Raw genomic sequence first — 69,927 nt, forward strand, 5'->3', positions numbered from 1 at the left:
ATCTTGTGAAAAAGTATTTGAATGAAAATTGTAAACACATGCGTACACCAATGAGGTCAAGTGAAAAACTGTCGAGGGAAGATGTTGTCGAAGGTGTTGACAACACCCTCTACAGAAGCATAATTGGAAGTATCTTGTTTTTTGTGCTACTGGGCTAGATATCATGCTTAGTTGAATGTGTACTATGATAATTCAAGCGTTATTGATATATGCAAAAATCCAGTACAACACTTTCGAACCAAACACATAGACATTTGACATCACTTCATTAGAGATTTGGTCGAGAAAGGCATGATCTGTATTGAGTTTATTAGAACGGATAACCAATTAGCTGATATTTTCACCAAAACATTGGATTTCAAGAGATTTTTCAGTCTAAGGAAGTCTCTCAGTTTGTGTGCATTATAGACAGAACTGAGATGTTGTCTGGAGTGTTTCCAACACCCTGCGACAACACCTTTTCATGCATGTACATCTTTAGGATCATTAGGCATGTTGCATTCATGCATACACTCTGTTTTGTGAAGTGTTTGATACTTTGTAATCATTGACCAGTTTTCACTCATGATTCTTTGCAAATTGTTTTACAGTTTAATGAGATTTAATTAAAGAAGAGTTCTGACTAAATCACGAAGTAGTGGAGGGATGTTCGTGTATTTCATGATCCCGTCCCAAATGAAAAATGATTTCGCAAATTCAGAAACTCAAAATAACAAAATGGTTAAATAATATCATCTCAATCATCAAATTTGATTGAAAATCAGAAGCAAATGGAAAAAGCTACTTAAAGGGGTCCGTTGAAGATCGTTTCTTTAGTGTGCAGGCTACCACTTCTGTAATAATGAATTGGATAACAAAATTTTTTGAGAATCCTGAAGTGTTGCTGGAAGATGTTGCCAACATCGTGGATAACACCTCATTTGTCAACATATTTGTTTTTGCATGTGATTGCATTTTATTGCATTGTTACATTCTGTTTTTAGACATAATTAGAACATGCATATTTATTTTATGGTGAATATATCTTGCTGAGAAGTTTGAAGTTCGAAATAAGCAAAATTTAGTGATTTGCCCAATCCACTAATATTTCGAATTGTTTTGTGATCGAAAGTGTTTTAGTGGAGTTAAATTCGATGTGGAGTTTATCTATGAAAATTTTGTGAAAATCAATTGGCTTGATTTATTGCCTTAATTCGGAAATTTGTTGCCATAATGATTTCAAACTCCATTTTAACATTGACAATTGTTACTGTTAGGGAACATTAACTGTGATCGAGTGATTAAGCGGTGAAGGGTTTGTTGTTAGATTTGATATTATCATCATAATATTTATGGTCTTGTTACTCTTTGCTCTCCCTCACCACATTATCACTTCTACAGAATTTTGTCGGTCCTTGCATTATTGTCAAATTCTTCTCTTCTTATTCTAACTGTTCAAATTTTTATGGCAGAGAAGAATTTTGATTTACTGATTTTGAAACAGAGATGGGCTACAAAGAAGATGTTGAGCCAGATGTTGACAACACCTCTGACAACATCTTAGAGGATGTTTTTTTTTGAGATATTTGATGGTCATTGTTACTGCTGTTGATTCATCTTTGATGGTCATTTTTACTACTGCTGATCCATCCCTTGCATTCTCTGATGAAGGCTCTGAGGAATCTGCCTCAGAAGCAGATGTTTCATCAGATGCTGTTGACATTCTTGCTGACATCTTAGATGAGGAGTATTTGAATATTGTAGAATTTTTCAGAATTCGGAATTTGCTGGCTATTGTCACTGTTATTACACTTTTCTTTAGGAAGTCGGTGTTGCTGTTTCTGCAGAAGATGTTTCTGCAGGTGTTGCTGACACCCCGGACAACATCTTGGATGAAGACTACCGTGTAAGCCAATCATATTCCTCTGTTTTTTTTTTTCTGAGAATGCTGCAAACGATTGGAAACACTATGCCAATTGTGACTTTTTTGAGGACCACACCATTGATTTGAAAGCATATGGCGCACAAAGTCTGGTAAGAATTTTCCAACTCAGAAATATGTTCGCTACTGTGATATATGCTACTATTTACTTTAGACTTATGGTCTTGGAATTATACTGAAATTTGACTAAAGCTGTATCGAACCCTCTTTCGCAAAATTTGGGAAAATTCATGTGAGGGTTCATATTTTCGAGTTTAGTCCTACTGTAATTAATGGATTCTTTAACTCACCCGAAGTGGAAAAAGATGTGCAGTCTGCTCTTATAAGATAGCTTATGTTCTTTACAAGACTGCAATAAAGACTTGGACTCCGTCCACAAATTTCACGTTTGTCACCAAACAACAAAATGGTGTGATATTTGCTGTAGGAACTGGAGCAGCTTTGAACTTTGAAAAACTTGTGTTTTACTACAGTTATGCAATATGCAAACTGTGGATTGGTATCTTACATGCTCATGTTTTTTTCTTTGATATTTGTTGTGCTAGTATCTCAATAGTTTGAAAAAGATTATGATAAGCCTTTATCTGCTGTTGTTGAGGTACTGAATCTTGCTCCTGCATTACTTAGAGGTAACATGAAATTGGACCTACCTTGGTCAGAAACAGGTGCTGCTGCAGATGCTGTGGCAGATGTTGCCAACACCTCCCCTGCCACTGCCATATTTGTTCCTCCTACTTCAACAACGGGATTCTATCTTTATTCAATCCTAGATGCTGCATGTTGAACAGAAGATTTTACAAGCCAAAGAAGACATTGCTTACTATGAATCTCTTATGTCTTAATATCGAATTTTTCTTGGTGTAGGTACCTCTTCTGGACAAAAAGGGGGAGAAGATTTTGAATCTGGTGGCTCTAGCTCTGATGGAGAAGATAGTGACTCTGGATCTGATGGAGAAGAGACTAGTTCTGGCAAAGCAAATAATGGATCGTCACAGAGCAATAAGTTTTTAGTTTTTTGTGGTTTAAGTTTATTTTGCTCTGCTCTGATTTGTCTTTATGTTTTTGCTCTGATCTGGTTCTAATCAATGTTAGCTTTGATTATAACTCTCTGATTTGTTCTAAGTTTTTTTTGCCATGACTTAAGTGTTGTGAGGAGATGTTGGGAACATCCTCGACAACATCTGTGCTTAGACTAAGGGGAAGAATGTATTTTCGTATTCAGGGAGAGAATTGCTATTCAGAGGAGTTGTGATGTGTACTGAATTGATTAAATGTATTTTGTGATTCACTTTTGAACAGGTATTAAGTATTTTCTGATATCGCTAAGTGTTGTGTTCAGATGTTGCCAACATCCTTGACAACACTCAGAATTGAAAGATCAAATTCAGGGAGAGAACTTATTTGAGAAGTTTGAACTCAGGGGGAGTTCTGAGAATTAATATTCAAGGGGACTTGCTGAATTGGTTTTAGGTATTTTGTCCAGAAAGGCAAAAAGGGGGAGATTGAAAGGATAATTATTCCTTGATATCTTTCCATGTTTTGAAAGATTGTATTAATGTGTTTTGCCTTTCTAGGATTGATAGTTAATATTGTGTTTCTTATCTATATGCTTGATATATTTTAAACTAGGAATAGTTTTGATTTGAATTGAGATAATATAATATTCCTAGATTTAAAATATGGTTTATTGGACTTGAAGTTTAGATCTTTTTAAATATCTTATTGGTTGAGATATTTTAAATAGGAATTGTTTTATATTGGATTTTAGAATGATATATTCCTATATTTTAAAGAGCTTAAATATTTCTATATTTACTTGATTATTTTGTAGGAGATATTACGTACTTATCATAATATATCTCTATCTCCTAACTTATTTTTGTTTCTTTATCATTGCAGATTCAAGTTTGAATTAAGGAAATAAGATCAAGACTCTTTTTGGAGATAAGGATTGTTCACGCTTAAATAGAAGAAGAGCGTAGAGATTCAGACGGCTTGGAGAAAAAACGAGAGAGCGCAAAAAATATAGATCAAGCCGTGATGAGAATTTGAGCGTACAAAATAAAAGAGAGAGACGAGAGAGCTTAAGTGTAGAAGACAAGGAAGTCGACTTTCTGGAGTGCTTTCACGTTCAAGAGTCCTTGTCTATTTGTTGAAGTTATTTTTTGTATATGCCGTGAAGAGTTTGAGAGCATGTTGATTGAGGATTGAAGATCGAAGATTGAAAGCCTTTTTGCTCTCGTGTTTTGGCATCTAGAGCCAACTCTATTCTCTTGATTTTCTTGTCTACCTTCAGTAGACTTTTAGGAGTTGGTTTATTTGTTTTATTCTTTATTTTCTCACATGTTTTGAGAAAATTGATTTTTACAATAATTCACTAGTTTTAGGGTTTGTAAAACTCTTTGATTATTTTCTAGTGAAAGTTTTGCCCTGAGGCGCTGCATTTATACTCTTGCTTAAATATTTGAGTCTAATTTGTTTGGTTGCTTATCTATTTTATTCATGCTTTCAAAAATCCTGATGCATGGTAATCAAGGTGTTATTGAAGATGTTGTCAACACCTAGTGACAACATCTGAATATATTTGTATGCGCAACCTTTTATTACTTTAGTACTTGTGCATATTTACTCTTGAGTATTTTTACTGTTAGTTTGCTGTTACTATTCACGTTTTAATATTTTCGCTGCATGTTGAGTAGGATGTTGTCAACACCTAGTGACAACATCTGATTCTGATAATTTTTATGAACCATGATATCCCTTACAAAAATGATGAAGCAAATTGCTAAATCATGCATGCTAGTTACGATGCTAATCGCCACGGTGGTTTTCACAACTGCCTTTACAGTGCCCGACGGGTACAACAACGGTTCTCCAAGTCTACAAAACAACAAGCTTTTTTATGTTTTTCCTATCTCCGAGGCAGTGGCGACCCTATCCTCTTTGACATCAATGCTAATTTTTCTTTCCATACTAACATCCCGTTACGCAGAAGATGATTTCCTGGGCTAATTGCCTTTTTGGATGGTGATTGGGGTGACATCCCTCTTCGTGTCCATAGTGGCAATGATGGTTGCCTTCTGCACCTTTCTTATTTTCTAGAAACACGGATTGGCATCAGTAATTGTTCTTCTGGTTTTCTTTGCTACTATGCCGGTGATGTTTATAACCTAAAAATATCCCCTTCTGGTTACCATACTACGTTGTACCTACAGTTGCAAGTGGTTGTTTCTTTCAAACAATCGGTTGTTGTCTTAGCCTAGCTAGCCAGCTATATTAATTTATATGATATAAATAAATTGACTACATCTCCCGCATGTCCAGCTAGAGCACGGCCCGGGCTATGCTGCACCGGGTGTGCTTCACCCGGTGCAGCATCTGCCCTTCATTGGCCCAGGACCCACACAAGCCAATGAAGGGCTAAGATCCCACCGGGTGAAGTACACCCGGTGGGGCATAGCCCCTCCCCTAGAGCACGGGGCATGTCTTGTGCAGTCTACACTCTGTGGGTGGCTTGTAACGCCAAGTGGTTTGAAATCGTGACGACTTTCTATTGACGTCTATAATATGTGTGGTTGCTTTTGTTGCATTTTTCTGTAAATAAATTGCCTGCACCTCCCGTACGGCGAAATGATGAAAAAAGATTCAGATTTTGGGAAGACACTCATACTCCATGTAATGCGTCTACATCATGTATCCACATAATTCTAATTTTCATGTATCGAGTCAGTATTGTATTATCATCTGGGCATGGTCAGTGTAATTAGCTATAAGATTTTATTTATCGAAAAACATAAATTTTACCTTGCTTCCTATTATCACAAGCAACCACATTAAGTTGCCTTTCTAAGATGTTATATGATCCTTACACTGGTCAAAAAATTGCATGCTTATTTTCAAAATGAATACTTAGTATCCACCTTTAACTGGTATAATTACCCAGCTGGCCATTTCATCTGTCTCCCTCCAAGTACATGTAAGTGGAGATGGTACACAGATTGACCTGAATTAAGAGAGAACAGGATATCATCATTTTTTGGCAAGCTCGGGTAGTAAATACAAAGACTTGCAGCTACAGTCAAGACTAAGAAAAAATCCGAGAAGATAAAATGAAACTTACAAGCAGACGGGCCACTGTTAATAACCACACGAAAACCATCTATGATGCCTTCTTTCTCAGCCACTATTTTCGCAGCATAAAGAAGGTGACCCAAAATCTCTCCATGTCTTTGATCTGCCTATCAAACATTAAAATTCTTGTTAAGTTTATCACCGTTCTGAATCTACAAATCTTGGGTGTTATTTCTCTTCCGTGATCATAATGAAATATAAATGGTGAAAAAAGTAATATGTCACGAAACTCCATTGCACCGGAAAACTTAAATAAAAGACAAGATAACAATGAATCCTACAAAAAGATTATAACAGAATAATCCTTTGGGCTTTTAACTTTACGAGTGGAATGGAGGCTCATGACATAATATTACTTGATTATCAATAATGACATCTATTCATAATGGGGCCAATGCTGGTTGCAAGCAGATAGCACACAACAAAGGTACGATGTCAAAGATTAACCATAAACAGTTGCCACAACAAATTTTATCCTTTATGTAGCATATATTAAATATTGTTCTAAAAGTCAAACTTAGTACATTTTTCACCCCTCTGTGCTGCTAAGTCTTGGCCGAAGTGCATGAGCTGTAAATAATTTTAAAGTATGAACTGTGAAACACATACAACATCCATTAAGCATATGAAGCAACCAATAGTGACATAGCAAAACAAAGGAAAACACACCTTCCCAAGCTGCGTTAACCCATCTCGTAACTTTGGTATGACAAGAACATGAACGGGAGCCTGCGGGCTAATATCTCGAAAAGCAAGTACCTTTTCATCCTCGTATACAATGGTCGAAGGGATCTCCTTTGCAATAATCTTGTCGAATCTTGAAATACATGAACAATAAAGCATCAAGACACTCTAGGTGCTAAATACGAATATTACAAAATGATAAAAAAACAAGAGAAACCCAGCATCCTTGAAAATGAGTTTGAGGGAATTTAGAATTTTATAGGGGTGTAATAGAATACAGAAAGCACATGAAGTGATAGGATTGCAAAAAGGAAAAGAAAATAGAACGGGGATGAACCCCAACCGATTTTTCACAAGAACCCATTATTAACCAATACATCATTTCAAAATTTGTACAAGTTTAGATCGAAGCATAACGTTTCATCTTTCCTTATTGTTGATCTCAATTCTTGAAGCACATTAGCTCGAGAATAGTCTTGATATACAAGGAGAAGAAAGGAAATGGAAAGACATAAATTCGAAACAACGAGGAACCAAAACTGGGACAAAATCAATCTCAACCACATAAAATTGCCTGAACTTTTGCTTAGATATTTTCATCCAAAAATAGGAAAAAGTTAACGTGAAATAAATCAATGCACTATTATCATCAGCCCAGGTAAACGTTGATACATTGTTGGTGTTTCACTGTCAGCATTGAGTGCAGCAGCCCTGGCAAAGGCCTCTTCATCACTTGCACTTATAGATGACAAGGCTCTGAAAGAAACATGATACATACTTGGTTAACAAAGACTTGTCGAGTTTGTAAATATTTACAAAGAAACTAATCACGGGTACCTGCAAGAGACCCCATTTTTTTTTCTGTGTAGATGGGAAAAAGACTCTTTTAGGCGAAAGTTTTGGGTCACCAAAGAAACTCACATTATTATTATTATTACAATTTCCTTTTTATGAAATTAGGAACTTTTTCTTAGAACTGAGTCGTTTCTCCATCAAACACTCTCACATCACGAGCTTACTAGCTCATTTCACTCGGAGGAAAACAAAACATGCAGTGAAAAAGACAATGAGCTTCAACAAAGGAAAAACAATGCACGAAATGAATTTTTTGAATAGAACACAAGCAACTCAAGCCCACATGTTAGGTTTTTTCGACAATCTTGGAGGAAAAAAATCTGAAGGAGGGAGAAGTCGTACCTGCGGAACCGAAGAGGGAGGCGAGAGAGTGGGAAAGATGGATTATTTGCCGTAAATTTGGATGCGTTGATAAAACCAAAACCAACCGCTCGGCCAGCTAGCAAAGGGCCACTGTTTAAACAACATGAGCGAGGCTCAATTCATACGAATTCCAGACAACTGAACAAAATGGGAGAACAAAAAACATAAAAAATAGAATCACCGTAAAAAATAGAGGGAATTCATGGATAATCGGAAGATTCCGAGTAGCACTTGCAATTTCAAGAGCGTGGGTTTGGCAAATCCAGTTCCAGGGACGAAATTGACGAGCTTTGGCCGTAAATTATGTTTTGCTGCTCCGGGTAAATGATACACTGGGCGTAGGCAAAAGAATCTTTTGAGCCACGGTCGTATTTGAGTTGCTAAGATTTGAGCTGACCTGGAAAAAAATTTATCGTTGTTGCGGGTTTGATCTTCGTATGGAGCATATTTTTCATTGAAATATTTGGGGTATGCTCTGGGCGTTGATCATTACTCGTGCACATTCCTCGATTCAACCCCGCATCAGCCAAAACTAATGGTCTTCGAACTCATATGGGATGAAAAAAAAAAAAATTTGATTTTTACATAAATTTATCAATATTAGGAATATTGATGTTTTTTTTCCAAAAAAAACACGGGTCGTTTACCGGGTCAAAGAAGTAGTGAATCGGGTCAAGTGCTCAATGGGCCATTCTCCTCTCATTCCATCCCTGAAATCCGCTTCAGTGGGCCAAATTGCAAGGAGAAGAATGGAGTCGGTATTTTGAATATCATCGCTTTCTCTTTGTTCGCGATGTTGACATCTCTACAAATTGTATATTTTCTCTTCTTTTTTGGTCAAATGTTCGTGTTTTGGGTGTATTTCGAATCTCATATTCAAATTTGCGTTTAATTCTCTAGTAATCTCACCAGTGTATATCATGCTTTTGATTTTCTTGGGGGCTCTTTGGTTATCTTCTCAAAGCTTCTGTTTCTTGAACGGGGATTTTGTTTCAATGCGATAGGATTTATTTTCTGATTTTGTGAAATAAAGGGGTTGCATTGAGTATCGAATTCTCTCGTCTCCCTAACTTCATTGGAGAATTGCATTATTGTATTTTATTTTTGTTACTTACTCAAGATTGTCATCATTATTGTCTGTTTGATGAACGGAGAATTTTCCTAAACATGAAGCTTTTAGTTAAAGTAATTGAAGCAAGAAATATGGGCAATGGACCCAAATGGATCGAGTGATCCATACGTGAGACTACAGTTGAGAAGGCATAAGTTCAGAACTAAAAAGTATTGAATTTTTGCTTACATATGCAAACATGTTTTTGTTTTTTGTTTTCCTAAACACCATCACTTGATGCTCCTTGATGTTTTCCTTTGTGAGTTTTTCACTTTCAATTTCTGAAACATTTTTGGTAAATGAGAAATAAGAGGAAATTAAGATGGGCAGCATTCTCTATCATAAGAGGAAATCAACGTGAGATTTTCACTTTCAAGCTCTATGCTGCCCCATCTGCCTAAATCAATAATATGAGAAATAAAAGGAAATTAAGATGATAATATTATTAATTATAGTAAATAGTTAGTAATAATAAAAAGGAAGTTTAAATTTTGATTGTAATATCGAATTCTTGATGTTTTTTTTTAAAAAAAAAATCTTTCATGATTTCAAATAAATTCGATTATTTTTACGCATACAATTAAATGATTAATAAAATAATATTGTATACAAGAATAATGACAATAAATGATAGGAAATAAGTTAGTATTAATGTTATTAATTTTAAAAATAATAAAGAATAAATTTCATTACTAAAAATTTAACTAATTCAATAAATTATGATTTTATTAAAGTTTTATTATTAATATAAATTACATATCAAAAAAATAAATTCGAATATAAACACAAATAAAAAATGTAATATATAAATAAGTGAAAAAAAAATTATAATAAAATATTTATCAGTTGCGAATCTATTCGAATCTTATTTTTACTAGAAATCTCGTTTAGAAATCTCATTTCCATTTCTAATTGCGAATCTATTAGAATCTTATTTTTACTTTCGTTCCAAACACTCTGTGATTTGTTGACGCTAATAATTATCAGTTGCTGAATTTTGTCGGTTTAATGTGATCACAGTGAAGGAATTTGAATTTGTTTCATGTTGCTGACATCATGCTTCGCCAGCTCCGCACGCGCCGCCGTCCCCGCTACGGCACTCACATTTGCGCTTTAATCGCGGCGGTGCTCCTCCTCCTCTCCGTCTCCCTACTTCACAGCCGCCTCGCCTTTTTCAACTCACACGCCCCTAATCACCCACATCAGCTCCCCCTCGATTCTACTCTTTCTTACGACCCCCTCCTCGACGATCTTGATAACGACTCCCTTAGCTCATCCAATCCCAACGATGACCGCATCGACGAATTCGACGACGCCGCTGCTGAAAACACCGACGATATCCTCACCGAAGAAGAAGACGACGACTCCGTTCAGAATCAAAATCCTGCCGTTTCCTCACCCTACTACTTTTTTGATCCTGTCGGTGGCGTTGTGCGGAGAGTTTACAATAGACGCTCGATTGAGGAGTGGGAAGATTATGTTCCCTTCAATCAGAAACTCAAATCAGATCTAGGATTCGAGAGTGACAAATTTTCGCCCGCGTTTGGGTCGGATGATATTTTAGTGGACGAGAAATTGCGTCAGAAATTGAGTGAAGTGAGGAAATTTGAAGATGCCTTGTTGTTGAAAGGGTCGGTGTTGAGGGACGGGTGGGGTGAGTGGTTTGATAAGAAAGGAGACTTTTTACGGAGGGATCGAATGTTCAAATCCAATATTGAGGTATTGAATCCGTTGAATAATCCAATTTTGCAAGATCCCGATGGGGACGGGGTAACAGGATTGACTAGAGGCGACAAAGTTTTGCAAAAGGGTGTTTTTTATGAGTTTAAGAGAACCCCATTCTTGATCAAGAAACCATTGGCGATTTCTGGATCTGGAAATGCAAACCTCGGAAGAAAGGGTGAAAATGTTGATATTCAAGCGCAGAGGACGGAGAGGAAGCCTTTAAATAATGATTATATTAGTAAAAGGACGAGTGCTGAAGTTTTGGGTAAAGAACTATATGCAGATGGGAAGAGATGGGGTTACTATCCAGGATTAGATGGGAGGCTATCTTTTGGCAACTTTTTGGATGCATTCTTCCGAAGAGTAAAATGTAAGATGAGAATCTTTACGGTGTGGAATTCACCACCATGGATGTTTGGTGTTCGACAGCAGAGGGCGTTAGAGAGCATTCTATATCATTACAGACGTGCATGTGTAGTGGTGTTCTCTGAAACGATAGAGCTCAATTTCTTCACTGAATTTGTTAAATATGGGTAATCTCTTGTTGGTTTCAAGCATTGCTATCTGTGATAAGATAATTAATATATTGGTATTTACTTCTTCCAATGGCAGGAAATTCTTGTGTTCGGTGGTGTGTGCATACGAAACTATGTTTTTTTTAAACTCAAAAAGTCTGTTTTTCACATCTCTATTTCAGAGTTTTGTATGACATTATAGGTTGCATATCTGTTTCAGTCAAAGTACAACTTCGCACATTGGATGCTCTACATATAAAATATAGGAACTGAATGCCCGTGTTAAAGGTTGTTGCCTTGTCCAGTTATAATGTGGCTGTTGTGATGCCAAATCTTGATGAGCTGCTGAAAGATACACCAACTCACATATTTGCCTCTGTGTGGCAAGAATGGAAGAAGACAGAGAATTACCCTACTCACTATAGCGAACTTATCAGACTCGCTGCGCTTTACAAGTAAGCAACGGATGATATATATCTACATACGTGTGAATTCAAACATAACATGTGTTTAGTTGTTTGTTCTTTGGCATTCTATCAGTCATGAGTAAGATAAGCCATGAAATTTATTTGGAAATTCGTGGTGTTTTTCATTGCCGAAGACCAGTTGGTACACTTAAAAGAACAAATATTCATTGTTACAACTGTTTATAAATCACCTGAGAGATCAGAAATTCTTGTGTGACTTTTCCAGCAATAACAATTGGTAATTACTAATCCTTTTGTTGTGGTCTTTTAGATATGGTGGAATTTATCTTGATTTTGACGTCATCGTGTTGAAGCCATTATTTGAACTCAATAACACTGTTGGATTGGAGAATGAGCTTGCTGAAAAAACTTTAAATGGTGCAGTGATGTCATTTAGAAAGCACAGGTACTAACAATTGTTGCATCTGCTCCTGTACTTTGTTAAATGTTAGTGTCACTCCTAAAGTAACTGAAATTCGTCACATGATGCATTTTAACTTTTGCACAGTACATTGTTTATGTTGTTGGGCATTTTTGGTTCCTTTATCTTCTTAATTTTGTCCTATATGTTTTGAATTGGTGTGCTTAGGTTAGTTGAATTTTGAGAATCGAAGGAATTATGGTATTGATATAATAATCATCACCATCATGGCATTCTTCACGCTGCTAATCTGTTATAGTTTGTAGGATGGTTAATATCCCCTTTTCAGCAGGTGCTCTTATTCAAGTTTCCTTGCTGAAGTTAGTAAGAAGAATAACAAGAAGATTTTATCATTGTCATGTTCTTGTATGGCTCATTGAATTTTATCTTTTGTTATTTATGATATTTGTGAAGAGCTCCTGTTTATTTGCATTATTGCTTGCAGACATATATGAAATATAATTAAAGTTTTGGTTTTCAATATCCAGCTGCAAGAGCAACATCTGTTAATTTTACCAAACTCTGTGTTGAAATTAAATTTCAACACCAAGTGCATTCATTAATTGTCTGTTCCATTCTTTGTGTCGAGCATGGACAGATGAGTATCCATTTGATCTCATCATTAGTTCTGTTTTGCACTTGTGTCTTTTGTTGTGCTGGTTATCATTGTTGACGTAGAATGCTGGGCAAATATATAGAACGCAACATCTAGACTCAACTTTTAATTCTCCTTTTTATTAACACGAAGGGGTGAACTTTGCTAGAGGAATGTATAATACAGGTCAATATTTAGCTATGCTGTCAGGTTGTGCTTTTAAATAACATATCAGGAGAATGCTTAAAAACTTTCATGCTTAACTGGGGCTTAAGAGCACATATAATAAAATAGAGAACATGCTCAGGTGAATAGGGAATTTTTAGGGTTTTAGTCAAGGTTTGATTAAGGATGAATGAAATGTCCATGCCCATGCCCTGAAATAAAACGTAGAACAGGGAACAGATCCACATGACTAATGCCATATAGCGTGTGAGATTTTAAAAGGTTGAAGGCAAATGCGAGATATTATTAGTAAGGATTGTTCATATATTGTTTGTATTTATGTGGATGCCATCTCCTGTAAATGATTTGTGTCCTTTCTCGCAGTCCTTTTATTATGGAATGCTTGACAGAGTTTTATGCATCATATGATGATACCCTGTTGCGATGGAATGGAGCTGATCTTCTAACCAGAGTAGCCAGGAATTTTTCGAGTAATAAAGATATTGTTGATACGAAGAAAGAGCTCCTATTGCAACCCTCGTTTATTTTCTTCCCAATTAGTGAAAGTACGATGTTGAGGTATGCTGCACAAAGCATTTCGTTGGTTTGGGCTAGTACCCTTCGTATGTAGTTTCTTGTATTTCATAAAATAAAAGCATGCCTTGCTTGTTTGGTTTAAAAAAAAAAGGGAAATCGATGTAAAAGACACAAGCTTTTAGAAATCTCAATTTCTGCTGTTGAAAAGATCCAGCCTTGCTTCTCAAGATTTGTTGGCATGACAGGTACTTCAGTGCACCAGCAACAAATACCCAGCAACTTGAACAAGATGCCCTCTTCAAGAAAATTATGAATGAGTCAACGACTGTTCATTTATGGAACGGTGTAACTTCTTCTTTGATTCCAGAATCCGGGAGCCTGATATATAGGCTTCTCAACCAGTTTTGTATCAAATGCTCCGATGTGTTGTAATGTATAGAGTGTGTGTGTATAGCATAACATATATCTTGAAAAAGTTCAATCTGATAAAAAAAAAATTGACCAACTTGTTTGCCTTAATGATTGAGTTGGGCATAAGTGTATTACTATCAACACGGAGGCATGGACATTGAATTTTTGTTTGCACTTCGTTAAGATATGCATCTTCTTAAGAGCATACTAAAACGTAGGGTATATTTCTGCTATTGTAACCCACTCACCCTATAACAATTTGGACATCAAAGGTGTTTTTATCCAATGTGAAAGGACTTTCTGTCCGGAATCTTTGAAGTTGGAAGTCTGATTCACAGAATTGTTTGAGAATTTGAGTTTGACGTAGGATCATAATAGATAATCCGAGACCGATCTTCTAGTCTAAATGATTTCAACTTTCACTAGTTCGTCAAATTGATGGAGAATCAGTCTTCCATACCTTGTATGTAATTAAAAAAAAAACAAAGGAAAAAAAGATAATCCAGAGCACAACACATGATATGAAGGTAAGGTTTGCTCCAAAAAAATGGTAACGAGTTCTCGTTTACAAAATTTCAACTATGGAATTAAGGTCGAATGTTGATAATCTAATTCCGTGTGCTGGTGAACGAACCCAGCTAATTATTCAAGTGATAATATTCACTGAGAAATTTAAATCAGTCCGCATTTGGAATTTTTATAGTTATTTTCTCCTTAAAAGAAAAAAGAAAAAAAGAAAAAAACGCATACGTTCCGGGCCATTTAAATATTTATATAGGCTCGGTCTTGTTTTTTTTTTTTTTAAGTTAAAGGGACTCGCGTGTTTTTTTTTTAAGTCAAAGGGACCCATTTAATGTACTGTCTTAGTTGGCCCTTAAATATGCGTCTTAATTTCTTAAGTGGTGCCAGCTCAAATTAGATAATGGTTAGGTAATCCTTTATCTCGACCATATACTCGTGGGGCCTGTTTTTTTTTGTTTTTTTGTGCGTATTCCCCTGCTGTGCAAACGCAGCTCCTTTTCTACCGGGACCACCCTTTCTTCGACTAAAAAATTCTCAGAAACTTCCTTCCAACTGGACCACTCTGCTTTAAAGTCCCACACATGTACCAAACAAATTCTTTCCCTTGTTTTATCCCTCGTATTTTCCAAGACGGAACAAAAAGTAAGCAATATCATTAATGCTCCAAATCTGCCCCCTTTCTTTTATTTCTGTTATGTTAAATGACATTTATCTTTTATTTTTCAGTGTATATGTTTTACAACGATGTCTTTAATGCTAACTGTCTAATAAATATTTGTATCGACTCTAGTAGTAACTATATTGTTGTTGGATCGGGGAAGAACGTTGAGTGATTTACATTTGGTCCACCGACATAGGGTATTGATCGACTGTCTCTTTGTAACGTCGACCGAGGAAGAATGCATTTTGTACAGTCATACCGACCGTAATCTCGACTGCTATTTCATGAATCTCTACCGACTTATTTTAATGATCGACCGACTTGTTGTAGTGTCGACTGGTGTAGAATGCAATGGTTTAGTCAACCTGACTGTTTGCATATAATTAGTACGATTTATACCCTCCAATATCGACTGATTTTTGAATCCTTTCGACTGCTCTTTCAAGCATATAGACTGCACTACAAGACTTTAAGTAGTTTACACCGTTGGCATAATATTATTTCGACCATTATTATGAAATCTCAGTTGATATGTAAAGCAAGGCGACCTTTTGGACATGACAATGTCGTCTTCGTAATTCAAATCAAATTTGTTAAAACGCAGGCGTATTTATTTTTTCTTTTTGAAAGTTGCTTATGCTTAATCTAATTATTTTTATAGGTTATGACAATCAGTAATGTTGTCCTTCAATGTAATGGAAAGTGGATACGGGATGAGCACGATGTTTTCAAATGGTCTTCACATGAAAGATGTAAATGAGATTTAATCACAGTGGACAATGAGACATGCAATTTCGAATCTTTTAAGAATGAGGTTGTTAACATTCTGGATTTGGCATGTGATATTAACAGAACCAAATTCAGCTATTCGCCGATTGTTATTGCCATCCTCCTCCCTTTTATATTAAGGATGATAGAACTCTGCGTGCGTACCTTTACTTTGGTGCCCCAGACAAGAGACCTGTGCTGAATGTTATGGTGGAAGAAGAGGAAGTGAACGTTGGATTGGGCAACGAAGTGCATGCATTTGAAAGCACTCAGTACCTCAGTAATGATAGCATGGCATTTAATAACATCGCTAATTTTGAACAATCATTTGATGTTTGTGACAGATCGATGGATGAAAATGTTCGGGGGATCAATCGTACTGGGAGGAATTTGTTTTTAGATGGAGATGATACATGTGGCAGTTGTAAAGTCGCTGATTATGGTAGATCATGCAATGAAATGCGGGGTCTTGATGGTGAAGACGAGGATCGTGACAGATCGATGGATGTAAATGTTGGGGGGTTGAATCGCAATGACGAATACTTTGATGGAGATTTTGTCATTCCTAACGAGAATGATAAAGAAACAACTGAGAATGTCAACGTGTCTTGTCCCGTGGGGGGGTTGAATCGTAATGACGAATACTTTGGTGGAGATTTTGTCATTCCTAACAAGAATGATAAGGAAACAACTGAGAATGCCAACGTGTCTTGTCCTGTGGGGGGGTTGAATCATAATGACGAATACTTTGATGGATTTTTTGTCATTCCTAACGAGAATGATAAGGAAACAACAGAGAATTTCAGCGTATCTTGTCCATTCGAACAACTTGAAGATCCTTTAATTTTAGGAGAACCTTCATTACACCAGCAGCAATTAAGACGGTCTGAGTCCGAGCCGGAAGGGTATCTAAATGGACTTCGGATCCGAAAGAGAATTCCGTTGGTAGATAGAGATGATTCATGTGGCAATGGTACCTACTCATTCCGTGATGGATCCAACATTTCTATTGGGCAGGTATTTTCCAATAAGGCAGAATTTCAGATTGAATTGTCACGACTTGCAATAAATTCATCTTTTGAGTTCAAAATAGTGAAATCTAACAAGTCCGTGTATGATGTTCGATGTGCTGCTGATAGTTGTACTTGGAGGATTTGAGGTGCAAAGAAAGATCCACACTCAACATGTTTTAACGTTCGAACATATTGCAACATTCACACCTGTGACTTGATGCGCATGAGTATAAAAAATCGACAGGCTACTTCTGGGTTAGTGTCAGCTGTGTTGCTAGAAAATTTCGGTGGTCAAAGGACTACACCTGTGCCGAAATCAATAATCACAATGATGCGTAATCAGGGAGTTCAAGTATCATACTTCAAGGCACGTAGAGGTAAAGAACTGGCCCTTAACACCATGATGGGCGATTCTGTTGAGAATTTTAGGAAGTTGCCATCATTTTTGAAAATGGTTGAGAAAGTAACTGTTGGTAGTTTCACGGATTTAGAAGTGGATGAAGAAAATAGATTTAAATACATGTTCTTGGCATATGGTTCATGTATTACGGGATACAAATTCATGAGAAAAGTAGTCTGCATTGATGGTACATTCTAAAGAAAAGTATGACGGTGTGCTACTTGTAGCAACCGCACAGGACGGAAATCACCACCAATTTTTCATTGCATGGGGTGTTGTCGACAAGGAAAGCTCTGAGTCATGGTCTTGGTTTCTAAGCAGATTGAAAATCATAGTAGAGGACGACGACGAATTGGTGATAATATCAGATAGACACCAGGACATCATAAATGCAGTTGCATCTTTATACAATCGTGCACATCATGTGTTTTGTATGTGGAACATGTCACAAAACATCAAAGGCAAGAGCAACAATAAAAAGGAGCTGCCGAGCTATTCATTCGGGTGGCAAAAACATACAAGGAAAGTGATTTTTATTCCTTGTATACAGAATTGAGAGAGAGATTTTCAGAGGTTGCTAAATATTTGGAAGATAACACTTCTCCCGAAAGGTGGTCTAGAGCAAAACAAACCGGAAACCGTTACTCCATCATGACCACGAATGGAGTTGAATCAATAAATGGTAGGTTGCGTGAGGAGAGGGAGCTTCCAATAATTGCATTATTGGAAGCACTGCAAAGAATCACATCAACCTGGAGAAGTAAATATCGTCAAGAAGCGGTTGCATCAACTACACATCTCACACCAGCGATAGAGTTGATCGTTCGTGAGAATTTTATCGTTTCTAAAAAATATGAAGTCATTGAAGCAACTGAGGGGAAGTATTGCGTGTACGGTAGCACAAACAACGAGTTAGTTGATTTACAGAGTAAATCTTGCACATGCCGTAAATTCGACATTGACAGGATTCCATGTTCACATGCCATTGCTGCTGCCTACAACGCAAATATTTCTGTTTATGAATTTTGTACAGATTATTACACCACACGTTATTGGTTAGAAGCATATACGGACCCTGTCTATCCAGTACCAGGTGAATGGACAGTGCAGGAGGAAATATTGGTGCTGCCACCTCTAGTCATTCCCCGACGTGGACGGAAAAAAGTAAAAAGAATACCTTCAGTCGGGGAGTATGCCAGAAGACGTTGATTTTTGTTTTTTTCAATCCTTCAGCATGCAACGACCAATTAATGTATGGTGTCGACTGTTAATATTATCAACTCGACTGCTTTGAGTGTAGAGTTTTAATTCTCTTTTGAATCGATCGTTACTAACGAATCCTAATTCATCCAGGAGAGTCGGTTGGTATATAAAAATTATAAAATGGTACAAGTTTGTTAATAAAAAATATTACTAGCTAAAATTCCACATAAACATAAATGAAAATTATTACGGAAATCTGATTTGTTGTTTTCAAACGTTAGGGTTTTTCGTATTTATTATTATTGGCATTTTATTCGTATTTAACTTTTGTAGTCTGTGCGCGAAAAACATTTCGACCGATTAATGTATGGTGTCGACTGTTAATATTACCAACTCGACCGCTTTGAGTGTAGAGTTTTAATTCTCTTTTGAATCGATCGTTACTAACGAAGCCTAATTCATCTAGGAGAGTCGGTTGGTATATAAAAATTATAAAATGATACAAGTTTGTTAATAAAAAATATTGCTAGCTAAAATTCCACATAAACATAAATGAAGAAATTTGATTTGTTGTTTTCAAACGTTAGGGTTTAGGGTTTAGGTGTAAAAAAACTGATTGCCTAAATAAAAGATATTACCAAGGAGCAGCAACAATTCTTCTTAACTCGAATCCCAGTCCTTCTTCTTCACCACCTATCTCGGCCTTCAAACAATTTATGCGACGATCGAAAATAAAACATTGATGCCCAAGTCTTCGAAATCCTTACATTAATTCATGAAATCATGCAGAATTAGATAGGAGATTTGGAATAAAAACCTAATGCAGCTGCCATCTTGAAGTGCACATGGCGGTAGCAGGCAGCGTTAGGACTCCTCTTGTATTATTAGGCAATACAGAGAATACGTAGGACTGCAATTAGGACTCCTCTCGTATTATTGTAGTTGGATGGAACTTGTAACCCAGGTTGGGTATCATCGGCAGAAATCCATACGGGGTGTGGAATGTCCAACATAATAAGTTGATCAACAACAATCATAGTGACAAAATATTAATTATTGTAATTTTGTATTCGAGAAAGGAGAAGAGTGGAAGACGAAGACGACGAAGGAGATGAAGAGATGTAAATTTTTTTAATAATGGTGAATATGAATATGAAAAGTTAAACGCCTTCTATCTTTATTTATAGAAAAAGAAGATTGGGTGAGTGATAATCCATACGGTTGAGCACTTTAGCTTTTGTTCCAAAATTGTCCCTACACATTATAAATAATTAAATTTGAATTAATCTACATATGTTATTATCATATATTTCTCAACTAATAATAATAATATAATAAATATATTATATTATTTTATACTCATGCGTTATGCTAGCTAGTAATAAATAAATAATAATTATAGCCCCTTATAATCGTCGAATGAATTGAATTATTCCCACATATCGGGTCACGGGTGAGAATGAATCAAATTCCTTTTTCTTGGAATGTGTATCCGAAGAAGACGGATAGATTTCGATTCCCGTGAAATTAGTCTTGAGTCTAGCATGCTCGAACAGTCAAGTCTGTTGGGGTCCCAATCCCATCTTTTTTTCCTATATATATAAATAGCCATTAAGTTGCGTCCGATAATTATTATTAATTATTAGTCGAATAAAATTCCAAAATAAATGTATTTATTGCTAGTTGTTAGTGACCATTTTTATCATTAAAAAAAATACAAGAGGTGTCCTAAACTTTAATCGATCTATATCCCTGAAAGCTCCCATTTGTCTATCTTTCTTGTCGCCAAATGTGAATCCAACATTTTACAACCAGAAAGTGATTGGTTCTTCTCCTTAATATTTTTTGGAAGCACCCTTCTCTCCGGGGGAGTGAGCGAGACGGTGATTTGGAAGATGATTTAGACTTTTGGAGTTCTTCAATTTTGTGTTTCATTTTCCATATATATTTTGAATTATTATTTTCCCTTGTCATGTAATTTATGTTTTCGATTATTTGTATTTAGTAAATAGGAAATAGCATATCGATGTTTGACAATGCACTTATCCTTACAATTAAATTGTAAATGTAATTATTATAAAAATAACATTTTTATTCAGCTTCGAGATAATCAAGCATTCAATATAACATTCCAATCCAATAACGCAAAGTAAACAAAATGAAAATCAACCATGAACCAGCAAGCAAGGAATTCAACTTTCGGTTATCTTTTTCAGCTTTTTTCTTGTAATCTTCGAGCACGGCCAGTTTCCATTTCAACTCGGGAATTATAGTCATCGCCCTACGACACATCGGCGAATCTTCCCATGCGAAGAAATTACATCCACCACTCTGCCCCGGTAAGGGAGGAAATGGGACCAAAACAAATTAGAACAACATAATGAACAATAAATTATAAAAAATGAAGATAATCCCGTAAAAGTGAAAAAATTAAAACAGAACTTTCACCCTTCAATTTTTGCATCCATGGAACCTCCGACCTGGATTATCACTGGTCCAAGAAACCCTCAAATTTGCTCGTAGTCCACATTGACAGAATATCATTCCCCTTTGAGAAACAGAGGACATCGCGATCCTGGAAGATAATGTATGATTTGGGAAGGTAGGAAAGTTTATAAAATGATAAGAAAAATTTGAAGTGTTTAGAAATGGGTCGAATGACAAATAAATATATAGCCCAAAATTATGAAATTTTAAAGCTTTACTGACATGGGTCGACGGGAAAATATAATCGGTCGATCAAACATTATAATCGGTCAGACAGCGGTCAAAACGGTAGCATGGACATCCTCGGTGTTTAATATGGGTCAAATCGTGTATCACAATAAATTGAATAGGTTCTGGTCGCCCATGGTGAATCCAGTCTTAAACCCATGGTGAGAACGATAGTTTCTTCTCTACCAAATGTGACACTAATCTTGATCTTACATTATTATAGGGAGGTAATCATGTTTATAAATTCGAATAATCACAATCATAACCTTTGATATAATATGATACAATCTCCATGGTACAAATTTCATAATAATGGAATTTAGGGTTTAGGGTTTTCAATTTAGGGGTTTTTTTTTTTAAGGACAAACACCGCCGAAAGCCGGGGGGGGGGGGTGGGGGTGTTAGGCAGACCCCTACCTATATATAAACATATAAAAGCGATACAAATAAAACCTAACGGAGGAGGGGGACTAGGCCAAGACCTCCCCAAAAGGCTATACAGAGGTAATAGAAACATCAGAACAGCTAGGGTATCGGAAAAAATACAACCAGAACATCCCTAGAAAATAAGTAAATACAGACAAAATCAAAGACAACTAACTAAGTCATCGTTAGCAGTCGTCCCGTGCAGCAAAAAGCCAGTAGAGATCCACAACTCGAGCTCAGCAAAATCAAAAACCGACACTGAGGCGCAAAAAGTGGCTGGTACCATCCTGAGCTGAACAAAAGATCACAGCTACGCTAGAAATATGTCCAGAAGTCACGATCAGCTGGGAAGTCACTATACATCAGAGGCCGCCTGGAAAAAGGAGGAGCGACCGCAAACCAGCAGACCCGGAGCAAAAATATCAGGAGAATGGCGAAGAAAACTCAAGCCATAACCAAAAGCCCAAGAAGACTGGAAATCCAAAAAACAAAGGGCTCGAAAGGCCGCCCACATAACAACCATCCAATAGCAAGAACCAGGTAAGGGGGAACCACAGTGAACGCCTGACAAATCCATCACCCTGAAGAAGCAAAGCGAACGACAAGGGAACAAACTAACTCCAAAAAACTCCGGAAATGAGGCCGGAGAGCTGTACCTGCAAAGAAAAATATATAGCTACATATATAAATAACTCTAGGCGAACCTAGAGGAAAAGAATATGGAATAAAAAGAAACACAAGAGAAGCGGCGAAAAGGGAGCAAAAAACTCTAGGTGAACCTAGATCTAAGATAGGAGAGCCCGGATAAATCAGAACAGGCCAAAGCAGCGATGGGAATGGTCAAAGGAACACCAATCTCCAACAAACACTGCCTATGATCATGAGCCTGCCGCGCCAACGCATCCGCAATCGAATTCCCTTCCCGATAGATATGCGAGAAATGAACCGGCCTATTCCGCACCAAGACACGCGTCCTCGAAACAATATGATCCAAATCCCAATGACATCTCCGAGATCTAAGAATCTGAATAGAAATCTGGGAATCGGTCTCAATCCAAAGGGGAAAAAGGCTAAGGTTAGAACAGAGAAGAATACCTCTCCAAACCGCCCAAAGTTCTGCACGGACATTGGACCCCAAACCAATGAACTCACTAAAAAATGCCAAGACCCTACCAGAAGAATCCCAGACAACCCCTCCCACAGACGACTCACCCGGGTTACCTCTCGAGCTCCCATCCACATTGAGCTTAAAGGACCCAGGTGGAGGCCTCAACCAATGGACAATGGCAGTCTTATGAGTCCGTTGGAGGCCGACCGAAATGCCCATCATCCTCGCAGCCTGCAGAGCCCCCAACCAGAGACGGGGCTTGATAACAGTTGCGGAATGGGCAAGTCTCAAATAAGACAAACTTTGGAACTTAACCGTCTCCGCAGAGGAGGATAAGTGACGGTGCTTAACATCATTGCGTGCGGTCCAGAGGAACCAAAGCACGACAAAAGGAAGGAATTCCCTCACATTACCCCCAGGAGACCACTCACGACCCCTTTTCCAAGCACTGAGAAACAAAATGAAGTTCTCAGTGATAGGGATGCGAACTCTAAAGATAGCCCCAAATAAATGCCACACAGAGCGGGCGATGGGCCCGTCGATGAAAATGTGTGTGAATGTCTCCGACGACTCACAGCACTGGCACTTGGACACAAGGGAGAAACCCCGCTGCTGGAGCACCTCATCCACAGGCAACCACCGATGCCAAAACCTCCACAGGAAAAAGGACATGGTGGGCCTCATCCAGCGCCCCCAACAGGAAGTAAAGATATCCGAAACCGAGCCTCTTGGTCTGACCTGCTCCCAAGCAGATCTCACAAAAAAAGCACCATCGGTGCTGTGGATCCAGATAGCCGCATCCGGCTCATCCATCAAAATAGGAATCTGAACGATCTCCTCCGCCACCGAGGGAGCGACGACAGCGCAGAGGAGATTAAAATCCCAGTCTCTTTCCAACAGGAAGCTGGAAACACGCACACACCGATCCCCTCTAACATCACACCTGCTCGACAGAGGGGCATCACCCAACCAAGTATCATCCCAAAAAGAGACATCCCCAAGACCAATCCTCCACCGGATACCAGGCTCCGCACGAGGTCTAATCTGGAGCAAGTGCCTCCAAGTGGGGGAAATGGAGCCACGAGAAGGAGCACAAATAGGGCTGACAGTCCGGCAATACTTCCTCGAAAGGAATCTCGCCCAGAGAAAGGAACCCTGCCGGAATCTGAACCACAGCTTCGTGGAAAAGCTGTCAACAATTTCCTTGAGCCTGCGAAAACCCAGGCCTCCTTCTTTCACAGGGAGGCAGGCGCGAGACCAGCGGGCCCAGTGCCACTTCTTCTCTAAGGGTCTGGAGCCCCAAAGAAAAGCATTGAAAATACGCTCCAATTTCTCCAAAACAGCCAAAGGAGGCTGGATCACCTGGCAGAGATAGATCGGGATGGAAAGGAGCACACTGCGGATCAGCGTCATCCTACTCCCAGGAGCAAGGGAACGGGACTCCCAGCCCTCCAGCTTTTTTCGGACCGACTGCAGAAGAGGCTCAAAGAGAGAGTACTTACGGTTCCCACGGAAAAGCGGAGCTCCAAGGTATTTCAAGGGCAGCTGCCCCTCCTCAAAACCAGTGATGCGCAGCAAATGGGAGCGGCGACGAGCCATCCAGCCCGGAGGAAAGCTCATTGCACTCTTGGCCACATTAACGAGCTGTCCCGAGCAATTCTCATAGTGAGCCAAAAAATCTTTGAGACGCTGAAGACCGCGGGATCCCCCATTGGCAAAAATAATGACATCGTCAGCATAGGCCAAATGGGAAATCTGCAAATCACACCCAGACCAGTACCTCATATCGAAATGCTGGAGAAACAGCCGGTCCAAGCCACGGGACAGATACTCCGCTCTGAGAACGAAGAGGAGGGGAGATAACGGGTCACCCTGTCTCAAGCCCCTCGAGGAAGCAAAGAAACCAGCAGGGGTGCCATTGACATTAACCGAGAACTTGCAAAACGAAATGCAGGCCCTCACCATCCTCACGACCTGCTCCGAAAAACCAAACCTGCGGAGGGCATCCAGAAGAAAAGACCATTGGACTCTATCATAGGCCTTAGCCATGTCCAATTTCAGAATGACATTACCACCACGGGCAGGGAGATTAAGACTGTGAGTGAGCTCATGCGCGAGAAGGATATTGTCAGCAATCATCCACCCCGGCACAAAGCCACTCTGACTCTGAGAAACAAGTCTCCCCACCACCGACCTCAGATGAGAGTATGAAAGCTTCGAGATGATCTTGTTGGAAACATTACACAAGCTGATGGGACGAAAGTCCGTCCAAGCTTGCGCTCCCTCGACTTTGGGGATCAAAGTGATCGTGGTGGCAGTGAAGCCCTGGGGCATAAGAGAGCCCCGAAAGAAATCAAGGACGGTTTCCATGACATCATGCTGCACAAAATCCCAGAAGCTCTGAAAGAAAATCGAAGAATACCCATCGGGGCCCGCCACACTATCCCGAGGGATGGAAAAGACGACAGCACGAACCTTCTCCAAGGAAGGTGCGGCGGCAAATCTAAGGTTCTCCTCCTCCGAAATCTCCGAGGAGAAGCCAGAAAAATCCGAAAGATCCAGGACAAAGGGATCTCCAGTGAGGAGGCGCTCGAAATAGGCAGCCCCAGACTGCTTGATGAGACCAAGAGAGGTGAGGTAAATTCCATCCTCCCAGATACGAAAGATCTTATTAACCACATTCTTCTTCTTCACCATGTTGTGGAAAAGCTTCGTATTCCTCTCCCAATCCTCAAGCCAATTACAAGCAGCTTTCTGCTTCCAAAAATCCGCTTCCATAGCGGTGACTCTAGACAACTCCTCATTGCACCTGGACGAGCGGGTCCAGCAATGCTCAGAGGGATCCGCTTCACAGGCGGCCTCAGCCAGTTTAACCGACCTCTTCGCCTCAGCGATCTTATCAAAAAGGTTCCCAAAAACATCCTGGTTCCACCACTTGAGGTGGCCCTTCAATCGTTTCAGCTTGGCAAAGAGCCTGGGCATGCCTTGCAAAGAGCAAGGCATGTTCCAGTTGAGCCTGATAGTTTGAAGGAACCCCGGGTGACGAGTCCACATGCTCTGGAACCGAAACGAGCTCGGCCCCCGAGCAAAGACAGGAGCAGACACCAAAAGAGGACAATGGTCCGAAACCGTGCGACTGAGGTTGTAGTGGCCCATATCCAGAATTAACGATAATGAGTAATTATCGTGTGATCATGTTATATTTAGTAAAAACATGATTAAGGAGACTTCTAAATGGATTAACGGTAGACCCAAAATAATCAAAAATGGTCCGGTGGGTCAGACAGATCGGAAGCTCCGAATTTAGGATTGGATGCTCCGAAGGTGATCGGAAGCTCCGATGAACGATCGGAAGCTCCGATCGAATTACGTCATCCATGACGTGTGGTTGATCGGAAGCTCCAAACAGGATTGGAAGCTCCGATCACCCCTATCCGAAGTCAACCAGTGAGATTTTGACATGTGGCTGATAAGGATGTTCGGAAGCTCCGATGGCAGGATCGGACGTTCCGATCAAGGATCGGAGGTTCCGATCGATGCCTATAAATATAAGGTCCGAGGCATTCATTTCTTGCCAATTCCGAATTCTCTCCTTCGCCCTAGTGGTCCTATTTTAAGGCTTTGGGTACTCTTATTCTAGAGTTGGAGTAGAATAATTGTTTTAGTATAGTCAGACAGTGTCTGAAATAGTAACGGAGCAGTGCTCGTGTTGTAGAGCCGTGTTCGAGGCTGTGGATTCGCAGCAGGGGAGTGCCCTTGTAGTAGCCCGTAACCAAAATCAGTAATTGAGGGATTAATCATAATTACTTGAATAGAGTTCGGAAGCTCCGAAGGTGGGTTCGGAAGTTCCGAACAGGATCGGAAGCTCCGATGCAGGATCGGAAGCTCCGATCATATTACGTCAGGCATGACGATTGGCTAGATCGGAAGCTCCGATCAGGACCGGAAGCTCCGATCACCCCTATCCGGAGTCAACAAGTGATATTTTGACACGTGGCAGATCAGGATTTTTGGAAGCTCCGATGGCAGGATCGGACGTTCCGATCGGGGTTCGGACGTTCCGATCAAGGATCGGAAGTTCCGATCGTTGTCTATAAATAGAAGGCCGAGGCTTCACTTTCATTTGCCAATTCCGAGTTTTCCTTTCCATTCTAGTCCTTTTGGAGCTGTTCTAGTCTTCTTAGGCTTGGCCCGGAGGTCGGCGATACATTCGGGAGTCGTAGCGGAGTTGTGCCCAAGTTCTGGAGGCATCGACATCAAAGGGCTAACGATGGACGAAGGTATAGCTTTTGCTTCCTATAAATATTTAGGAGTATGCAATAGCTTAGTTAAGGCTTTTAGAGTTGGTAGAGCTTGCACTTATTTGAGGTACGGAAGTACTGTTCGAGATATCCTGACTGAGTATGCATGTATTATGTGACTGCATGGTTTACATGTCATTGATTTATGCTGCATTCATTTGTATCTTGCTGTATCTCTTTCGAAATGTCTGTTAGTAGGGTTGTACCCTATCCTGTTAGTGGATGGACTTCTATCAATTTGGGTCCGGCGTATCCACGGTTATCTCGGTATGGGAGCCACCTCCTGAAGCGACGGCACAGCGTGCTACATACCAGGGCTCGATCTGTCTCTGTTATCTGATCCTTGACCTCGAGTTTATAGGGAGTTCACTTTGCATGCATGTATACTCATACTCTCGTACTGAGCGTTTTATGCTCACGTCTCGTACTCTGTGTTTTTGGACACCCTATTCCATGGGGCAGGTTTGCGATTGGACGAGGAGGGTGGATCCAGGAGGGGCTAGTCAGTGGTTGACCGGCTGGAGCTTCGTCTAGGTTTTATTTCTGTTTTTTTGAGGTTAATGCAGCTATTCAATTTGGTTGTATATTATTTGGATAAATTACAGATTCCTTTACTTGGGATTTTATAATGTTTATGGTTTCCGCAGTTTATTCTGATATCTGTTTTATTAAGTTAGTTGCATGCCTAAACTCTGTTAGTAGGTGATCCGGGTAAGGGTCACTACATTTATGGTATCAGAGCATGCAAAAGAATTCTTGGGATTTAGTCTCATCATGAGGTATTTTTGTAGATGGCAAATCGTGACGACCGGAGTTCTCATGGCAGTGTTGGTGGGCGTTGGGGTGATGCCGACCGGGAGCCTCGTCGAGAACGGCGTCATCGTCTTCATGACGACGAGCGTTTCACTGTGCGTCGATTCTTAGCTATGGGTCCTAAGCCCTTAGTTGGAGGTGAGTCTCCGAAGGATGCGGAGAACTGGTTAGACCGCATGGAGACGACTTTTCAGACTTTCCATTGCACCGAGGAGCAGAAGATGGAGACCCTGGGTTATCTTCTGGATGGACGTGCGCGCAGGTGGTGGAGGTTTACTTCTGCACCTTTTGTTGCGGCGAGAGGAGTGGCCACCTGGGCCGAGTTCCGCACAGCTTTTCAAAAGCGGTGTTTTCCTCCTGCACTCCGTCAGTCGAAGGCAGGCGAGCTACTGAGTCTGCGACAGGGAGCCATGTCTATTGATGAGTATCAGCAGAGGTTCTTTGATCTGCTATCCTATTGCCCCGAGATTGCTGATAGCTCAGAGATGAAGTATAATCTGTTCCTTCAGGGCCTTAACCCTAAGATCCATGACCGTGTGGCGGTTGGCGACGACATGTCCTACGAGGGTTTGGTGAGCCGTTGTCACCAGGCGGAGGACAGCATTCGGCGGAACAGGTCTTTCCCTCAGTCGAGGCCTGCTAGTTCTTTGGGTCCCCGTGCCCAATCTTTCAAGAAGTCTGGATCTACTTCTTCCTCTGGTTCTGGAGGTGTTGTCCATTTCGGTAAGAAGGACAAGTGTGATCACTGTGAAAAGAACCATCCATCCGACAAGTGCCGTAGAGCTTCTGGAGCTTGTTTCCGTTGTGGAGAGACTGGTCATATCCGGAGGGATTGTCCACTATCTGGGGGAGGCAGTTCTGGTTCTGGTTCAGGATCTGGTTCTCAGGCCACCATTCAGCAGAGGTCGCAGGGACAACCTGCTGGGAGTTCTCATTTGAGGCCACGAGCTTCTGGCCAGGTATTTGCCCTGAGACATGATCAGGCAGTGGAGGAGAATGAGAAAGTTATCACAGGTACATTTCTGCTTTATGGTATACCTGCTCTTGTACTTATTGACACTGGTGCATCTCATTCCTTCATTTCTGCACGTTTTGTTAAGAGACATAAGTTACCATGCATTGCACTAGACGTAGTGATGTCTGTTTCTACTCCGACGGGCCAATCTGCTTTGGCTAAGCGTCTAGTGATGGGTTGCCCTTTAGAGTTCGAAGGGAACATTCTGTTAGCGAATCTCATGGTCCTGGCGATGGACGACTTTGATTGCATTCTGGGAATAGATATGTTGACTACCTATCGAGCTTCAGTGGACTGCTATCAGAGATTAGTACGCTTTCATCCGGTGGGGAGTGAGAGCTGGTTTTTCTATGGTGAGGGAGCGCGACCCCCGATGCCTTTGGTATCAGCTTTGAGAGCCTGTCGAGCTCTAGAGTCTGGAGGGGAAGGCTATTTTATCTATGCAGTTGATTTGTCCGCTGAGAGTATTGGGATAGAGAGCATTCCTGTTGTTGATGAATTTTCAGATGTATTTCCTAATGAGATTCCGGGTTTTCCTCCTGCTAGGGAAGTCGAGTTTGGCATAGAGTTGATGCTGGGTACTTCACCTATTTCTCGAGCACCGTATCGTCTGGCTCCGTCAGAGATGCGTGAGTTGAAGAATCAGCTACAGGATCTTTTGGACAAGGGGTACATTCGTCCTAGTGTATCTCCTTGGGGAGCTCCTGTTCTCTTTGTAAAGAAGAAGGATGGGTCGATGTGGTTGTGCATTGACTATCGGCAGCTGAATCGAGTCACTGTGAAGAACAAGTATCAATTGCCTTGTATTGATGACTTGTTTGATCAGCTGCAGGGCACGTCAGTTTACTCCAAGATTGACTTGAGATCTGGGTATCATCAGTTGAGAGTCCGTGATCAGGACGTAGCCAAGACTGCATTCTGTACTCGCTATGGGCATTACGAGTTTCTAGTAATGCCATTTGGTTTGACTAATGCGTCGGCTATATTCATGGATTTGATGAACCGTGTCTTCAGGGAGTATTTGAACAAGTTTGTCATGGTATTCATTGACGACATCTTGGTGTATTCGCGTAATACGGAAGAGCATGTTTCTCACTTGAGGTTGGTACTGCAGACTCTTCGAGATGAGCAGTTGTACGCCAAGCTGAGCAAGTGTGAGTTCTGGATGGATAGAGTGGTCTTTCTTGGCCATATCATATCCAGGGAGGGGATTTCTGTTGATCCAAGCAAGATTGAAGCGGTACTTAATTGGTCGCGTCCAACGACAGTTGCTGAGATCCGTAGTTTTCTGGGTCTAGCAGGGTATTATCGTCGCTTCATTCTGAACTTCTCTCAACTAGCTCGACCTTTCACGCAGCTTACCCGCAAGGGTGTGGATTTCGAGTGGTCCTCCGAGTGTGAGGAGAATTTCTGTGAGTTTCGACGGCGGTTGACTTCTGCGCCGGTGTTGGCATTACCGTCAGGATCTGGAGGGTATGTGGTTTACACGGATGCTTCTCTTCAGGGGTTAGGTTGTGTCCTGACTCAGAATGAGCATGTGATCGCATACGCTTCTAGACAGCTGAAGCTTCACGAGGACAACTATCCAGTCCATGATTTGGAATTGGCAGCCATTGTGTTCGCTTTGAAGATCTGGTGTCATTATCTGTATGGCGAGAAATTTGAGATCTTCACCGACCATAAGAGTCTCAAGTATTTGTTCACTCAGGCTGAGTTGAACATAAGGCAGAGACGTTGGATGGACTTGCTTAAGGATTATGATTGCGAGATAAAGTACCATCCGGGAGCTGCTAATCTCACCGCTGATGCTTTAAGTCGCAAGGTGCGACTATCCGTACTTCAGAATTGTTTGATGTCTAGTGCGATCAGTGAATGTTGTACTTCAGGTTATACCTTCAAGCATAAGAAAGGTATGCAGAGTATTCAGATGTTTGCGATATTATCTGAGCCAGCCTTGTATTCGCGAATCCGAGATGCTCAGATGTCCGATTCGAAGACCCAGAGTTTAGATCGTCTAGCTAATGAGGGTAGCTCGTCTGGATTTCATTATCAGTCAGATGGCTTTTTGTGTTTGTCTGGTAGGCTTGTGATTCCACAGGATGAAGAGTTGCGAGAGGAGATTTTGTCTCAGGCACATCGCACTAAGTTGAGTATTCATCCTGTGAGCAACAAGATGTACAAGGATCTACGTACTCGTTTCTGGTGGAAGGGAATGAAACACAGTGTTTATCAGTTTTTTTCGAGATGTTTGGTGTGTCAGCAGGTCAAGGCAGAGCACCGACGACCTGGAGGATTGCTTCACAGTCTGCCTATTCCTGAATGGAAATGGGAGTTTATCACAATGGACTTTGTGACCCATTTGCCGGTATCCCCGAGGAACTGTGATGCTATCTGGGTTGTGGTGGACCGACTCACCAAGTCAGCGCATTTCATTGCCTATAGCCGAGAGTACTCTGTGGATCGCATGGCACGGATGTACATTCAGGAGATCGTTCGACTTCATGGAGTGCCTGTGAGCATTGTCAGCGATCGGGACCCCAGGTTCACTTCTAGATTCTGGGGGAGTGTTCAGCGTGCGATGGGTACTAATCTCAGTTTGAGTACTGCCTATCATCCGGAGACTGATGGTCAGTCAGAGCGCACTATCCGTACTTTGGAGGATATGCTTAGAGCGTGCGTCATGGATTTTGGTTCAGCCTGGCAGGATCATTTGTCGTTGATCGAGTTCGCGTACAACAACAGCTATCACACTAGTATTGGGATGACACCTTTTGAGGCATTGTACGGGCGACGTTGTCGTACTCCACTCTTCTGGGAAGAAGTTTGGGAGAGACAGGTTGAGGGACCGGAGTTTATCCAGTAGGCGATAGACATTGTTGATCAGATCAAGAAACGGATTAAGACTGCACAGGATCGTCAGGCCAGCTATGCTAATATCAAGCGTAGGCCTTTGCAGTTCGATGTCGGGGAGAAAGTGTTTCTGAGAGTGTCACCTTTCCGCAAGATTCTCAGATTTGGCCTTAAGGGCAACTTGTCTCCCAGGTTTATCGGTCCGTTTGAGATCTTGGAGAGCATTGGCGATTTGGCTTATCGACTAGCTTTGCCACCGCATCTATCCAGTATTCACGACGTGTTCCACGTATCTCTGTTGCGACGGTATGTGGCGGATGAATCTCATATTCTGCAGCGGTCTGAGGTTCAGGTGAACAAACATTTGACTTATGTTAAGAAACCTATTCGTATCCTGGATTATAAGGATAAGGTTTTACGGAACAAAGTCATTCCTTTGGTTTTAGTTCAGTGGCAATGCCGAGGCACTGAGGAAGCTACTTGGGAGCTTGAGGACAGGATGCGTGAAGACCATCCTGAGTTGTTTTGATTTCATTCTTAAAGTTATATTCAGTTGCAAAATCTGTAAACGTTTGATTTGAATGAAGAATGTTTGTGATTTCTGTATTGCATTCGGTACTTAAGATCTGATTTCGAGGATGAAATATCTTAAGTGGGGGAGAATGTAGTAGCCCGTAACCAAATCAGTAATTGAGGGATTAATCATAATTACTTGAATAGAGTTCGGAAGCTCCGAAGGTGGGTTCGGAAGTTCCGAACAGGATCGGAAGCTCCGATCATATTACGTCAGGCATGACGATTGGCTAGATCGGAAGCTCCGATCACCCCTATCCGGACTCAACAAGTGATATTTTGACACGTGGCAAATCAGGATCTTCGGAAGCTCCGATGGCAGGATCGGACGTTCCGATCGGGGTTCGGACGTTCCGATCAAGGATCGGAAGTTCCGATCGTTGTCTATAAATAGAAGGCCGAGGCTTCACTTTCATTTGCCAATTCCGAGTTTTCCTTTCCATTCTAGTCCTTTTGGAGCTGTTCTAGTCTTCTTAGGCTTGTCCCGGAGGTCGGCAAGACATTCGGGAGTCGTAGCGGAGTTGTGCCCAAGTTCTGGAGGCATCGACATCAAAGGGCTAACGACGGACGAAGGTATAGCTTTTGCTTCCTATAAATATTTAGGAGTATGCAATAGCTTAGTTAAGGCTTTTAGAGCACTTTAATGATAGTAGTATCATTTGGCAGTGTAGAGCAGACTATAGGCGTGTACCTAGAGTTGGTAGAGCTTGCACTTATTTGAGGTACGGAAGTACTGTTCGAGATATCCTAACTGAGTATGCATGTATTATGTGACTGCATGGTTTACATGTCATTGATTTATGCTGCATTCATTTGCATCTTGTTGTATCTCTTTTGAAATGTCTGTTAGTAGGGTTGTACCTTATCCTGTTAGTGGATGGACTTCCATCGATTTGGGTCCGGCGTATCCACGGTTATATCGGTATGGGAGCCACCTCATGAAGCAACGGCACAACGTGCTACATACCAGGGCTCGGTCTGTCTCTGTTATCTGATCCTTGACCTCGAGTTTATAGGGAGTTCACTTTGCATGCATGTATACTCATACTCTCGTACTGAGCGTTTTATACTCACGTCTCGTACTCTGTGTTTCTGGACACCCTATTCCATGGGGCAGGTTTGCGATTGGACGAGGAGGGTGGATCCAGGAGGGGCTAGTCAGTGGTTGACCGGCTGGAGCTTCGTCTAGGTTTTATTTCTGTTGTTTTGAGGTTAATACAGCTATTCGATTTGTTTGTATATTATTTGGATAAATTACAGATTCTTTTACTTGGGATTGTATAATGTTTATGGTTTCCGCAGTTTATTCTGATAGCTGTTTTATTAAGTTAATTGCATGCCTAAGCTCTGTTAGTAGGTGATCCGGGTAAGGGTCACTACAGCCCTAGTTGTGGGATAGTCGCCATCAGTGGGCTGACGACGGACGCAGGTATAGCTATGGTCTCCTTAAATTATTTAGGAGTATGCAATAACTTAGTTACAGCTTTTAGCGCTTATTGAATGATGCATGGGTATTTGCATTGTAGACTTGATGATAAGTTTGGAACCTAGAGTGGGACTACTAGGACTGCCTTAGAAAGGTACGTAAGTACTGACTGAGATTTCCAGCGGATATGCATGCTTATATGTTGCATTTATATGTTTGCATGTTATTATTGTTATGCGGCATGTGCATACCATCTTGTGCCTGTATATCTGTATATCTTTCGAGATGAGCCAGTTAGGGTTGCTCAGCCCTGTTAGGACGTTTGATATCGAGTACCCTTAGGTACTGATACCTCGAGGACTCCGCGGTCCGCGTCCGGGATTCGGGAATGAGTGGTCGCACACAGTGGTTAGCTACCCCGATGTGACGAGCTTATATCCCAGGCGCCAGTTTGAGCAGTTTGTATACAGTTATCCCAGATATGGATACCCAGTCATTTGCATGCATCATATTTATATGTTTATCCGTGCTTTCGTATTGAGCTTAGAGCTCACGTCCAGTATTTTCTGTGTATCTGGATACCCTATTCGATGGGGCAGGTATAGGTGCAGGATTGAGCATCAGGAGCCTGGAGTAGCCAGTGACCTTGAAGACAGCAGGATTAGCTGTAGGTTTTATTTAAAGTAATTCGATTGGGTTGTATAAATCGAGTTTGATTAGCCGGTTGTATTCTGCCGGTCTACTTGTATTTAGTCTTCCACAGCAATTTGATTTAATGCATGCTTAATTATGCTCTTAACTCTGATTAGGTAGTGGATCCGGATAGGGTCGCTACATTTATGGTATCAGAGCACTGCATGCAAGGGACTTAGGAAATTGATAATAAGACTTCTTGATTATCCTTGTAGGATTGATTGAGGCCTAGCGAAAGAAGATTTGATTCTTCATTGCCGAGGTTTGCGGCATAAGTCTTTAATATAAGGAATGCAGCAGTGATGAGAACACCAGTAGTAGCATATCGATAGATCGATTGACTGCTGTGGACGGTTCATCATTCGATGCATTGGGATGTTGATCGAAGAACATATGGATTCCAGCCAGGGAAGACTGGAAGAGAAGATCGGTTATATCACGTCAGATACCTCTGAGGGATTTTTGGAACGAATGGTGTTTAGTAATCCATGTGGTTCCAATCCTTGAAAGATTATCCACTCGTAGTTGGAGAGATTGTCAGATAGACCTTCACCAGAGAATGTCTCGAGTGCCTAAAGCATGACAGGTTTCGAGAGTGAGGTCTTTAACCTCGTGCAGAACATGGTTTTGCCGGTATGCTTGTATCGATGCTTTTGGTAGGTATGTTCAAAAGCATGATTTAGATACAAGAAGAACGCTGATGGTAGATCGTGAGCAGAAGAAGTCGACTGACATGAACTGAAGCAGAGCATAGCTGGTTAGCTATCACGTGATATTTCTCTGGAGTTCTTCGCTGGAGGACATGTAGAGAGACTTGGACGGAAGTATGCTTGTATCGATGCGTGTGTCGATTGGAAGCTTCATGCTCAAGGAGTGAAGACAAGTTCGACGATTTTAAATACTGTATTGATGTATTTGTAAACAGTATTTCAGTTGTAATGAATCATCGGAATTTGGTTGTAATCGGTTCAAGTTATTGGATGTACATTTTGTTGTATTTTGAATACTGTATGTATTACATGGGATTGTAATAAAGGAAATTGTACATAACTTGAAGTAATGATACATGTTTTACTTATTCAAAGATTCGTGTTTGATTACAAGTAATTTTACTAAGTTTGGCTTGGAATTAGTTGACTGATCAACTAGGATAGCTCATGGATTTTGAGTAAGTCAACGGTAACGGATTGACATGGGGTTAGTCTAGGTGTCTTCCTAGGGCTGACCTAATTAGTCGTTTGACTAAGTTAGTGCCATTGATGAGGTAATTCATCTGGGAGCATGGAAATATCGATCTTATTTGGAATTTTGAGTTTTTGTTCTAAGTTGTTTCCTTAGGACGGTAGTCTGATTGACCTGAATAGGTTGAGACTTCGTGATGATGGGATTTCATCGGGATACCAAGTTGGGTATATGCCGAGAGTTGTGGACTAGGACCATGACTAGACATGATGGAGCGCGACCCTATGCCAGTGTTACTCTGGGAGTCTTTCGTACCTCGGAGAATTCCTGGAAGCCTTCGTGCTTCAGGATTTGGCGGTGGGAAGGCTACTTAGTCTAGAGTTTTGGTAACAGTCACGACGGGGTATGACATTGGATTGGATGCCTGGTTAGGTGTCGGCGGTTTAGATATCGTCTGACTGTCGTCAGAGATATTGGTTTGCAGTTTTGTCACAAGGACCAGTCTTGGAGGGATTTTCCTTGACGAGTGCGTACTCTGAGCAGACAATTTTAGTCTATTGAATACTGCTAGACTAGTGGATCTAGTCGGTGTTTGGATGCTCTTGTGATAGGGGCTATCCAGGAGATGGTTTGTGAACTTCCTGAAACATTTGACTCGGGGATGAGTATTTTTCAGTAATGATAGTTTTCCTTCAGTGATAGATTATATCCAATGCTAAGGATTGTACATGACTATTTGAGGCGTGAGGATAGCGTGATTTATGCCAGTGTACACTTGGTAGTGATTTCAGGTAGGACACCGCGACAAGTAACCTCAGTCTCGATTTGTTGCAGTCTTAGCAAGAGATATAGTTATCAGGAGCATGTTCAACGATAGTTGAAATCTTTTCAGACTTGTATTGCGGCTTGGATTGAACAAGTCCTTATGATCATCTTGGATGAAGATAGACAGTGATAGTATGTCTAGACTGGTGCATGTTTAGCGCTAGTGACTACTTGTAACTGTTGTCTGACTCTGTCAAAAATGAGCGATTGAATCAACTGTGATTATTTTGATTCCAAGTATTTGGGATATGCGAACGTGTGGCAGTGAGATTATTGATATTGATCGAGTCATGAGAGTTTCATTGATCAGATTATTCCAATCGGTACAGATGAGATATAGTGAATCAAGAAGTACTGGGAATGGTACTTTAAGTATGGTATGCTTTGATATAACGATTCAAGTGGTCATTAGTTGGCTCTTGTGATCGTAGTTGTTGGTAACGTTGCTTTGGCTACCTATGACGGATTTTGATCTGAGCATTGCTTGGTGTTAGCAATGAATTATTCAGTTTGCGGAAATATGATTCAGTGATTGTCCCAGGTTTGTCAGTGGACGAATTTTGAAGACTGTTGGTCAGAGTGTTTTGCTTGGGATGCTTCCAGCAGATTTCTCGAGATTTGTGCTTGAGAGGCGATTCGACAAGTGCTTATGGAGTTCAATGAACATTAGCAAGTTTGAATTAGTTGTTTCATGGGATGAGACAACAACTGAGACTTGTGTTTCTGAGTCTGGCAGGATTGTTGTCACTGATATCCCAGTGCGTTCTGATATGCTGTGTCATTGAGAGGTTGAGATAGCGGGATTGCCGCTAGTATTGATAGATTTTGTGCGGGATCTAGTTGAATCCGTTTGGTTATCCCCGCTAGGGAGCCAAGGATTTGGTTATCTGGAACAGGATTAACCGGAATCGTTTTCGTCGATACTATCTCTAGTTCCGAGATAGAAGTAAGCATTCGACATAGGCTACTAATGCTGAGGATGGTGTTGGTCCATCTGGGAGTTTCAGCAGGATGATAGTGAATTTTGAGGCGATGACCTCGAAGGATGCATTTAGACAAGAAATTGTGTATAAGGATTTTGTCACAATTGGGGTTACAAATCTCTGTTTGCTAGTTGTTGTTCTTTGGGAACATTCGTTGGCCAATGGCAGGGTGAGTACTGAAAGAACGTACTTTGTTGACAGGAATTGTCAGGATTTTGTTGTTATCCATGGAAGGATGACTAATACGATTAAGTAGATGCTATCTACGATAGCGAGGTTCGGATCAAGGTTTGTTGCAATCAGTCTGGGGATTTCAGATGGCTAGAGTCGTGTGCAGTGATGCGATTGCTTTGCGAATTGGTGGCCGGTGGTTGCCATTTCTATTCGCATAAGGTACTGTTTCGGGAAGAAATATTTTATCCTTCGTGATAAAAAGTAACCCACATGAGTTCTTGAAAAAGGGATATCTAGGATTTGACCGAGAGACGAATCTAGATTGATTTGTTTAGAGCTTTGCGATAACGTCAAGGGATGCGATGTTATCGTTACACTAGTGAGATACAATGAGTTGTATCTTATTTTCTCAATGGGCAGCGATGGAGTTCGTGCATGTCTAGAGAATAACTGATGGCTAGATACGATCTTAGCAGGAGTGTCATCGCTAAGATTTGTAAGCACTGTGGCTGATACAGTCGACAATTTGGACCGAAGGTGCCGTGTTGTTGCAGTTATCGATGGATAACTGACGATAGTCAGCAGTGTTACTCGATTCTCGCAGGATTGCTGATAAGAAGGCGGTGATTTCTAGAGTGATTGTTAAAAGCGTACGAGTTTGAAATCAATGCGAATTATAAATCGAGTTTATGTTCTGATGTGGTTCAGTGAATGAACAGACCTTGCAGGTTTAGCGAGGTTTGGTATTGTCGAAAGTTATTTAACCAGATGTTTTGAACCGGAACTACTAATGAATTGGATGAATGGTTTATACTATAGTCCCGAGGTTTACCTTAGATTTCGAGGACGAAATCCTTTTAAGGTGGTGGGAATGTAGTGGCCCATATCCAGAATTAACGATAATGAGTAATTATCGTGTGATCATGTTATATTTAGTAAAAACGTGATTAAGGAGACTTCTAAATGGATTAACGGAGCCTGGAAATAGACCCAAAATGATCAGAAATGGTCCGGTGGGTCAGACAGATCGGAAGCTCCGAAGTTAGGATCGGATGCTCCGAAGGTGATCGGAAGCTCCGATGAACGATCGGAAGCTTCGATCACCCCTATCCAAAGTCAACCAGTGAGATTTTGACATGTGGCAGATAAGGATGTTCGGAATCTCCGATGGCAGGATCGGACGTTCCGATCAAGGATCGGAAGTTCCGATCAAGGATCAGAGGTTCCGATCTATGCCTATAAATATAAGGTCCGAGGCATTCATTTCTTGACAATTCCGAATTCTCTCCTTCGCCCTCGTGGTCCTATTTTAAGGCTTTGGGTACTCTTATTCTAGAGTTGGAGTAGAATAATTGTTTTAGTATAGTCAGACAGTGTCTGACATAGTAACGGAGCAGTGCTCGTGTTGTAGAGCCGTGTTCGAGGCTGTGGATTCGCAGCAGGGGAGTGCCCTAGTTGCGGGATAGTCGCCATCAGTGGGCTGACGATGGACGCAGGTATAGCTATGGTCTCCTTAAATTATTTAGGAGTATGCAATAGCTTAGTTAAGTCTTTTAGCGCTTATTGAATGATGCATGGGTATTTGCATTGTAGACTTGATGATAGACTTGGAACCTAGAGTGGGACTACTAGGACTGCCTTAGAAAGGTACGTAAGTACTGACTGAGATTGCCAGCGGATATGCATGCTTATATGTTGCATTTATGTGTTTGCATGTTATTATTGTTATGCGGCATGTGCATACCATCTTGTGCCTGTACATCTGTATATCTTTCGAGATGAGCCAGTTAGGGTTGCTCAGCCCTGTTAGGACGTTTGATATCGAGTACCCTTAGGTACTGATACCTCGAGGACTCCGCGGTCCGCGTCCGGGATTCGGGAATGAGTGGTCGCACACAGTGGTTAGCTACCCCGATGTGACGAGCTTATATCCCAGGCGCCAGTTTGAGAAGTTTGTATACAGTTATCCCAGATATGGATACTCGGTCATTTGCATGCATTATATTTGTATGTTTATCCGTGCTTTCGTATTGAGCTTAGAGCTCACGTCCAGTATTTTCTGTGTATCTGGATACCCTATTCGATGGGGCAGGTATAGTGCAGGATTGAGCACCAGGAGCCTGGAGTAGCCAGTGACCTTGAAGACAGCAGGATTAGCTGTAGGTTTTATTTAAAGTAATTCGATTGGGTTGTATAAATCGAGTTTGATTAGCCGGTTGTATTCTGCCGGTCTACTTGTATTTAGTCTTCCGCAGCAATTTGATTTAATGCATGGTTAATTATGATCTTAACTCTGATTAGGTAGTGGATCCGGGTAGGGTCGCTACAGAGGTGTTCAACTCTGACTGAGTTGAAATGATCACCCCAATCCACAGAGACAAAGACTCTGTCAAGACGCTTCCAAATGGACTTATTCGTCCAGGTGAACGAAGAGCCCTCAAAACCAGCGTCGACCAGTGCAGACTCCAAAACAAAATGATTAAACTCGTCCATGGGGAACTGCCTCCCACCAGAAGAGCCAAGACACTCGGAGGCATCCCTCACGACATTAAAATCCCCACCAACAAGCCAAGGACCACCATCAGGCTTGACTTGCAGCAAAGAAGCCCACAAGTCCCGCCGTAAAATGTAGTCACACTTGGCATAAACGAAAGAGCAAAAAACATGGGTCGGCAAAAAGGGAGCCGACACGCGAAGATGGAGGAACTGAGTGTGATCAAAGACACACTCCGCCATCACATCGTCCGCCAAAAAAAACCCAAATATGACCAGAGACATTCGAAAGAACTCTCTGGAAACCAAGACGACGGGTCATGAAGCGCTGATCAAGAGAAATCATCGGCTCCAGGATAGCCAAGATTTTGACACGCTTCTCTTACATCAAGGCATGAAGCCTCTCCTGGGACTCAGAGCTCCTGAGTCCCCTGATGTTCCATATTAAGCACTGCATTTGGAATGGGCGGAATAAGGCCCCGTCTTATTCCTAGACTACTGAAGAGTCTACTGTCGCTTCGTGTCAGAACGAAGCGTTCTCTTGGAGGGTGAGACAGAGAAATCAAAATCCTCATCATATCTCCCAAAGTCTCTCCCATCACACGATTCAATCCCACAGAAGGAACTTGAATCGTCCTCGCTGACAAACTCAGTAATCGGGTCGAGGTCCTGACAAAGAGGCCCCTGCTGAGAGACGAGCCCCTCAAAGGAAGGGGCGGAGGACTCCCCAGGAGTCCCAGGAAGCGAGGGGACGGAGTGGCTACTGTGATTCAGAGAGCAATGAACAGGAGCCTCAAAGGCATGCAAAAGGACGTCCTGCGGAAAACCAAGCTCCATCTCACCAACCACTGAAGAGGCACCAATCTCTTCCTCAACCTGGCAAGCCCAATAAAGGGCCAAGCAGGGGTCAGGTCCCTCTTGGGGAGCGACAACAGACTGCGGGTCAGGAGCACCAGCACCTCCTCCCATCGCAGTATCACTGCACCCATAAGCAATGTCCTTAACAACATCTCCATCCACATGGAGATCTGGACTCTGCTCAGTAGACTCGAAAGGAGCCTCAGTCCTCAACTCAGAACGACAAAGATCAAGCTCCTCAGGTAAAGACTCAAGAACTTGGAAGGCATTCTGATTACGCGGGACACCCTGAGGAGGTGGCCGCCGCTGTTGGTTACGCCTTCTCTTTTTTGCGGTCCAATTGCCCGCACCAGGGGCAAAAGGAGCAGGGCCTCCTGGGGCCACTGAGGGACCCGCCTCCTGAGGTTGCGGAGGAGGGTTCCCGATCACAACATTTTCCTTCCCATCAGAAGGCTTTGGACGAGGAGGTCTTGGGTTCTTCCCGTGGGAATAGCACACAGAGGTAGCATGACCCAACATCTTGCAATCAGAAACACGGGCAAAGGCCCATCTCGATCTCTCAGCCGTATGCTCATTCAATTTGATTGGATTTCCGAGAATTCTGGCGATAGCATACAGGCTCTTCTTGTTATACAAGTGCAAGGGAAGCTCAGGGAATCTGACCCAGACTGGGGCAATGGGCGACTCCGCCTCAAATTTGAATTCAGGGGTCCACTTGAAAAAGCGGATCCCGACTGCTCCCACAAAAATCCCTCCATTCGTCCAAAGACGAGCAAAGTCCTCTTCACAAGAAAGAATGCTGACCAAATAACCCCGAGGGAGGAATTTCAGATTAAACGAAGTCTTAAAACCCATTTGAGAAAAAACAGTTGAAATCAGGATATTGGGAGCAGTGGACCGATTCCCCGTAATTTTGCCCACCAAGCAAACTTAAAAGGCTCAATCAGGGAGGAAATTACCTCATCCGGGAATCGAATACCCGGTTTTCCATCCATAAAAGTTGGCTCCGAAAGATCCTCCATCGAATTGATCACATCAGCAAAGCTCTTCCTCGAAGCTCGAGGAGATGGAGGGGCTAAAGCATCCCGAAACGAAACAGGGGCTGAATCAGCAATTTTGGAGCTAGAGTTGACTGACTGGTCAACAATTTTGACTTGAAAGTCATCGATTTTGACTTGAGGGTCCAAGTCAACCATTTGAAGGTCTACATCCCCAATTTTGACTTCAGAGTCAACAATTTTGACCGAGTTGACCACATGGTCAACAATTTTGACTGTGTTGACCGAGGAGTCAACATTTTTGATCGGGTTAACAAAGTCAACCATTTGACCATGACCAAGTCCAATTTTGACCGCGGAGTCAATGATTTTGACTGGGTTGACCACGCATTGACTGGATGAGTTGACACAGTGAGTGCGACCGTGTGACTCGCCCGAGTTGACTGGAGATTCATCGGTAGGAGTACCACCGAGGGCCGGCGAGGTGGTGTAGAACACAAATTTGGGGTCCATGTGTGCAGACTCGGGCGTAGGAGCGGCGAAAAAAGCTTGACTCGGGGCAGAACTCGGCGGAGGGGTTTGAAAAAGGGGGTTTTCAATCGGGGCCAAAGAACCCGGAATTGAGGGATGAGAAACAACGGTAGGGGCTAGGGGATGCTGAGGGAGAAAGGAATTAGGAAAAGAATGAGCCATGGCCGAGTAATTTGGAAAGCAAATCGCCGGAGAAAGGGTTTGAATGCCATGGTTCTCAGATCTGAAAAATAGCTCCGAAGGTGACAAAATATGGAACGGGGGGTGAGGCATCTGGAACAAAATCGAATGAGGATTCCAGATCGGGCCATGGTTTGAGCTATAACAACCTGAGCTCGCCGGAATCACAGGAACAAAGGGCTGGCTCGGAGTGAACAGTACCTGCGAGTCAATCGAGCTCGAGCCCGATGAAGCCAGGCCATGAGAGGCTGCGGGGAGGGTCTTAAACGAAGCAGGAGGAAGAGGCGAGTTTGATGCAGGTTCTGGAACGCCGGAAAAAGTCACGGCCGGGAAGATGATCGGAGATGACGAAACGGGCGAGAATTCAATCGGAGATTTGACCGGCCAAACGATGTCCGATTGGCCTGAAATTTGAACCGTAGCATCGTCTCGGCAAGGCGTCTGGTGGTGGGTTGGGCCGGCCAAGAACCGGTGGCAACATGGCGGCGACGGCAGCTGCTATTTAAGGAAAGTTTGGGGCAATTTAGGGAGAGAAAAAGGCTAGAGAGAACATTTTTACCCAAATAAATTTCCCAAACAAGTGATGAGGATGAGGTTTCTTCCATTGTCATTTCAATTTAGGGTTTTCAATTTAGGGTTTAGGGTTTAGGGTAGCATTATTTGGGGTCACGGAGTCTTATTGCGGGTCTGTTGAAACCCGAAAATTGCAAGCGCGCATCCCCAAAAAGACACGCTAATGGATCTGGATACGAATCTTTATTGCTATTTTACTTTCACGGTATTCGATGTTATATAGTAAAGTAAAGTACAATCATTAACAGTCGACAGCCAAATAATGATCAGTCGATTATTACATAGACGCCGACTGGTTAATAACATATACATAATACTGTAATCTTAATCATAATCGTAAGTATAAACGTATTCATATTCATAACCCAATTGGTTTAGTAGAATAACCAAATTAATTTTGATATGATGGTTTTCCATAAAAATTAAAATAAAAAAAAAAAAGCATATATACTTTCTCTCAAGCAGGACAAATAAATATATGGCTAAGAAAAGGAAATTTTAAAGTGTTTAGAAACGTATTCATAATTATAACTCATTTGGTTTAGTATAATAACCAAATTAAATTTGATATGATGGTTTGTCACAAAGTTTAAAATTAATATATATATATATATATATATATATATATATATATATATATATATACTTTCTCCCAAGTGTTTGGGAAAAATTCTGCATATCTCTGATTATTGAATTGTATTGTAATCTTATATTAAATTGCATATGGTATTTTATTCTTGAGGACGATGCTTGTTAGATATAAGAGGTCAGGGGACTATGTTAAGCAGATACAAATGTTGGGGAAATAGGAGTCAAAACAGAGCCTTTCCAACAATTGACATGGGTCGACGGGAAAATATAATCGGTCGATCAAACATTATAATCGGTCGGACAGCGGTTGAAACGGTAGCGTGGACATCCTTGGTGTTTAATATGGGTCAATCGTGTTGTATCACAGTAAGTAGAATAGGTTCTGGTCGCCCATGGTAAATCCAGTCTTAATCCCATGGTGAGAACGATAGTTTCTTCTCTACCAAATGTGACACTAATCTTATCTTACATTATGATAGAGAGGTAATCATGTTTATAAATTCGAACAATCACAATCATAACCTTTGATATAATATGATACAATCTCCATGGTACAAATTTCATAATAATGGAATTTAGGGTTTAGGGTTTTCAATTTAGGGTTTAGGGTTTAGGGTTTAGCATTATTTAGGGTCACAGAGTCTTATTGCGGGTCTGTTGAAACCCGAAAATTTCAAGCGCGCATCTCCAAAAAAACACGCTAATGGATCTGGATACGAATCTTTATTGCTATTTTACTTTCACGGTATTCGAGGTTATATAGTAAAGTAAAGTATAATCATTCACAGGATAGACTCGGGTGTAAACACCCCCCCCCCCCCTCGGTGGTCACGTGGTCTTCTCAGAATATCATTCGATCACATCAAATATCAAGTTTTTAACAGTCGACAGCCAAATAATGATCAGTCGACTGCCTATTACATAGACACGACTGGTTAATAACATATGCATAATACTGTAATCTTAATCATAATCGTAAGCATAAACGTATTCATAATCATAACCCAATTGGTTTAGTAGAATAACCAAATTAATTTTGATATGATGGTTTTCCATAAAAATTTAAAAAAAAACATATATACTTTCTCTCAAGCAGGACAAATAAATATATGGCTAAGAAAAGGAAATTTTAAAGTGTTTAGAAACGTATTCATAATTATAACTCATTTGGTTTAGTATAATAACCAAATTAAATTTGATATGATGGTTTGTCACAAAGTTTAAAATTAATATATATATATATATATATATATATATATATATATATATATATATATATATATATATACCCAAGTGTTTGGAAAAAATTCTGCATATCTCTGATTATTGAATTGTATCGTAATCTTAGATTAAATTACATATGGTATTTTATTCTTGAGGCCGATGCTTATTAGATATGAGAGGTCAGAGGACTATGGTTAAGCAGATACAAATGTTGGGAAAATAGGAGTCAAAACAGAGCCTTTCCAACAACTGACATGGGTCGACGGGAAAATATAATCGGTCGATCAAACATTACAATCAGTCGGACAGCGGTCGAAACGGTAGCGTGGACATCCTTGGTGTTTAATATGGGTCAATCGTGTTGTATCACAATAAGTTGAATAAGTTCTGGTCGCCCATGGTGAATCCAGTCTTAATCCCATGGTGAGAACGATAGTTTTTTTTCTACCAAATGTGATACTAATGTTGATCTTACATTATGATAGGGAGGTAATCATGTTTATAAATTTGAATAATCACAATCATAACCTTTGATATAATATGATACAATCTCCATGGTACAAATTTCATAATAATGGAATTTAGGGTTTAAGGTTTTCAATTTAGGGTTTAGGGTTTAGGGTTTAGCATTATTTGGGGTCACGGAGTCTTATTGCGAGTCTGTTGAAACCCGAAAATTGCAAGCGCGCATCCCCAAAAAGACCCGCTAATGGATCTGGATACGAATCTTTATCGCTATTTACTTTCACGGTATTCGAGGTTATATAGTAAAGTAAAGTACAATCATTCACAGAATAGACTCGGGTGTAAACACCCCCCCCCCCTCGGTGGTCACGTGGTCTTCTCAGAATATCATTCGATCACATCAAATATCAAGTTTTTAACAGTCGACAACCAAATAATGATCAGTCGATCATATATTTTAAAACGGTCGAACAACGGTCAAAGAAGTAGCATCGACGCCCACTGTGATCAATTTTGCTCCAATCCTAAACCCATGGTGAGAACGATAGATTATTCTCCACCAAATGTGAATCCAACTTAATCCTACGTTATGATTTTAGTACACGGACGGTGTGTGGTTGGGCACGGACGGGACTTTATTTATTGCTTTGTTCAGTTCAGGAATAATATTACTCCAAAGAAGACATGCATACCGAGGGATCAGCACGCATGCGCATGCTGCTTGCGCAACCCGAAGACGACACGCAAATCGAGAGATTTAAGAAGCGCAATTGTCTTGTTATTGATTTTTGTCCCGTTGTTAATTTTTTATTTTTTTCTTTTGTCTGCTAGTTACCAGGTTCCCTTTATTTTAATATTATTATTATATAATATAATGTTTATAGGCGAAATTCGTTAAAAAGGGCGGTACACGCACTCTGAGGCTCTGAACTCTCATCGTCTGTCTTTCTTCCTTGACATCTCCCCAGAATAAATAGTATCTATTTTCAAAATACGTATTATGGGTTCCACTAGTAGTTATTTCGTGTTTCCATTAGTAATTTGTTTTGTTTTTCTTGCATTGTAATGTTAAATAGTATCTATTTTCCACTATGTTGGTTATGTTGGTAATACAAGAGGAGTCCTTACCTGTGTGTAACTGGGTTTCCATCAGTAGGCTTTTTTTCATTTGTTTTCCATCCGAAATCGTATTATTTCATGTTTACATTAGTAATTTGTTTTGTTTGTCTTGCATTGTAATGTTAAATAGTATCTATTTTTCCACTATGATGGTGGTGTTGGTAATACAAGAGGAGTGTGTGTAACTGGGTTTCATCAGAAGGCTTTTTTTTTTTTCAATTTTTTGTTTTACTGACATTGTAATGTTTCATATTTATATTTATTTATATTATATATATGTCATGAAATACCTTCATCATTTAATCTTTTATTATACTTTCATTCGTAAATATATGCTTTTTTTAACAAATAATAATAATAATAATAATGATAATAATAGCGTGTAAACAGTACTTACGTAATTATGTTTACGATTAGTTCACCGAAGAGACGTCAACCAATTCATACAGCGTATTAATTGAGAACATGCATTCAAAACATCCCATCGCATCGGCTACTCACGATAAGGATGAATACACGTTTGCAACTTTCAATGTTTGTCTATAAATAGTGCATTCACGTGTTTACGTAATATTACTTTAAAATTAAAATTATGTTCTCCTCAAACTCTTGCACTCCTTTCTTTATTTTCTTTTCTTCTCTCGCATTCATTTTCCAATGGCAGGCGAAGGTTCCAACGTCTACCACTACATACAACATATGAAGAGGATGTATGAAAACTTTGTCTATGAGAAGACAATGTCTACGTGGTCGAAGATTGAGGAGCTGAGGATGTACAGACAAGCGCCAATACCTCCTCGGCGAATGTCAGACGCCAGAAGACTTGATCACATATAGGAAAAATTTAAGAGGAAGCTCCGCATTTCGAATTCCATGGACATTTTCAAAGATGAAAATGTTCACCGTTTAATGTTAATGAAAGAGTCTAAACATGTGAGGAAATTTTTTACTCTTATCATTTTATGAAAATCGCCTATGATCACCCTAACTCTGACTTGTACTTTTGGGTTTCTGAATGAAAACATTCAGTACTGCAAGAATTAGGGTTGTAAAAATTTCCTTTTATTATATAAAATTATGTTTCGTTAATGAGTTTTTATTTACACATGCGTTGATAATTCTTGAGACCGTAATGAAGATAGTAATAACAATACAATCGAATTGTCAACAGTCTAAGTTCAAAATATTATATCCCCTAAAAAAAGGCTTAATATATTATATTTAATTATAAACAGTCGTCGATTGTGAATGAAGGTCTACTCCACATAATAAGCGGTCGTCGATGATTTTGCTACCGAACGGAGAATAATTAAATAATTAAATAATAAAAAATGCCCTCGGTCAAATGTGAATAACGTCGGTCGACTCCATATATTAATCGGTCGTCGCGAATTTTGCTATCGACCTCCGAATAATATTAGTATTCACCGTATTAGTTTACAATTATAATTGTACATAGTAATAAAAATCAATTATTTATGTTTACTTAGTTTGATCATTCTTAATATGTTTGTATTATACTTCTTTTTTAGTTTTAGTTTTTTATCTTACGATACAATTGTTTATATATGTCATTATTTTTAGTACGAAGAATTTGAAATTTTGATTATTATATGAAATTACTGTATTGATTCTTTCTTAAGAAATTTGACAGTAAATAAAATCAATGTTTAATAATTTATTACGATCTAAAATACGTTTTATATTGTGCTTACATTAAATCTCATATCAACAATCTATTTTTGTTATTATATAAATTATTTTTTTGTATTTGTTCTGTTAGATTTTTATTGTGAATTATGACGAAAAAAAAAGAAACTCTTAATCTACAAGTTCAAAGAGAAAAATAAAGAATTGCAACAGCTAGATTTATTAAATTATAAATTAATTGGTGATTATTATGTTCATTTTTTAATTACTAGTTCGTATACAATATTTTTTAATTCAATAAAAATTTTATATCGAACTTAAATTAGCCTAGGGCCTTCAATTTTCTGTAGACTGCCCTTAATTATCTATAATACTAATCATCAAATTAATAATAATAATTATTATATACAGACGTATTATTTCCTAATTTGATCTATACCCAATGAATGTGAATAAATTTCAATTTCAAAACCAAAACATTATGTCTCATCTCTATCTTATATCGATCGATAACTGTTGCGCACGTATGCAACATTCACTGCCCCAATGTCTGTCTATAAACAGTGCATTTATGTCTATGCAAATCCATCGAATAGTCACGTGACTGTTCGGGTTCCCAGACTCTTCACACTTAACCTACCCTGACTTTTGATTTCTGATTATAAAAGCACAACATCTGGGATCATTTTGAAACAAACAAATCGAAGGTTAAGTATACAATATGAGCAAATATGGACGGAGCAAGTTCTTTAAGGTGATCACCCACGAAGCAGATTATGCCAGAAGCCTTGGAATTTTCAGCTTTTTGTTGCCACTCTGAGCAAAGTTTAGCGGTAATGCAAATAGAGTTATATGTCACTCAGATTGAGAGAGAACTATATTCTATCTCTCACTCAGATTGATAGAGAACTCTCTTTGCATGATCATGGTTAGTGAAAGACATGGTACCCAAATACTTTGATCGGAATAGCAGGAAAAACTGAAACATCCTCAAGGTGTTGTTGCCTGTTGGGGATATCAATGAATACCTTAAACTTGATTATGCTATCCTCAAGATTGATTATGGTTCTTTAAGGTGATCACCCACGAAGCAGATTATGCCAGAAGCCTCGGAATTTTCAGCTTTTTGTTGCCAGTCTGAGCAAAGTTTAGCGGTAATGCAAATAGAGTTATCTGTCACTCAGATTGAGAGAGAACTATATTCTATCTCTCACTCAGATTGATAGAGAACTCTCTTTGCATGATCATGGTTCGTGAAAGACATGGTACCCAAAAACTTTGATCGGACTGGCAGGAAAAACTGAAACATCATCAAGGTTTTGTTGCCTGTCGGGGATATCAAGGAATACCTGAAACGTCCTCCGAATAATATTCGTACTCATCGTATTAGTTTACAATTATAATTATACATAGTAATAAATAAAGAATGCCTTCGATCGAGTGTGAATAACGTCGGTCGACTCCATATAATAATCGGTCGCCGATAATTTTGCTATCGACCAGATTACAATTATATATCAGTTGATTAAAATAATAGTATTTATATTCCTCGTCCTCCGAATAATATTCGTACTCATCGTATTAGTTTACAATTATAATTATACATAGTAATAAATAAAGAATGCCTTCGGTCGAGTGTGAATAACGTCGATCGACTCCATATAATAATCGGTCGTCGATGATTTTGCTATCGACCAGATTATAATTATATATCAGTTGATTAAAATAATAGTATTTATATTCCTCGTCCTCCGAATAATATTCGTACTCATCGTATTAGTTTACAATTATAATTATACATAGTAATAAATAATGAATGCCTTCGGTCGAGTGTGAATAACGTCGGTCGACTCCATATAATAATCGATCGTCGATGATTTTGCTATCGAACAGATTACAATTATATATCAGTTGATTAAAATAATAGTATTTATATTCCTCGTCCTCCGAATAATATTCGTACTCATCGTATTAGTTTACAATTATAATTATACATAGCAATAAATAAAGAATGTCTTCGGTCGAGTGTGAATAACGTCGGTCGACTCCATATAATAATCAGTCGTCGATGATTTTGCTATCGAACGAATAGATACTTCAAGTTTTGCTATAAACTCATTCATACTGACAAAATTGATTTCTACTACAAATAAATATATCGTACAATGCCAATTTTATATTGTTCACATGAACAAATTAATTGTGCATATATCAAATCTCATCAATAGCTGGAAGGGACCAGTCATTGAGCCAAATTGCTATGGTCAAAAATTTTCTGAAATCGGCAATGACATCATCATTCAATTGATATGGATCGTCATTGGTCATCTCAGCAGCAATTGACCTCAAAGCATACAAACCACACTCGCCACTGCACTTAGCCAATGGGTCTCTGACTCATGTGGAATGGGGTCCCCTTCGGGGTCAACCCTTTCAGATAATTAGCTTTCACTATAAACCAAATATTACTTAAACATTATAGTACACAACATTGATGAGAAGTAACGTAAATGGAAGACCTTGTTTTCTGCTGGGGAAATGCACACAACCTAGCGCACGTCCACCTCCTTTCTGCACCTTCAAAATCCAGGGATTTCAGAGTTTTCGGGACCAAGCTAATTACGCCCTTCATAGCTTTGTCGAAGTTGCTCCGAGTTGTCGCACTTATTTCTGAATCCAGAAAGTAAATTAGTTGTTCCTTGACGTAAACCATCATCGTAACCCAATGGTTGGGTAGATGGATAGGAGCAAGAACCAAACTCGATTCCCACCAAGAGGACGAGGATCAATCTTCTACACATCCAGTAATGTGGCTTGTGAGTTGCTCAACGTCAATTGGCTTGTCCATGCTTGAGTACTCTGTTTGGATCAACTGTGCGAAATTAGCGTTCATCAAAGAAACGTTCTCGGCTAATATTTCGGGGTACAACTTCTGTAAGCTCAGGAGTCCACGCATACACTCTGCCATATGCTGGATCATAAAAATATGTTAAAGGTATATATAAAACACAATACACATGCATGTAATGACAATTGAATCAAAATCTGTTGACAAAGGGCACTCACATCATATTCTATCCACTGTCCAGGGGTCATAAGAATACGAAAAAAGTTTCGATCATATTTCCCATTTTTCTGTTTGCCCGCAATTTCTTTATCTCCATCTCAACCATGGGCCAATCACGCCTGACTCTAAGCAAGTACCACTTCTCAAACTCTTGACCTTGAAGTGCAGTGTTGGCGCCATACATGGATGCGTGAAAGGGGGTTGAAACGGCAGATGATCTCAGCACCTTCCTCTTGCGCTCGGGTGTCAGGTGACTGAATACAATCATCTTCAGCTCATCCTCAACACAGTATTCTTAAACACATTGAAATAAATTAAATAGTCAACTAGATGTAATAAATGGCCCAAAACATATTTAATTAAGGACTTGAACCATACCGGTAGGTGATGGTTGTCGAAACTGCATGGTACTACCTGCAGCCGCTTCTTCATCTGTCCGGGTTCCAAGTTGCGCATTAGTCGGAGTGACGACTAATCATCAAAGATTAAAACAAGTGATTTTAGTATGTTGTTAGGATCACAAAAAGGGTAAGGAATTTGACATTGAGGATCGAAAGATGCAATTGATCTAAGAATGTTGTTCGGAGTACAAAAAAGTAAGGGATTCTAACATGACAAACACGTACGTGGTTCATGGTGAGGTAGTGACTGAGGATCCTTCTCTCTTCCCTCATTGGAAGACATTCCTTCTCTATAGAAAAATAAATAAACAAGTCAACTAGATGAAATAAATGGCCCAAAACATATTTAATTAAGGACTTAAACCATATGGGTAGGTGTTGTTCGTCGTAATTGCAGTGTAGAATCTGCAGCCACTTCTTCATGATTTTTTGCCATGACTAGTGATCAAATATTACAAGAAGTGATTTTAAGATGTTGTTAGGATCACAGAAAACTTTGGAGATTCTAATACGTCGGAACACATACATGGCTCACGATGTGGGGATGACTTCGGATCTGCATCAACATCCTCTTCTTCATCTGTCCGGGTTCCAAGCTGCGCATTAGCCGGAGTGACGACTACTCATCAAAGATTAAAACAAGTGATTTTAGTATGTTGTTAGGATCACAAAAAGGGTAAGGAATTTGACATTGAGGATCGAAAGATGCAATTGATCTAAGAATGTTGTTCGGAGTACAAAAAAGTAAGGGATTCTAACATGACAAACACGTACGTGGTTCATGGTGAGGTGGTGACTGAGGATCCTTCTCTCTTCCCTCATTGAAAGACATTTCTTCTGTATAGAAAAATAAATAAACATGTAATTTTAGCATGTTGTTAGGATTCAGACGAATGGTATGGTATTTCGACACAAACAGAACAAATTCATATGTGACTGATGAGGTTTTGGCTGATGCTGAGTGCTACTAGAAAAGACATCAAAATGGGCTCGCAATATATCTTCCAACTCTGTCATCTTCTGTCTCATATCAGCAAACTCACCACGCATCTCAGCGACCTCACCTCGCACCTCAGCAAACTCGGCTCGCATCTGGTTCATTGAAGTTTGCATCACCGTCCCCATGAAATCAATGGATGTCTGCATGGCACGCATCATGTCTCCTAACATCTGAATTTCATTTGACGGGATCGTGGAATTATTGGGGCTATTGGAAACCAGAGGGTTTGTCATCTCATTTTAGGTATCAGGTGATCGATCATGGATGTGTGACGGCGGGTTCCCCGGAGGAATATTCACATCCGGTGTATGAAAAAAATGGGAAGGGGGACGCTGGCAGCAGTACACCTTCTTCCTCTGGGCCATAAAATCAATGATTTGATCAATCACATGATCTGGAGAAGGGTCTTCAAATATTTCAGTGCTGAAGTGTGCTGACATACGCTCCTCGTCAGTGGGAGCAAGGATCCCGACAATGTCAGCCTACAAGTAATACTCATAATTTAATGAGTGTAATAGATTTATGAATGAATACCATATATCTAAGAGACAAAACAATTACTTTACTTACATTGTCAAGGGATTTGAAGCATGAATTAATTTCTTCCTTCTTAGGAGCATTCTTGCTGCTCCAGTCCTTCGTGCTCCAACGACACATACACGGAAGTGGTAGACCAGCCTCATCTAAATGAGTTGCAAAACTGTCCACAACGCCAGGTATGCATTCGTAGGACAGGATCTACAATTATATAACATTTCTATTTAATATATAAATATGATTCAAATGATATTATTACAAAAAAATGACAAATCAAGATGACTTCTTACTTGTAATGGATTGATGAAACCTGCAATGGTGTATGTGAGCGAATTCTGTTTTTTTTCATTCCTTTCTTTCAATTTGTCACTTAAATTCATCGACCGCAAGCTAGCAAGGACTACATCATATGCGTAAGACCCCCACGGATATCTATTAAAAACATCAAAGTCTTCCACTAACCTAAGCCACTCGATGCCCACGGTCACAGATTGCCAAGTTCTCTTGGTCAACAGAACACCAGCGACAAAAAGAAGGCACACTAGTTTTAACTTCTCAAGATTGACCTCATCACCGTCCTCACTGCTCAACACACCAAGCCTATCCTCCAAGTTCCGCACAAAGACCACATCCATATCCCCAAAATGTCTAGATTTAAAATCTAAATTCATTAGAATCTCAGGAATATCTTTGGAGCAGTTAAGTCCTGAGATCAAACAAAACTCTAGTTTTGAAAATCTTATAGGCCTCTTTCGAATCACCATCCAGAATTCATTTTTCGGTGAGTCTAATGTATGCCTACTTATCAAATACCATAACAAACTCCCAGACAATTTATAACGATTTGCACTACATATCAGGTGACCAAATTGTGTTCTGCTCATCATGACTTTCATCTCGGCCGGATTAAGATACTTCATTATCTTTTCAGAAATCTCGGCCGGATTAAGATACTTCATTATCTTTTCAGAAACATCTATGTACCGTCCCAATGTAGTCAGTTTGCAAGAAAAACGATCAACTTTGAACCCTTTCCTTTTAAGAACAACCTGAAAATGTATTAAATCAATGAATACTTAATTACGACTGAAATCAGAAGAAATAAATGTTCAAAAAAAAGTCAATATCAAAATAATAAGTTAAATGAATCAGTCGAGATTAAAATATGATACAGTCGAGGTAAGAAAGAAATCGGTCGGGACATGGTCGATAATTCCTGCTAAGTAATACAGTCGAGATTCATAACATCATCAGTCGATATATGAAGCAAATCGGTCGGCACATAGTCGAGATTCGTCCAACGTAATGCAGTAGAGATTCATATCATCGTGCTAAGTAATACAGTCGAGATTCATTACAACATAAGTCGAGATATGAAACAAAACATTCGGAAATGGTCGAAATTTACTATGACTGTACTACTGTTTCCCTAGGAATGGACAAACATATGAAAATAGAAAAACCTAGGTTTCTCGATGACTTACAGTAACGTTTTCCTCTGCCATTGCTGCAATGCTGCTTGTCGAGAACGAAAGAGGTTACGAGGAGTAAAGGAGCTACGACGACGACGAAGGAGGGTTTCAACGGCGGTTCAATAGGGTTCCGTTCCGACGGTTCCGTTAAAAATTAAAAAGCAGATGTAGGGAAAATTGAAATTGCACTAAACCAGTTAATTACATCAATCGAGAAATCATTTACCGAGTCGACGAGTGTTAAAATGGTTTGTATTTCATTTTAGATTTTTTTTATTCAACTTAAGATTTTTACTTAAGAATAAAATTATATTTTTTATTTCGATATCTATTTGCTCAAATAAAAACTAGACCGTCCATATCACCCATTTTCCCTATACGTTCCCTATAAGAATGGTTCCGGACCAAAAAATTGTTGGCCGAGGCCGAAGGAAATCTTGTATGATGGGTCTGCCTTCGAATCTTCTATAGCAAAATGTTTCTGAATATCGTTTGCGCATTCCACCGTACCAGCCAGGTTGATACAAGATTCTGCCAAGGTACAAAGATTCAATTTTCATGGCGTCCTGCCTTGTCTTACTTGATCTGGGCAGCGGTATCCTACGCTGCCACCAATCACTAAGAACTCTTCCCATTGGCCTCTTTTATCTCTATGCTGCCAGACCCTTTTGCCACTTCCTCGGTCCGACAGTTAGCTGCTCTCAATCTTCATCATCTTCGACAGTCAAAAGAGTCTGCTCCTGGGTTTGCCAATCATACTACTCTCAACAGAAAAAAACGTCCCAATTCAATTCGACGCATTTCATGCTGAATTTGCCTATAAACTCTGAATATTTGACCCGAGAACAGGCAATCACCGTGGTGGCCTCGTTGGCTGACGAGGCAGGCTCAATGGTGGCATTGAGCTTCTTTTACTGGGCCATTGGGTTTACTAAATTTAGGCACTTTATGAGGTTTTACATTGTGTCAGTTACCTGCTTGATTAAAAATGGAAACTTTGAGAGAGCCCATGAGGTTTTGCGATGTATGCTGAGGAATTTCGGTGAGGCTGGGATGTTGAAGGAAGCTGCTGATATGGTTCTTGAAATGCAGAGCCAGGGGTTGGTTTTGAGTGCCCACACCTTGAATTGTGTCTTAAGCGCAGTGAATGAGGTGGGTAGTGTTGAGATTGCTGAGAATGTGTTTGCTCAAATGTGTCAGAGGGGCGTGATACCTGATCCCTGTAGTTTTAAGTCAATGATTGTGGCGTATTGTCGAAACAGGAGAGTTTCAGGTGTTGATAGATGGTTGAATGCAATGTTTAGTAGAGGATTTATTGTGGACAATGCTACGTGTAGTTTGATTATCAGTGTGTTTTGTGAGATGGGTTCCGTGAATAGAGCTTTATGGGCATTTAATAAGCTGGTTGAGATGGGATTCAAACCAAATGTTATTAATTATACTTGTTTAATGAATGGGTTGAGCAACAAGGGCAGCATCAAGCGAGCATTTGAATTACTAGAGGAGATGGTTGGGAGTGGCTTGAAGCCAAATGTATATACTCATACTGCATTGATTTACGGTCTTTGTAAAAAAGGTTGGATTGATAAAGCATTTAGGCTTTTCTTGAAACTTGTTAGGAGCGAAAATCACAAGCCAAACGTGCACACATATACAACCATGATTGCCGGATACTGTAAAGAGGAAAAGATGAACCGTGCAGAGATGTTGCTAGTCAAAATGCAGGAACAAGGATTGGTGCCTAACTTGAGAACCTATACTACCCTTATTGATGGTTATTCTAAGGAGGGAAATTTCCACCGAGCATATGATTTAATGGACAAAATGAGTGAAGAGGGTTTAACTCCTAATAGTATTACGTATAATGCTGTTATTCATGGCCTCTGTAGAAAAGGACAGGTTAAGGAGGCCTATCGGTTGCTGAAAAGAATCCATCAGATTGGACTCTCCGCCGATAAAATTACGTACACCATTCTTATATCCGAGAGCTGCAAGATGGATGATACTAGAAGAGCTTTGGCACTTGTAAATAAGATGATCAAGTACTGTATTGCTCTTGATATGCACACTTATACAACTTTGATCTCTGCATTTTCTAGGCAACGGAAAGTAAGAGAATGTGAAAAAATATTTGATGATGCTATGAAAATGGGCCATGTCCCAACCACACAAACATATACATCTATGATTTGTGGGTATTGTCGAGATAATAATACTGACATGGCTAGAAAAACTTTCCAAATGATGTTGGACAATGGATGTGTACCTGATAGTTTTACTTATGGGGCATTAATAAGCGGCCTTTGCAAGGAATCCATGTTGGATGAGGCTAGAACACTTTTTGAGGAAATGGTAGACAAAGGTCTGTCTCCATGTGAAGTTACTCGGATGACAATAGCTTATGAGTTTTGCAAGAAAAATGAATCTTCAACCACAATGATCCTGCTAGAAAAATTAGACAAAAAGCCATGGGTGCGCACCATTAGTACCTTGATCAGAAAGCTTTGTAGTGAGAGTAAAGCAGAGATCGCTGCCCAGTTTTTTGATAAACTGTTGGATGTAAACCAAACTGTTGATCGTGTAACACTGGCAGCATTTTTGAATGCGTGTTATGACAGTAACAATTATTCACTCATTGCTGATATGTCCCAGAAGATAACAAGGGAGAAAAGGTTGAATTCTTTGTTTTTGTTACATTGATGTTTTTGCTGGCCAAAAATTTGGAAGACAAATAATGTACCTTTTGTTGGATCTCTGTGGCATAGGAAGGATGCAATGGGCGAATTTGGTGCAGGGGCAGCATATGGGTGATTTTGCCATTTGAAATGCTTGTTGCTATAAAACTTGGTGAACAATCTCTTGCAATTTAGGGCATGACCTGCAGGTGGGTAAATTTTAGTGTTGCGAAATGCTTGCAGCGAGAATACTTATAGCCTTGAAAATATCTTGGTAAATCTTCAATACATGCTGTTGGCTTTGATTTGTCAGAATCAGGGCATAAGGACTGACAATAACAATCTTGGGAAACAATTGACCCTTTGTTCAGTTGCTGCCGGTTTCTATATTACTGTTCCAGAGTATTTTGTTTTCGTGTGACTATGATCCCACCCTGAATGGCTCTCTGTAAACGTACCTGTAGATTTCCTTATTCCAATTGTTAGTGGCCTTTGAAATTGTCTTTCAGGAGCTGCTACTTCACTGCTTGAATTTGATGGTCCGAGTTCTTGAAGTTATAGGATCCTAGCAAATATTGGCTAGATGACGGTATTAACATCTTCATCTGATGGATTGCTTGATTGTATCATCGTGCAACTAGTCACTGTCCATGTTTATTAATTGTATGGTTGTATAGTTGTTGTTATTATGCACTGATCATATTAATCTGCTGAATTCAAAGCATTTTTTCCCAAATTTATTGGAATTTCTTATGGTCAAGTCTGTTGGTACTCTAGCTACCTCCTTGCTTGATGGCAATGAGAGCATTTCATGGAAAACTCTTGCTGTACTTTTGTCTAGGAACGGTGATCGGTTTTCTGTTAATGAAGGATGTGTTAACCGATCTTTTAGCTAATTTGTCTTCTTCGCCGGAATGATTCTAATTCTGTGGTTCAACTGTGACAAATATCTGCCAGCTGCTTGTGAGGTTTTCTAGGGATACTTTTGTCTTCACTTTTGATATTGTTGGTTTTTCGTTGGAAAACTTAAAATACTGGGTTGGGCACCAATTTAAATATTTTTTTAAACTCAGTTAAAAATTGTTATTTTTCATGTTTGAGTGGGAAATTGTTTCAGGTGTATGCACATTATTGACTATAAGATTTCATATAGCTCAGAAGTTGTACCTCTATCTCTTACAACGTCTTACTGTTTTTGATTGTTAATCATGCAGCAAACTGGAGCCATATGGTGTGATTCATATGCTATCATGGGTATATGCAGCCACCACAACAAAACAACAGCAAACAGAACTTGTATATGTCTTGCGTGGTGGTGATTCATTTATTGGATCTTGTTCCCAGGTGATAGATCCTATTGTCTTTCTGTGTTTCTCATAGAGATAAGTTTCCCAGAGTTTGGTAAACATATTACCTATAAATTTAAATTCAAGCTCAGGTAGTTTGATATCTTTTCTTGAGCTTCATGAAATTCTTGAAGACAGACTCAATAATCTAACTCTCATGCATTTTTTGTAGGAAGTCAAGAATTTCGAGTAATATTAATAGAAGCTGGATAGAAAGTAGGCAGGTTGGCGTCCTCACGAATCAACTTGTGGCAGCTGGTTTTGATTGCCGTAGTCAATAGATATTCCATCTTTACCAGGGGCTATTTAGATGTGCAAGATGCTACATCATTTATGGGATAACTCTGGGTAAGTGGATCCAAGTTTGTTTGTTTATTATCACCGAATCTTCTGCTAAAACGATTTTCTATTCTGACATATTCTTTAGGGCATTGAGTAGGTCGGAATTTGAAGATGTTTGTGATCTTGCTGTGGAGATCTGTGGGTGACGAGTTTAGTCGAAGTTAGAAACTTGTTGGTTTGAAACTGATTGTGCAGTCATTACCCGATCCACTTTCATGATTGATTTTATATGTATGTTTTGGAGGATTAAGTATCATTTGCAAGGTAATGCCATGAGATTTTCCTCTGACGTTGACTTGTAAAATATTAGATTAGAGCGAATCTTGTTTTGGGGAGTGACTTTGGTCATATCTGCCAATGTGTGTAATTTACAGGATTAATTGTTTAACTCGTGAGATCATTACACATGAAAGTTTAAAAATGTTGTGTTGATTGGTACTGACAGTCATAGAAAGTACTGTTGTAGACATGTATTGTGAGTTGGTCATATCTACAAATGTTAAACACGAGTTTGAGCTAAAATTATTTTGTTTTATAACTCGTGAGTTGGTCATGAAACTTAAAACCGCTAGCATTTGCTAATATTTCGTTAGCACATTCAAAGATTGAACAAGCTTGCGAACTCAAGCACCGTTTCAGGATCAACTGGTTGTGGTTCAAATATAATTCCTGCTACCAGTTTTTTTTTTCATGAAAATCTATAATAAATCGAAACCACATTGATCAGGTGAAAAAGGACAACAAAATCAAACTTTACAAGAATAGGGAATTTAGTTGGCATTTGCATACTTTCATTCGGTATGTGAATGAATGGGTATATATGAGAGTCTCATCTACCATAAAGTTCAGAAATAATTTATTAAGGCACCGTTTGATTGCTTGAATGGTATAATTAAGGAAATTTAGTAAGAATGATAAATAAAGTTGAAGTAGTGGATAAATTTTGTATAATGATAACATATATTGTGTTTGGTATGCATTAAAGTGGGATGATAAAATGGTTAATAAAATGGTTAATACCCAAAAAGCCTTTTACTTTTATATGATCATCAGGGACTAGTCATGCTACCCTTGGGGTAGCTATCCCCAAGGGCAATTGAATGGATCAGATCACATTTGTACCAATTGTTTTTGGGAGTAGCTACTCCAAATGTAGCATCGACCCTTCTGATCATCAAATTCATGAATCGTGTTTTTTCTTTTTTGTAGCTTTATATTGAAATTGAAAGAGATTTGGACACATTGAACACCATTGGATATAAAAAATAAAATAAAATAACTCATGTGAAATCGTTACGCAAATTAATTTTATATGACGGATTTTTGATCACACTTAACCCATAAAAAGTTTTCGATGTAAATATAAATAATGTGACTTTAATCAACTGAAAATGTTTTTTTTATTAAAAAAAAAGAAAAAAAAAGTATATCTAATAATAGCATTTTTTTGGTTAATAAAATTCTAGCACATGAATAATACTCAAAAACATGATTACGGGACTTCACATCTATTTTGGTATTACTCATGTGTTGCTAGGTTTAACTAACGGCATTTTGCAGCCTTCACTTCAAGAAGTAATGGGTTTCGTCGGTTGCACAGCAAATTGGCGGTGGCAGTATAGAGGAGCTCGGTGGAGTGCAGAGCGGAGACACACACGGCCGCAGCAATTTCTCACGTCACTCATGGCGCCTACTTGTGCTATGGCTACTACTACCGCTCTTTCGAAACAGGTAATCTTCTTCCTCGCTCGCTCTGATTGGTGTTGCTGTGTTTGCGTGTCTGTCAATAATGGTATGCTAGGGTTACCGTTGATCCTGTCTTGAATATCTGAAATTTCACTCGAAGAGAAGCCAGATTGTTGGAGGAACAGGTCAGGATCACTCTATTCACAAACATCCTCAAGTAAAGTTGTTCAAATACTTGGCTCCGCCGCTAATCGCCACCGTTTTCGCCTTATCCCCTCTCTCCATCTCCAACATTTCGGCCCCAACTCATGGTAAACCTGTAAATTGCACTTCATTTTCTTCAGGTCATTTGGAAAAATCATCCTTGAAGGACCTGCATTGTACTGTAGTTAGGAGGATTTCAATGGCCGAGCTAGTTTAGCAACATTTTAAAGATGATGACTTTTTGCTTATCATATCCTACAAAGTTTGTTTCTAGGACTGGATTGGAAGATTGCTTGAGAACTGACAAGTTTTGTAGTGCGTAGTCTATGGCTGCACTTTCAACTTGTGTTTTCTCTTTAATGCAGTGGCACTTGGGCAAACCATGGATGCTCAGAAAGCTGGTACCTTGTTCCGCCGAGCTTGCATAGGATGCCATGACGGTGGAGGAAACATTATTCAGCCCGTGAGTTTATCTTCTGATAACACACTAAATCTCAGCAGAATAAGACTTAGTTAACTCTAGTCATCTTTCCAGGGTGCAACACTCTTCTTGAAAGACCTACAAAGGTAAAACCGGATTCAACAAACCCTCACATTTCATTTTTATTATTTCTTTCTCGCCATGTATACAAGGCTCATACACTAAATTTGTTGTATTCTAATCTTCATTCATTTTTGCGGTCATCTGCCTTCCATAATTCTGTGCCTCTGGTTGTTAAAAATTGTTGCATAATGTTAATGATTGCAATTGTTGAGTAACTTCTGTATCAAAGCTAGAAAAAATGGTAACTGGTCAAGTGTTTGGTGGAGTGCAGAAACGGAGTTGATACAGAAGAGGAAATATATCGAGTGACATATTTCGGGAAGGGAAGGATGCCAGTAAGTTTCACAGTGAAAAAGATGTATATAAGTAGATGCTTTGTTGAATGGAGGATTGAACTTCATGTCCTCTTCATTATGCAGGGCTTTGGTGAGAACTGCACACCCCGGGGTCAGTGCACGTTTGGACCACGGCTACAAGAAGATGAGATCAAACTTTTAGCTGAATTTGTGAAATCGCAGGCTGATCAAAACTGGCCTACCATTGAAGATAATGGAGATTAGTTCTTCTATGGAAGTGGGATTGGTTTGAGTAGCATCATGCAAACTCATTTTACATGAGTGGTGATGTTTGATTTGCTTATCCTCTTTATCTTTATGTGGTCGACGACTTTGGATCTCTGTTGATGCCAAGGAAGGTGGTTCCGATTTCCAACCCTAATTTTCTTATGCTTACTTTAATGTAGTTTGAGATTTGTATGATACAATGAATGGTTAGATAATCAATAAATGAAGTCGGTAAATTCAACAATTTGGTGGTGCATTCTATCAAGTACAACATTGAAAATGGTATCACAAAGTCATGCCCGATGCCTCGATCTCAGATTAGTCGAAAAAAGGGTCTTAAACTTATATAATGGATCTTCTCCGTCCCCAAAAGTTGGTAAAAACATGAATTGGGGTTTATAAATATTGAAGGTACCAAGCAGCTGGTAAATGTATGGCTTAGACCTATTTGTTTGGACTTTGGACAATTAAATTAAAAATTTTGGTTAATTCAGAAATTCAATATTTATTTTATTTTTTAAAACGACCAAATCCGTTTATTTGGCTGCGTTTTGTGTATTTTGGACTAAATAGGTTAGTTGGTATTTTGTGTAACCGAAATTTTATCAACATCTAATTTTGATTATATTTTATTTATTATATTACCCTTACGTTTATAATTTTTTTTATATTTGTTAACATTATTACTATTATAAATAAAATAATTCATATGATGTAATTATTTTTATCAATGTTCAATTTAAATGATTAAAAAATAATTATATATTAAAATAAACCCGATCGGCAACCGTATCAGACCACACGAGCAGCTGAACAGACGAACAGAGAATCTACCGGAATGGGAAGAAACCTTGTACTCTCGTCTTCATTCGCACTCAATCTCTCCAGATTTTCTCATAAACCCACGTCAAGATTCTCGCTCCCAGTGAGTATCAGAGCTCTTTCGCTGTCTCAAAGGGTGTTTTGCACAAAGGCTGTTCTCTCAAAGCTTCCCAATCAAAAATCTTTCCGCAAAGTGGGTGCTGAATCAACGGGCTCCGTTCCTTTTGATCAGCTACTTCATGTTGTTCAAACTTCTGCTGAGACTGGTGCCCAGGTTTGCTAGCTTTTCGCCTTACTGTGCAATGTATCGAATACTATGTAGCAAATGGTGATTGTATTGATGCATTTTGCTTTAGGAGAAAGTAAATGCTTTTCAAACGCAAACATGACATCTACCGTGAAAAGGAAATTGAAATTATTGATATGTGAAACTAAAATCATTGACGATTATACTAACATTTGTTTGAATGTGTTCTATCACTCGTTGAATTCCATAATCTTCTTTTTGTCTTAGGTCGTAATGGATGCTGTGAATAAGCCTCGAAATATCACCTATAAGGGACTCACTGATCTGGTGACTGAGTAAGCACTTCATTGTTGACTCACCAAAGATGTCTTAATCCCCATGCTTTTGTTATCTGACTGTTTTGGAATCATGACATGCTTTGTGTGTATAGATTATTAAAATCTTGATTGACTGGTGGAAAATAAGTTGAAGTGAAGGTTCTTACCACTTACCACCGATTTCAGATGGCATGGTTATTTTGTTGTTCTTTAATATTTGTGTCCTGTTTTGGATTTGTTCCTAGATTTTTTTCAGTTAGACATTATGTTGACTTTACTCAGTGATAAAATCTTCTAATTCATATTTTTATCTTTGTTCTTCCCCTTTTCAGTTGTAATGTGTCTGCGTGTTGTGAAACTAGATATCAACTGCTTATATTTAAGGGCAATACATTTTGGCTGTGACTGCTTCCATAACATAAGTTCACTCCTTGCTTTCTTCTAAATGTTTTTCTTTTCTTTCTTTTTTTAATCATTATTGTTTAAATACTCAACAGTACAGATAAAATGAGCGAGGCTGCTATTCTGCACGTGGTGCGAAAAAACTTCCAAGATCACTTAATTCTTGGGGAAGAGGGAGGTCTCATTGGGGATTCATCTTCTGATTATCTTTGGTGTATTGATCCCTTAGGTATGGTTGGTTTAACCATCAATCCTGTCTGGAGCAACTCTCTCTGCCGTGTTTGCCAAATTTCGCGCTTCTAGTGGAACTTGAATTTATTTATTTGTTTAGCTCTACAAAACTATTAAAGTGGTGATATGGATACTGTAAATTATTGAGACTTTAAGAAAGTAATCGGTGTTTGTTGATAAGCCAATGCTTTTAAGTTGTCGAGGATAGTGAATTGCTTGATGACTAGAACTCGATAAAAAATTTCAACAGTTGCACTTGCGGGTACTCATTTGCCACCCAAAAGCGTCAACCATGTATCTGATGTTGTGAGAGTTAACTTTATTGAACGTGGAAAATTGGGTTGAAATATGATGGTGGGTTTGTGATTGTGTTGACCTAAAGTGCGAGTGGCTGTGATATTGTTGCAACAGGGCCAATAAGAATTGCATTTGGACCCTTAGGTACTGATCGTTTCTTAACAGCGAAAAATATAAGCGGCCTCTTTTTCTTTCTTATGTAGATGGGACCACAAATTTCGCTCATGGCTATCCTAGCTTTGCCGTCTCTGTGGGAGTCTTGTTCAAAGGAAAGCCTGCTGCTGCTACAGTGGTATCTGATGCTCAGGGTTAACAGTTTTTTTTCCCAATTGACGTAGATTTTAACAAAAAGACTGATGTAAAGTTTTGTGAAACAATTACCCGATCCATTGACACATTTGTGTGTACCACGACTTACATCAAGAAATTGATGCATCATCTCATTTTTTGTATTAAGGGATTATTACTTAAAGTAAACATCACAGATATCTTTTGCATTAAAAATATGATGAGTTAATGAGTTTTAGTGACGACTTCCTTATTGTATTGAATGGTAAAGAAAAATGGAAGAAATCAGAAAGGACATGGGAGCATGAATGCAAGCACCTGTTATATTGTTGAATTTACTGAACTAACAGGTGGAGGGGTGTAAAGGAACATTATGTCCTAACTCATGTCATGTGCACAACAAAACTAGAACAGATCTTGTACTTAAAATTTTATGTTCCTCTGCATGATGTGTTCGAGTCTATAGCTAGTGTGCTATTTATGTAAGTCTGTACATTGTCATATAGCAGCTAGCAATAAGTTTCTACCATTGTAAAATACAGTTTGGAGTTTAAAGTTAACTGACTGAATGGTGGAAACAATATTTTCTTCAACATGTTGTGTTCTAGATAGGATAAAAGTACTAATAACACTCAAGATTAGGTTGCAATTATTCTTACTACCAAACAAGAACTCAATTTACTTTGCTATTCCATGACCGTAATGTTGGCAGTGTTGTGCTTACTTTTAGGTCGAGTTTGTTGGTGGACCTAAATGTTGGAATACTCGGACTTTTTCTGCTGCTGCAGGTAAGTCTTATATTCTTAAATATTTTAATACACGCAGAGTGTTGTAAACGGTGGTGGTGGGGCAGTCATCGACCGCCTACCGCTTTGGGCGCCTAGACACCTGAGTTTTTTACCAGTTTTTATTTATAATTTCGTATAATCATACAATATATGTATAAAGAAAATGATGTTTATTCATAAATAAACTTAGTAGTTAGTACACTATGATTTAATTTATATAAATTGCAAATAAATATATGTAAATAAAATTGGAAAAAAGAAAAAATTAGAACAAGATTTTATTATAAATATAGCATACAAAAGCTAACCTAGTGGGCTGGACGTGGCGACGGCTGGCGACAATGGTGTGTGCAGTGTAAGGAGGAAGAGAAAGGCACTTGCGAGTTGACTCCTTTTACGTTTTGACTTTTGAAATTTGAATAGTAAGTATAAATAATGTGATTTCACAAAACCGGTTGACTAGTCTTCAAAAGAAAAAAAAATTGTTGACTTTGACCGCTACCCACCCGCCTCGACCTCCGCCTCTCCCGAACTACGACCGCCTACAACACCACCTGGGCCGCCATTTAGAACATTGTACACACAAGAACTTATGAGATACGTTCTGACAATATCAGTCATGAAATTCCAGGTAAAGGTGCATTCTGCAACGGCGACAAGATTTATGCAAGTCAAACAGATAAGGTGAGTCATCACACAGTAGGAACAAGCATATCTTAATGCAGTGAATTTTTCACCTTTTTGGGTAGAGGAACACAATTTCACTAGTGAGTGATGGTGTTTGATGATGACAATTTGAAATTTGTGCCACTCAATAGACAATGACTATGGACTGATTCAAATGAGAGCTTACCAGTGGATATGAGCTATTTATTATTTATTAATCTTTCAACGGATTATGTAATATAGTTATGATGGTTTCCCCATATTGGCAGCCATCTGCGGGGCATACCAAAAGTAATTTTTGGAGACAATTTTGAAATGCTTTAAAGGCCACATGACCTTCTTAAGTATATTTTCATCTTTGGTTGGGTTAAATGGACTTTCTTTTTATTATCTGAAAATCCTTTAATTTGTACAAGGTCGAACAAGCGCTTCTTGTTACTGGGTTTGGATATGAACACGACGATGCCTGGGCTACCAATATAGAATTATTCAAGGAATTCACTGATATTAGTCGGGTAAAACCATTCATTTTTTGCCTTTGTCTTCATTTAGTTTCTCATGGAATAAAAACCATTAGGGTTTGTGTTTATAATTTTGCCAAAGCTTTTATCCAATAGAGATTTCTTTGGTGAAGCTCCTGAATTACCTAACTGTTTCATTTTTTTATTCAATTCGTAGGGTGTGAGAAGGCTTGGTGCAGCATCAGTAGACATGTGTCATGTAGCTCTGGGGATTGTGGAAGCGTATTGGGAGTATCGGCTTAAACCATGGGATATGGCTGCTGGTGTTCTGGTAATTTATCACTCATTCAAACATATTAAATTCCCTTTGTTTTTCACTTTTGTAATCATTTAATGTGCATCTCTTTGGTGTCTTTGGCTGATGGGTTGGTGTGAGTATGTTGAGACATGTTTATAGGAGGGGCCTTTTGTTATCAGCAGTATCCCTCTCCTTGCTCGACATAAATGGTATTCTGTGTGTAGGAAAATTAAATAAAATCGTCTTTTTTTGGTGATGTATTTGATAGAAGCAATTGCTATACCCCTGTAGGATCAGTGTCACAATTGCTTTAGATATCCTTTTACTTTCTTCTTTTCTTTTATTCTGTTCACAAGATATTTCTGTTACAGTGATTTCTTATCTATTTGATGCATTTTTTAGCAGATAGTTGAAGAGGCTGGGGGGACAGTTTCTTGCATGGATGGGTGCAATTTTTCAGTTTTTGATAGATCTGTCTTGGTATCCAATGGTATCCTTCATGCTAAGGTAGCATCATTATTCTATGTGATTTTGTTCACCCTTATAAATGAACTAAAGGGTATAATGTGTGTTTTTGACATTCCATCAACTTGAAATGGAGTACAGCTTCTTGAGAGAATTGGTCCAGCAACAGAGAAATTGAAGATCAAAGGCATTGACTTCTCACACTGGTATAAGCCTGAAAATTACTGCACACAACCCTGAGAGCTATGTTCTTTCTTCATTCTCGACAAGAGTGATACTTCAGGTCAACATCACTATTATTTATTCTTTTGGTTTGTTGCTATTTGATTTTTATTTTGCTAGTAGAAGCATCAGCCATTAACAACTTTATCCTACTTACTCAGATGTACTACTGTAGTTAACTGACGCAGAGATGGACTGCTTTCTTTGCTAACAATATGAACACTTACATTTTGAGGTTATATTATCAATGTGACATGTCTGTCTTTAATATTGACATAGTTATAAATGGAAATATTTGGTCTGTGCAATCACTTTGGGTGCCATATATGCACAGTTGCAATTAAATTCCAACATTTATGTTTTGTTGCTGCATTTTTAACTCTTAGTGTTCCAATAAATGAATACCTTTGGTAAAACTGAGTGACTCCAGAAGCCCTCTTCCAATACACACGAAAGGGGATCAAATTTATTGGATTTTAAGAGGCATCAAACTAATAACTTCAATTTTCCATGGGTTTGGTTCCCTTTTTCCCCTTTACTTTTGGAGGATTGAACTGGTGGATTAGGATTCAAGGAGAACACATGTCAGTTATTTTTTATACTGTAACTTCATGTATGAAAGTTTGAAACATGTGTTATTAAAAAGTACTGATGTTCCTGAATTCATGCCTTTGGCTGGATGCTAACTCCTTTTATTAATAGCCCTCTCTTCCATTGTCCACCTTCGTATTCATATAGAGAAAATTCCATTTCTCCCACCTTCTCGGCTGAGACTTTTACTTCTCCTGCCGGGATTTGTATCCATCGTCCTCTTGGCTTTTCCATCATATTTTCTTTGTGTTCTTGTCTGCTTCCATCTAGTAAAGTGAGTCTAAGATTTACAGGAACTTCCCATCCATAAACAGGTTCCTTTAGCTTCACAATGAAAATAACTTCGTATGTAGTTCCCGGTGAAAGGTTAGCAATCTGAAATCTTCCATGTACCTCTAGCCAGCATACATCAAGCAGTTCGGCAGCCGCAATAGTCACATTACTGTACAAATATAAGTATCAAGTACATAAGATTTCATATTGCAGACCGATTCTCACGTAGTAATGACATAAAGTAAAACCTTTGCAAATTGTTCAAGTGGACATGGACACGTGGTTTTCTGAATAATACTAGAGTGATTTTGCCTTGTGGAAATCCTAGGCGAATGTCTGATATGCACTTCTGAACAGGGCTGATTAGCCATATTGCTGCTAGCCTGCTATTCTGAGATGGCAATGTCTAACTATTTGTATATTCATCAAATATTTACGTCCATTTTTCTTTTGCAGAAGTCTCATTCATCATTCTATCCTGATGAAACTGCTTTCATGAGGTTGTTTGCTTGTCAGCCTACTAATGTTATGATTACCTGGACTCTTGGACCAAGGGCCAGTTCCAGAAACGGCTGTCTTCTGCCCATGTAATTGAGAGATCTCGAGCAAACAACATGAAGCAGTTGTTATTAGTCTCCTTGTCAACCCAGTATTTCTGCAAACAACAGAAATGCTGTGTAAGAAATAGAAAAAGGCCACTCACTGTTCTTACTGCTAAAGATTTGTATTTTCCATTGCTGACATTCATGGTTACTTGATGTTGTAGTAACTGATGGATTCTGTTTTATTTTCCTAGAAGCATGGTGTGCAGGCACTTCTACCGGTCAGTCTTGCTCATAATCTTGATTTGGTGTTATTACAGTGTTGGTAAAATTATATTATATTTTGGTAATTTCTTTCTTTTGAAATTAATGGGCATATATACATACTTGTTTCGTATACCAATGTTCATCATAGTTGATCACGTATTAGACAGAAATCACTTGCCTTCCTGTTTTGATTCAAGAATATGCCTGCGTAAAGCTGGTCGTGCAGCTGCTGCATGTTTGTTGATGATTTCTCAATTGGTGAGTCGGCATCTTTCAATATACCTTCCCAGTTATGAGGCAATGGAACTCGTGTTGTAGCAGAGTCAGTAGCTTTACCATCAGCGTTATATGTAACGGGTGAGTTTGTTGTTTCTTTGTTTGGGTGTGAAGCCTCATCTTTGTCTTGCGATGACCCTGCCCCCATAATGCCAAAGATGAGAAAGTCACCACCTTAAATATTTTGGTTGTTTTCTAGTATCAGAAATCCAGTTTATATAGTAGTTGCCTAGTTGGTTAATACCGCGTACATAGATGTGGTGGTGTTGGGGGAAAGAAAAACATCTGCGGTTGAAATTGATGACAACTCTGTGCGAATCGCACTAATAAAGTTTGCGAGCATCATTTTCCACTCATCTCCAGTCTCCACCATGTTGACAAAACCGTCTGCGGATGAAAATCA

General features: G+C 39.5%; 7 protein-coding genes across 18 annotated transcripts; 4 read left to right on the plus strand and 3 right to left on the minus strand.

Moving 5' to 3' along the window:
* Positions 1-5,681: 5,681 nt before the first annotated feature.
* LOC140874956 (14 kDa zinc-binding protein) lies at positions 5,682-8,405 on the minus strand. Its single transcript, XM_073278460.1, has 6 exons — positions 8,136-8,405; positions 7,934-8,044; positions 7,409-7,492; positions 6,722-6,869; positions 6,042-6,159; positions 5,682-5,924 (listed from the first exon to the last, which is right to left on the minus strand). The coding sequence occupies exons 1-6, from the start codon at positions 8,156-8,158 to the stop codon at positions 5,857-5,859; spliced, it is 552 nt and encodes a 183-aa protein (XP_073134561.1). The 5' UTR covers positions 8,159-8,405; the 3' UTR covers positions 5,682-5,856.
* A 1,561-nt stretch (positions 8,406-9,966) lies between these two features.
* LOC140884894 (uncharacterized protein At4g19900) lies at positions 9,967-14,009 on the plus strand. 4 transcript variants are annotated; one of them, XM_073291782.1, is made up of 5 exons: positions 9,967-11,323; positions 11,611-11,760; positions 12,044-12,178; positions 13,338-13,532; positions 13,736-14,009. In XM_073291782.1, the coding sequence occupies exons 1-5, from the start codon at positions 10,122-10,124 to the stop codon at positions 13,920-13,922; spliced, it is 1,869 nt and encodes a 622-aa protein (XP_073147883.1). In that variant the 5' UTR covers positions 9,967-10,121; the 3' UTR covers positions 13,923-14,009. The 4 variants fall into 4 exon arrangements, with proteins under 4 accessions (XP_073147883.1, XP_073147891.1, XP_073147898.1 ...); XM_073291790.1 differs by lacking the exons at positions 12,044-12,178; positions 13,338-13,532; positions 13,736-14,009 and having other exon boundaries at positions 11,611-11,764; XM_073291797.1 differs by lacking the exons at positions 12,044-12,178; positions 13,338-13,532; positions 13,736-14,009 and having other exon boundaries at positions 11,508-11,712.
* A 6,577-nt stretch (positions 14,010-20,586) lies between these two features.
* LOC140869187 (uncharacterized) lies at positions 20,587-40,288 on the minus strand. The gene is made up of 5 exons (XM_073272952.1): positions 39,916-40,288; positions 22,389-25,701; positions 22,010-22,265; positions 21,785-21,901; positions 20,587-20,799 (listed from the first exon to the last, which is right to left on the minus strand). The coding sequence occupies exons 1-5, from the start codon at positions 40,286-40,288 to the stop codon at positions 20,587-20,589; spliced, it is 4,272 nt and encodes a 1,423-aa protein (XP_073129053.1).
* Positions 40,289-55,114: 14,826 nt separating this feature from the next.
* On the plus strand, positions 55,115-59,510 carry LOC140879106 (uncharacterized). Of its 6 annotated transcripts, none has more exons than XR_012149368.1 (6): positions 55,115-57,383; positions 57,477-57,595; positions 57,700-57,975; positions 58,601-58,730; positions 58,905-59,080; positions 59,160-59,510. XR_012149368.1 is itself a non-coding variant. In XM_073282764.1 (2 exons), the coding sequence occupies exons 1-2, from the start codon at positions 55,270-55,272 to the stop codon at positions 57,520-57,522; spliced, it is 2,160 nt and encodes a 719-aa protein (XP_073138865.1). In that variant the 5' UTR covers positions 55,115-55,269; the 3' UTR covers positions 57,523-58,592. The 6 variants fall into 6 exon arrangements, 1 of the variants encoding a protein (XP_073138865.1); XR_012149370.1 differs by having other exon boundaries at positions 57,896-57,975; XR_012149367.1 differs by having other exon boundaries at positions 57,477-57,975.
* Positions 59,511-60,616: 1,106 nt separating this feature from the next.
* Positions 60,617-62,707, plus strand: LOC140871961 (cytochrome c6, chloroplastic). Of its 2 annotated transcripts, none has more exons than XM_073274722.1 (6): positions 60,617-60,805; positions 60,921-61,071; positions 61,330-61,427; positions 61,500-61,531; positions 61,780-61,843; positions 61,928-62,707. In XM_073274722.1, exons 1-6 carry the CDS (start codon positions 60,653-60,655, stop codon positions 62,066-62,068), a joined length of 639 nt encoding a protein of 212 aa, XP_073130823.1. In that variant the 5' UTR covers positions 60,617-60,652; the 3' UTR covers positions 62,069-62,707. The 2 variants fall into 2 exon arrangements, with proteins under 2 accessions (XP_073130823.1, XP_073130862.1); XM_073274761.1 differs by having other exon boundaries at positions 60,930-61,071; positions 61,928-62,706.
* On the plus strand, positions 62,074-69,331 carry LOC140871717 (phosphatase IMPL1, chloroplastic). 3 transcript variants are annotated; one of them, XM_073274419.1, is made up of 13 exons: positions 62,074-62,202; positions 62,868-63,167; positions 63,408-63,475; positions 63,955-64,088; positions 64,591-64,679; positions 65,406-65,463; positions 66,095-66,147; positions 66,546-66,644; positions 66,808-66,921; positions 67,291-67,395; positions 67,495-67,636; positions 68,896-69,116; positions 69,236-69,331. In XM_073274419.1, exons 1-11 carry the CDS (start codon positions 62,191-62,193, stop codon positions 67,591-67,593), a joined length of 1,131 nt encoding a protein of 376 aa, XP_073130520.1. In that variant the 5' UTR covers positions 62,074-62,190; the 3' UTR covers positions 67,594-67,636; positions 68,896-69,116; positions 69,236-69,331. The 3 variants fall into 3 exon arrangements, with proteins under 3 accessions (XP_073130520.1, XP_073130597.1, XP_073130677.1); XM_073274496.1 differs by having other exon boundaries at positions 69,239-69,331; XM_073274576.1 differs by having other exon boundaries at positions 62,078-62,202; positions 67,294-67,395.
* Positions 68,144-69,721, minus strand: LOC140871903 (lectin-like). The gene is made up of 3 exons (XM_073274667.1): positions 69,427-69,721; positions 68,976-69,094; positions 68,144-68,608 (listed from the first exon to the last, which is right to left on the minus strand). Exons 1-3 carry the CDS (start codon positions 69,670-69,672, stop codon positions 68,239-68,241), a joined length of 735 nt encoding a protein of 244 aa, XP_073130768.1. The 5' UTR covers positions 69,673-69,721; the 3' UTR covers positions 68,144-68,238.
* Between the last annotated feature and the right edge of the window lie 206 nt (positions 69,722-69,927).

The sequence above is a fragment of the Henckelia pumila genome, chromosome 1, assembly GCF_033568475.1.
Source record: "Henckelia pumila isolate YLH828 chromosome 1, ASM3356847v2, whole genome shotgun sequence".
Taxonomy (NCBI): domain Eukaryota; kingdom Viridiplantae; phylum Streptophyta; class Magnoliopsida; order Lamiales; family Gesneriaceae; genus Henckelia; species Henckelia pumila.

Coding starts and splice junctions, on each gene's coding strand:
- LOC140874956 (XM_073278460.1), bottom strand. CDS start 8,158: ATGAATTCCCTCTATTTTTTACG. Junction 8,045..8,135: donor AATTCCCTCTATTTTTTACG/GTGATTCTATTT, acceptor TTGTTTAAACAG/TGGCCCTTTGCTAGCTGGCC. Junction 6,160..6,721: donor GGTTAACGCAGCTTGGGAAG/GTGTGTTTTCCT, acceptor AATGTTTGATAG/GCAGATCAAAGACATGGAGA.
- LOC140884894 (XM_073291782.1), top strand. CDS start 10,122: ATGCTTCGCCAGCTCCGCACGCGCCGCCGTCCCCGCTACGGCACTCAC. Junction 11,761..12,043: donor AGACTCGCTGCGCTTTACAA/GTAAGCAACGGA, acceptor GTGGTCTTTTAG/ATATGGTGGAATTTATCTTG. Junction 12,179..13,337: donor ATGTCATTTAGAAAGCACAG/GTACTAACAATT, acceptor CCTTTCTCGCAG/TCCTTTTATTATGGAATGCT.
- LOC140869187 (XM_073272952.1), bottom strand. CDS start 40,288: ATGGCGGAGTGTGTCTTTGATCACACTCAGTTCCTCCATCTTCGCGTG. Junction 22,266..22,388: donor CTCTCCTATCTTAGATCTAG/GTTCACCTAGAG, acceptor TTTTCTTTGCAG/GTACAGCTCTCCGGCCTCAT. Junction 21,902..22,009: donor TTTTTGCTCCGGGTCTGCTG/GTTTGCGGTCGC, acceptor TCTTTTGTTCAG/CTCAGGATGGTACCAGCCAC.
- LOC140879106 (XM_073282764.1), top strand. CDS start 55,270: ATGGCGTCCTGCCTTGTCTTACTTGATCTGGGCAGCGGTATCCTACGC. Junction 57,384..57,476: donor AAGATAACAAGGGAGAAAAG/GTTGAATTCTTT, acceptor TCTGTGGCATAG/GAAGGATGCAATGGGCGAAT.
- LOC140871961 (XM_073274722.1), top strand. CDS start 60,653: ATGGGTTTCGTCGGTTGCACAGCAAATTGGCGGTGGCAGTATAGAGGA. Junction 60,806..60,920: donor CTACCGCTCTTTCGAAACAG/GTAATCTTCTTC, acceptor TTTCACTCGAAG/AGAAGCCAGATTGTTGGAGG. Junction 61,532..61,779: donor TTCTTGAAAGACCTACAAAG/GTAAAACCGGAT, acceptor GGTGGAGTGCAG/AAACGGAGTTGATACAGAAG.
- LOC140871717 (XM_073274419.1), top strand. Junction 63,476..63,954: donor CTCACTGATCTGGTGACTGA/GTAAGCACTTCA, acceptor AATACTCAACAG/TACAGATAAAATGAGCGAGG. Junction 64,089..64,590: donor TTGGTGTATTGATCCCTTAG/GTATGGTTGGTT, acceptor TTTCTTATGTAG/ATGGGACCACAAATTTCGCT.
- LOC140871903 (XM_073274667.1), bottom strand. CDS start 69,672: ATGGGGGCAGGGTCATCGCAAGACAAAGATGAGGCTTCACACCCAAAC. Junction 69,095..69,426: donor TCTTGAATCAAAACAGGAAG/GCAAGTGATTTC, acceptor TGTTGTTTGCAG/AAATACTGGGTTGACAAGGA. Junction 68,609..68,975: donor CCCTTGGTCCAAGAGTCCAG/GTAATCATAACA, acceptor ATATTTGTACAG/TAATGTGACTATTGCGGCTG.